Source organism: Coturnix japonica, chromosome 10 (assembly GCF_054131305.1).
Source record: "Coturnix japonica strain WE chromosome 10, WE-NBRP24, whole genome shotgun sequence".
Classification (NCBI taxonomy): Eukaryota; Metazoa; Chordata; class Aves; order Galliformes; family Phasianidae; genus Coturnix; species Coturnix japonica.
The window spans coordinates 9256687-9327600 of NC_140672.1; the positions used below are offsets into that span (position 1 = coordinate 9256687).

Here is a 70914-nt window from a genome sequence, read left to right on the forward strand (position 1 = left end):
CGTTCAGACCACCGGTGGCTGAGGGAGCAATCAGCAAAGGGCTGTGTGATGTCAGGTGCTGAGACTTTGACATGACCGGCACTGATCTTCAGCTTTGTTCCCTCTGTGGCATTTCAGCACTAAAATGAGTTTCTGCATATGCTGCAAATTCTTATGTTTCCTCAGGAGCAGTAGTTTTGATTTTCCATTTCTGTCCAAATGATTTTCCAGGGACAGTGTGTTTGGAACATAACCTGTGGGGTGGCACATGAGGAGCACAGCATCCATGGGAAATACCACCCCATTTTATTTTAAAGAAAGGCCCGGGCAGCTCCCACCTGCTTAGTAAAGAGCGTCCCCAGGAGCTCTGTCCAGAGATATGCCTCCAAATTGAGGCAGTGCCGTGGCTCAGTGGCCATGTGCCCACCCTGGGCAGCTGAGAAGGGTGGAGTCGGGCAGCCCATTTGTGACATCAGCAGGAATGCATTGCATGACAATGCAGGGGATGGGTTTAGGGCCACAGGCAGGCAGCACTGCTGCATTTTTGACCTGGGCCAATGGTGAGTGCAGCAGCAGGGGAAGGTCGGGCTGGACGAGGGATGTGGTGCAAACAGCGGCCCCTGTGGGAGCACCACGGGCAGTGCTTGGAACTGTCCCTGCCAGCGCTGGCCTCGGTCCCTGCTGCCACCCAGCTCCCTCGTACCCACTGCTCCTACCTGAGCACAGGGCCATGCGGCTCCTGGCCCCGCTCCCTCCCAGCCCCACTGAGCCCCTCTCTCCCATCTCTTGCAGATCATGGCTTTGGTGTTTGTTCTCGCATTGTTGGTGCGGGCGCTAAGTGTCAGTGTCAATACTGATGTGCTCATGCTCGAGAACGTGCAGCGGCGCGAGGTTGATCTGCAAAAGCACATGATACCTCCGCAGCACGAGATTGAGCAGAGGAATGAGCAGCAGAGCTGGGTGGACATGTCATCTCTGCTCTTTGCTCTGCTGCAGCACTGGAAGATCTGTTTCAGTATGGGACTGATTCTGTTGCTCTTTTGGAACATGGTGCAGTCCCTAAAAATGAAAAAGCGTGATGAAAGCAGCAGTGAAAATGACAGCTCCAGTGGCAAGGAGGAGGCATCGGGAGTGAAGGAAGAGGAAGAGGTGGAAAAGGAGGAACAGGAGGAACATCAGGAGGAACAGGTGGAACAGCAGGTGCAGGAGGAAGAGGAACAGGTGGAACAGGAGGAACAGCAGGTGCAGGAGGAACAGGAACGGGTGCAGGAGGAACAGGTGGAACAGGAGGAACAGCAGGTGCAGGAGGAGCAGGTGGAACAGGGCGGACAGCAGGAGCAGGTAGAACAGCAGGAGCAGGTGGAATTGGTGGAAAAGGAGGAACAGGAAGAAGAGGAGGATGACGAGGAAGAAGACTTCAAAGATTCAGCACTGACAAAATTTCTCACAAGGCGTGCCCTGGAAAAGGTGGAAGGAAGGGCCACCAGGTGCCCTATAGTGGAGGAGCTGATGAACGAGCTCGTGCAGACCTTCAGATTCATCTGGTCCAACAGCTTCTTCCCGGTGCTGCAGCCTGCCATTGGGGTGGGCAGTGCCTTTGAAGGCTGGAGTCCCCAGGAGTGGGACAATGTGTACTGCCTGCTCGTGCCCATAGAGCCTCCCCCCGGGCACACCTTCCTCCTGGAGCTGGGAGATGAAGGGCACGGGCTGGCAAGGAACTCCCGCGTCCGCGTGGAGCTTCAGTGCATGTGCCAAAGGGAGAAGCAGCTGGGGAATGTGCTGTGCTTCCTCCACCACCATGAGGAAGAGCTGAGCCAAAATCAGGACCCCAGCCTGCTACAGACTCTCTGCACTGACTCCTACCTGGATGTGGAGAGAACTGTCACCTGGTTCACCGTACAGGTGGCAGCAATCTGGAAGACCACCCACCACGCGCACGCCTACAGCCTGAAGGTGCTGCCTTCCAGACGCTCCTGCAAGCTCCAGCTGACAGAAGCCTACAGCGGGGAAAAAGTCCTCGTCGAGCTGCTGTTCGGGGTGCAGCAAGAATACTCGGACATCTACCTGACCAGCCAGAACACAGACGCCGGCTTTACGCCCAGCACAACATGGCCACAGAGCTGCGCTGTGGCAGAAAAGAAGTTCTTCCAGCACACGGCCAGGAGTACCGGACAGGACAGCTCCCACCTGCACTGCCTGACGTTGCTTGCCAGCATCTTAGTGGGCATGGGCTTTTCCACCTATGTCATCAAGACTCTTGTCCTCCACACTTTGGCCATCATCCCTTTGAAGAAGTGGCGCAGGAAGTATTTCCTGAATCGGATGGAGAATCTCCTGCGGTACCTGCGCTTCTGCCTGGATGAGAAATGCCTGAACCACTTCTTCCTTGGCAGCAAGTCGGTGCACAGCACGATTGTCCTGCCGCAGTCCTTCCGATCCGCCAAGCCGCTCAACCTCTTCCAGCACCTGGAGGAGGACCCGGACGCCCACTCCATAGCGCTGCGTGAGTTCAGGGAGCTGAGAGATCGCTACATCAGACTGCTGCTGTTCGGACGCTGAGAGAGACCTTTGTCCGAACCCTTCTCTTGTTTTGGCTGCAAGCTCACATCCTGTGAGCAATAAGACTCTGAGACCTATTTAGGAGGCCAGAGGTGGCTGTTTCCTTGTGGCAGTCAGTGTCACGTTGGAGAGAGCTTACCAGTGGAAGATCCGGCCTGTGACCAAATGACTCCATCTTGGTATGGGAGATCTGGGGATGGAACCATTGTATCTTGTGAAGGCAAGATGCAAACAGATGCTTCCCTGCTCCCTCTGACGACCATCTCTACTGAAGATCAACATCTGAACTACGAGTCATGCTGGAAACCCAGTGGTGACTAATTCTCTCTTGCTTTCTACAAAGACTCTTTGCTTTTATTTCCTATCTCTTTTCTATCACCCGACTTCCCTTCCCCATTTCCCTAAACAACAACAACTTTTAATAAACTCTTATAAACTATATATCCTGTTGTGTCTCAATCTCGCCGTCGTGTGTACGTATACTGAAAGAATATAGAGGCCACTAAGATGGTCAGGGTGCTGGAGCAGCTCTCCTGTGAGAAATGGTTGAGGGAACTGGGCTTGTTTAGCTTAGAGAAGGCTCTGGGGAGATCTCGTTGTGGCCTTGCAGTACTTGAAGGGAGCGTATACAGAGGAGGAATTGCTGTGTCACGGTGTTATCTAGATCAATCTATGTCTGTGACGGGGAGGGGCAGTAGGCTCCTGTTCCCCCTGGCTCCCAGCGTATAGGAAGGGAAAATAAGAAAGGGGTAGGGAGATGGGAGCTGGACTCAAGGAAACAAACAGAGAAGTGGCAACGATCTAAGGAGGAAAACTTATTATTTTACTAATTACAATCTAATGGAAATTGAGGCTAATAAGCCAAGTAAAATAAAAGGGAAAGAGAGAGAGAGGTTTTCCGAAGACCGAGAAGCCTACTTTGAAACTGAAGGTGCCACGGCTTGGAAGCACACCCAGACTCGCTACCAGGCAGTTTGAGAGAGAGACAGCATCACTTCCGTGATGTGTTTCCCTCTCTGACTGTGAGACCCTCTGGGACATGTAGTTGTTCTCTGTGCTCTATATGATGTTATGATGTGGAATACCAATAGAAAAATGTACAAAACCATGACATTGTGAGGGTGGGCAGTGATAGGACAAGGGGGAATGGCTTTAAATTCAGACAGGGAAAGTTTAGGTTGGATCTTAGGAGGAAGTTTTTCACTCAGAGGCTGGTGACGCACTGGAACGGGTTGCCCAAGGAGGCTGTGGATGCCCCATCCCTGCAGGCATTCAAGGCCAGGCTGGATGTGGCTCTGGGAAGCCTGGGCTGCTGGTTGGTGACCCTGCACACAGCAGGGGGTTGGGACTGGATGAGCACTGTGGACCTTTGCAACCCCGGCCATTTCATGATTGTATGATGGGTGACATAAATCGCTGTCTGATTATTGTTGCAATATGCTTCTTTTCATGTGCTCTTAACCAAATACTGCTGGTGTTGCCCTGGGTGTCCTGTTTGGGGTCGTATCCTGGTAGATGCTTTACGAATACAAATGGTGCATAAAGGCCTGTATAGTTCATTAGGACCAGATCTCATGTCCATCGATAGCAGTATTATATAGAAATAATATACCTTTACATATATAAAAATGATAGACCTTTCAGAAGGGTATATAAATGCAGCACAGTGGACAAACATATATTACTCTGTCCACCTGTTTGACAAAAATGTATATATTATTTTATACCCTGAAGCAGGGGTTTTAATATTCCTTCAACAATATTTTGATATAATCATCAATGACTATAACTGCTCTGCTCTGGATCTTCTTGTCATCTTTCTAAATGTCTGCTCCATTTTTTCATCATGTTGGACCAAAAATATAGCGTGGTGATGAACTACACAGGTCTGTTTTGTGCTGTAGATGCTTAGCCCTGGAAGTTTATCAGTAAATAAGAGAGATGAAAAATCCACTTTAGAGAGAGGATTAGGTAAAAAATTCAGCTTCTTGAAAGTAATCTGAGAGGTACTACTGACGTATTCGCCAATTAACCTGACTTATCCCAGGACTTCAACTGTCCCGGGGAGAGAGACACAAACATGGATGCCATCATGTCTTCTCTCAATATATTGCTCTGTCACACACCTTATATGCCATCCTAAATCCCGCGCAGACACGTACACCCGCTACGCAAAACCCGATGCACGCGAGAGAACCTATACACACACCTACCTAAACCCGCAGCCCACTAACTCTTAACCTACAGGCCTAACTCAGCTATTCTAGAACACTCCATCTACTCAGAACTACTGTATGCACTCATAAATCCTCGCAAAGACAACTTAGCACCCCAACATACTACAGAACTCTGTGATCAGTGGGAGGTTGGCACAGGTTTGCTGTTAAAAATGGCACTTTCTGCCCTTCTGTGTCCATGGGCTCCTGAAGGATTTGTAAATCCTTGTGCTAAAGGTGGATGAGGCTTGCACATCTCCTGCCACCTGATTATTACCTGTGCAGATGGAACATATCTCTGGGTTCTGCCTGCAGGTAGCAAGGACAGAGCAATCCCACATGGACAGGGACTTGCCAAGGTATAGCTGAAAGCAGGTGGTAGATAAGATGAATTGCCTTCCAGCAATTTGCAACCAGAACGAGGAGAAATTTCATATGATAGTGAGCTGCAGTTCCTCCTATCAAACCTGACCTGGTGCTAAGCCTTCTAACAGCTATTGTCTCGGACCATTTAGAAGAGAGAGTCCCATTCAGCATTTCCTGTCCCTGCTGTTACCTGGAGGCTTTTTGCTGTGCTCTCACTGCTCCTTTCCATGCTGATCTTTGGGATGCTGCATTGCTGTAGCATCACTGAGGAGCAGTTAGAGAATCACAGAATCATCATCATAGACTCATAGGATGGCTGGGGCTGAACAGTACCACAATGATCATCTAATTCCATCGCTGGTGGCACCGCAAAGATGAAAGGAAGAGGCTTTGTGTTATAGGAGCATTGCCATGCAGTGCTGATTGCCTATAGGGTTTCAAGCAAGGAAACACCAAAATAATAGATCAGAGCACCCATGATTTTGTGTTGTGTTCACGACAGTATTTGGCCCCTTATTTGCTATGGTGAGTTTCATTTGCTGGAAACCTTCATCTCTCTTTTAAATGATCATTCTTTGGTTTGAATCAAGCTTTAAATGGGAGTCAGTGAATGCGCTCCTGGATTTCTGTATGTGTTTGCCCGGTGGGATAGGTTGTAGTTAAGTGAAATGCATGGTGTAAGCAAAGAGAAATTGCTGTATGCAAACCATAATTTTTGCGTACTTACTGTTTGGAGTGCTGATGAAAGGGATGTATCACAGCATTTTTATCATGTCGGCTGCTCTCCCTGTCTCACTGCCTGAAGGGTGGCAAAGGGCCCCTTTCATCTGGAGGATTATGAGGCCATCATGGTAAACAGCAACACCTGGTTGGGTTGACATTGTTGGAGCTTTCATCTTTTGTTCGAAGTTTTGAAGTGTTCCTTGTGGTTCTTTTGTTCCCCGAGTCATGACTTGATGTTTAGCGAGATCAGGGAGGAGCAGCTTCTTGCTGGAGTCATTAATGTGGATGGGGAGGGGAGAAGACAGTGGCCAGCTGAGTGCTTCCAGAGTCCCAAGGTTGGGGATGGCCCTACAGGTTTGGAGCTCAGTTCTGGCTGCACAGAGGGTGCCTGGATCTCTGCTTCTGCTGCTTTCACCCCAACAAATGCTCCTTAAGAATGAAATGCAACATGCCGCTTGGCTTCATACCTCTTAATCCCAGAACAGGAGTCCATCCACAAGCGGATGAGAGAAACTGACAACAAAGGACTTAGCAAAGAGACACTGACAGAGTCAGTGGGCAGTGCTGCCAGTTTCTGCCTGCACTTGTAACCAACCACCCAGCCTTGCCACCATCACACTGGCTTCCTGAGCTCATTCATTTACTCTGGGGGGTGCCTGCAGGGCCTGGAGCGTGCAGGAGTGGAACGGGAGGCTGTCCATGAGGCACTGTGCTCGGGGGGATTTCCCTGGCTGGACCATTGCATGTTCTCTGCCTTGCAGCCTCTGAATGCAGACAGAGCCGGATCCTGGTGGGCGAATGCCAAAGAAATCTCTTAGTTGGTAGCCGAGTCTCATACTTGCCTTTATGATATTCTTTTAACATCAAAGTAAGATTCATATATAAAGCAGAGCACCCAAGAATATATCTCTAGTAATGGTGACAGTGAAATGTCATTTTTGGATGGAATGTTTTTATTTCCCTTCCTTTTTAGTCTCACCTTTTTTAGTTTTCTATCCACTGATTTTGCCCAGAATTTCCAACCTGTGGAAATATATTCCCGTGTTTATTTAGCACTGCTGCTTTTCCTGCGCTAGCAGTATGGATTTAGACATTGGCTCATCCTTTATGCAGTTCAGAGAATGACTTCAGGAAAAGTCCTAATCCAGCAAAGGTGGATTCTTCAATAAGGAAAAATACAGCTCAGATTGCAAGAATAAAGATGGAATGGGTCTTTGCTGTGTTCTGCCTCTTCCAAGCATGTAAGATTTTTCACTCAGGGGTGGTGACCCCAGCACTTGCTCTTGTTGAACCTCATCCCATTGGCCCCAGCCTATTGATCAGCCTGTCCTGGTCTCTCTGTGGGGCCTGTTTACCCTAAGGCAGATCAGCACTTCCTAACAACTTGCTGTCATGTGCAAAATTATTGAGGGTGCACTGGATAGATGCATAATGCAAGGGGCTTTGACTGGTTTGCCTACAGAGGAACCCACATTGGTGATTCTCTGAGCAGCAGCAGCAAAGCCTCACATGTGGAGGCTGACCAGATTGCAGAAGGGGAACAGGATACAAACAGTTTGAGGAGCTGCTTCACTGACATTTCCAACACTGTTTTGGTAAAGGCCTTCGCTAAGCACAGTGACCTGAGATAAGCACAGAGTCAAGTTTAACATGCCTGAGAGGAGGATCTGGAGAGGAGGATGTCAGAAGTGCTCCAGTGTTACCATGATGACTGGCTTCCCACTTGCCCCCCATTGTAGTTGCACTGCTTGGCACTGGAAGGCACCAGCCTGGAGCTCCGGCTGCAAGGCTCCGCCAAATGCAGGAAACAACAGACACCCAGAGACTGGTGAAGTACAGAAATCTGAATGCTGAATTCAGATTCAGGAAAGAATAGGTCCTGTTTCACTGGGTTACACAGCTTCTGTTGGTTAATAATATTTATTGATATCCTTGTTACCGGAAACAGAGAAGAAGAGCGATTATCTTCTGTGGAGAAACCTACACTAGGGAACCTGCTGTAGCAGGGGATTTGGTCTAGGGGATCTCGTGAGGTTCAAATGACTTCCAACCCTGTTGATCTGGGATCTCCCCTGGCTTCAGGAGGTGACTCTGGCCTTACCTCCCAGAAGTCAATACAGCCATGGCTGGGAGCCTTGTGCTGCAGGCAGCAAGGTATGCAGGTGAAGCACAGCTGGTCTGACAGCTGCCATCACGCTCCTGTCCTACAGGGCTGTCTCCTTACCTACCAGACCACTCTGTGCCTGCAGGGCTGCCTTGGTTCAACACCCACAGGCTCCCAGCCAAGCCTTTCTCTGTTGGCCTTTGAGAAATATTCCTGCCTCGTGCACATGTGATTTTGCAACATGGGGTAGACAGCAGTTGCTCCTGCTGTTTTCTCTACAGCATAAGCTCACCCAAAGGAGCCAGAGCCCATGCAGCTGAAGAGGCTGCTGCACATGTGGGCATCCTAATCATCATTGTTAGAGCCCCTTTGAGCTGCTTGGATCGAGCCATCTGGCCTTTTGCTCAGAGGACGTTCAGACCACCGGTGGCTGAGGGAGCAATCAGCAAAGGGCTGTGTGATGTCAGGTGCTGAGACTTTGACATGACCGGCACTGATCTTCAGCTTTGTTCCCTCTGTGGCATTTCAGCACTAAAATGAGTTTCTGCATATGCTGCAAATTCTTATGTTTCCTCAGGAGCAGTAGTTTTGATTTTCCATTTCTGTCCAAATGATTTTCCAGGGACAGTGTGTTTGGAACATAACCTGTGGGGTGGCACATGAGGAGCACAGCATCCATGGGAAATACCACCCCATTTTATTTTAAAGAAAGGCCCGGGCAGCTCCCACCTGCTTAGTAAAGAGCGTCCCCAGGAGCTCTGTCCAGAGATATGCCTCCAAATTGAGGCAGTGCCGTGGCTCAGTGGCCATGTGCCCACCCTGGGCAGCTGAGAAGGGTGGAGTCGGGCAGCCCATTTGTGACATCAGCAGGAATGCATTGCATGACAATGCAGGGGATGGGTTTAGGGCCACAGGCAGGCAGCGCTGCTGCATTTTTGACCTGGGCCAATGGTGAGTGCAGCAGCAGGGGAAGGTCGGGCTGGACGAGGGATGTGGTGCAAACAGCGGCCCCTGTGGGAGCACCACGGGCAGTGCTTGGAACTGTCCCTGCCAGCGCTGGCCTCGGTCCCTGCTGCCACCCAGCTCCCTCGTACCCACTGCTCCTACCTGAGCACAGGGCCATGCGGCTCCTGGCCCCGCTCCCTCCCAGCCCCACTGAGCCCCTCTCTCCCATCTCTTGCAGATCATGGCTTTGGTGTTTGTTCTCGCATTGTTGGTGCGGGCGCTAAGTGTCAGTGTCAATACTGATGTGCTCATGCTCGAGAACGTGCAGCGGCGCGAGGTTGATCTGCAAAAGCACATGATACCTCCGCAGCACGAGATTGAGCAGAGGAATGAGCAGCAGAGCTGGGTGGACATGTCATCTCTGCTCTTTGCTCTGCTGCAGCACTGGAAGATCTGTTTCAGTATGGGACTGATTCTGTTGCTCTTTTGGAACATGGTGCAGTCCCTAAAAATGAAAAAGCGTGATGAAAGCAGCAGTGAAAATGACAGCTCCAGTGGCAAGGAGGAGGCATCGGGAGTGAAGGAAGAGGAAGAGGAAGAGGTGGAAAAGGAGGAACAGGAGGAACATCAGGAGGAACAGGTGGAACAGCAGGTGCAGGAGGAAGAGGAACAGGTGGAACAGGAGGAACAGCAGGTGCAGGAGGAACAGGAACGGGTGCAGGAGGAACAGGTGGAACAGGAGGAACAGCAGGTGCAGGAGGAGCAGGTGGAACAGGGCGGACAGCAGGAGCAGGTAGAACAGCAGGAGCAGGTGGAATTGGTGGAAAAGGAGGAACAGGAAGAAGAGGAGGATGACGAGGAAGAAGACTTCAAAGATTCAGCACTGACAAAATTTCTCACAAGGCGTGCCCTGGAAAAGGTGGAAGGAAGGGCCACCAGGTGCCCTATAGTGGAGGAGCTGATGAACGAGCTCGTGCAGACCTTCAGATTCATCTGGTCCAACAGCTTCTTCCCGGTGCTGCAGCCTGCCATTGGGGTGGGCAGTGCCTTTGAAGGCTGGAGTCCCCAGGAGTGGGACAATGTGTACTGCCTGCTCGTGCCCATAGAGCCTCCCCCCGGGCACACCTTCCTCCTGGAGCTGGGAGATGAAGGGCACGGGCTGGCAAGGAACTCCCGCGTCCGCGTGGAGCTTCAGTGCATGTGCCAAAGGGAGAAGCAGCTGGGGAATGTGCTGTGCTTCCTCCACCACCATGAGGAAGAGCTGAGCCAAAATCAGGACCCCAGCCTGCTACAGACTCTCTGCACTGACTCCTACCTGGATGTGGAGAGAACTGTCACCTGGTTCACCGTACAGGTGGCAGCAATCTGGAAGACCACCCACCACGCGCACGCCTACAGCCTGAAGGTGCTGCCTTCCAGACGCTCCTGCAAGCTCCAGCTGACAGAAGCCTACAGCGGGGAAAAAGTCCTCGTCGAGCTGCTGTTCGGGGTGCAGCAAGAATACTCGGACATCTACCTGACCAGCCAGAACACAGACGCCGGCTTTACGCCCAGCACAACATGGCCACAGAGCTGTGCTGTGGCAGAAAAGAAGTTCTTCCAGCACACGGCCAGGAGTACCGGACAGGACAGCTCCCACCTGCACTGCCTGACGTTGCTTGCCAGCATCTTAGTGGGCATGGGCTTTTCCACCTATGTCATCAAGACTCTTGTCCTCCACAGTTTGGTCATCATCCCTTTGAAGAAGTGGCGCAGGAAGTATTTCCTGAATCGGATGGAGAATCTCCTGCGGTACCTGCGCTTCTGCCTGGATGAGAAATGCCTGAACCACTTCTTCCTTGGCAGCAAGTCGGTGCACAGCACGATTGTCCTGCCGCAGTCCTTCCGATCCGCCAAGCCGCTCAACCTCTTCCAGCACCTGGAGGAGGACCCGGACGCCCACTCCATAGCGCTGCGTGAGTTCAGGGAGCTGAGAGATCGCTACATCAGACTGCTGCTGTTCGGACGCTGAGAGAGACCTTTGTCCGAACCCTTCTCTTGTTTTGGCTGCAAGCTCACATCCTGTGAGCAATAAGACTCTGAGACCTATTTAGGAGGCCAGAGGTGGCTGTTTCCTTGTGGCAGTCAGTGTCACGTTGGAGAGAGCTTACCAGTGGAAGATCCGGCCTGTGACCAAATGACTCCATCTTGGTATGGGAGATCTGGGGATGGAACCATTGTATCTTGTGAAGGCAAGATGCAAACAGATGCTTCCCTGCTCCCTCTGACGACCATCTCTACTGAAGATCAACATCTGAACTACGAGTCATGCTGGAAACCCAGTGGTGACTAATTCTCTCTTGCTTTCTACAAAGACTCTTTGCTTTTATTTCCTATCTCTTTTCTATCACCCGACTTCCCTTCCCCATTTCCCTAAACAACAACAACTTTTAATAAACTCTTATAAACTATATATCCTGTTGTGTCTCAATCTCGCCGTCGTGTGTACGTATATTGAAAGAATATAGAGGCCACTAAGATGGTCAGGGTGCTGGAGCAGCTCTCCTGTGAGAAATGGTTGAGGGAACTGGGCTTGTTTAGCTTAGAGAAGGCTCTGGGGAGATCTCGTTGTGGCCTTGCAGTACTTGAAGGGAGCGTATACAGAGGAGGAATTGCTGTGTCACGGTGTTATCTAGATCAATCTATGTCTGTGACGGGGAGGGGCAGTAGGCTCCTGTTCCCCCTGGCTCCCAGCGTATAGGAAGGGAAAATAAGAAAGGGGTAGGGAGATGGGAGCTGGACTCAAGGAAACAAACAGAGAAGTGGCAACGATCTAAGGAGGAAAACTTATTATTTTACTAATTACAATCTAATGGAAATTGAGGCTAATAAGCCAAGTAAAATAAAAGGGAAAGAGAGAGAGAGGTTTTCCGAAGACCGAGAAGCCTACTTTGAAACTGAAGGTGCCACGGCTTGGAAGCACACCCAGACTCGCTACCAGGCAGTTTGAGAGAGAGACAGCATCACTTCCGTGATGTGTTTCCCTCTCTGACTGTGAGACCCTCTGGGACATGTACTTGTTCTCTGTGCTCTATATGATGTTATGATGTGGAATACCAATAGAAAAATGTACAAAACCATGACATTGTGAGGGTGGGCAGTGATAGGACAAGGGGGAATGGCTTTAAATTCAGACAGGGAAAGTTTAGGTTGGATCTTAGGAGGAAGTTTTTCACTCAGAGGCTGGTGACGCACTGGAACGGGTTGCCCAAGGAGGCTGTGGATGCCCCATCCCTGCAGGCATTCAAGGCCAGGCTGGATGTGGCTCTGGGCAGCCTGGGCTGCTGGTTGGTGACCCTGCACACAGCAGGGGGTTGGGACTGGATGAGCACTGTGGACCTTTGCAACCCCGGCCATTTCATGATTGTATGATGGGTGACATAAATCGCTGTCTGATTATTGTTGCAATATGCTTCTTTTCATGTGCTCTTAACCAAATACTGCTGGTGTTGCCCTGGGTGTCCTGTTTGGGGTCGTATCCTGGTAGATGCTTTACGAATACAAATGGTGCATAAAGGCCTGTATAGTTCATTAGGACCAGATCTCATGTCCATCGATAGCAGTATTATATAGAAATAATATACCTTTACATATATAAAAATGATAGACCTTTCAGAAGGGTATATAAATGCAGCACAGTGGACAAACATATATTACTCTGTCCACCTGTTTGACAAAAATGTATATATTATTTTATACCCTGAAGCAGGGGTTTTAATATTCCTTCAACAATATTTTGATATAATCATCAATGACTATAACTGCTCTGCTCTGGATCTTCTTGTCATCTTTCTAAATGTCTGCTCCATTTTTTCATCATGTTGGACCAAAAATATAGCGTGGTGATGAACTACACAGGTCTGTTTTGTGCTGTAGATGCTTAGCCCTGGAAGTTTATCAGTAAATAAGAGAGATGAAAAATCCACTTTAGAGAGAGGATTAGGTAAAAAATTCAGCTTCTTGAAAGTAATCTGAGAGGTACTACTGACGTATTCGCCAATTAACCTGACTTATCCCAGGACTTCAACTGTCCCGGGGAGAGAGACACAAACATGGATGCCATCATGTCTTCTCTCAATATATTGCTCTGTCACACACCTTATATGCCATCCTAAATCCCGCGCAGACACGTACACCCGCTACGCAAAACCCGATGCACGCGAGAGAACCTATACACACACCTACCTAAACCCGCAGCCCACTAACTCTTAACCTACAGGCCTAACTCAGCTATTCTAGAACACTCCATCTACTCAGAACTACTGTATGCACTCATAAATCCTCGCAAAGACAACTTAGCACCCCAACATACTACAGAACTCTGTGATCAGTGGGAGGTTGGCACAGGTTTGCTGTTAAAAATGGCACTTTCTGCCCTTCTGTGTCCATGGGCTCCTGAAGGATTTGTAAATCCTTGTGCTAAAGGTGGATGAGGCTTGCACATCTCCTGCCACCTGATTATTACCTTTGCAGATGGAACATATCTCTGGGTTCTGCCTGCAGGTAGCAAGGACAGAGCAATCCCACATGGACAGGGACTTGCCAAGGTATAGCTGAAAGCAGGTGGTAGATAAGATGAATTGCCTTCCAGCAATTTGCAACCAGAACGAGGAGAAATTTCATATGATAGTGAGCTGCAGTTCCTCCTATCAAACCTGACCTGGTGCTAAGCCTTCTAACAGCTATTGTCTCGGACCATTTAGAAGAGAGAGTCCCATTCAGCATTTCCTGTCCCTGCTGTTACCTGGAGGCTTTTTGCTGTGCTCTCACTGCTCCTTTCCATGCTGATCTTTGGGATGCTGCATTGCTGTAGCATCACTGAGGAGCAGTTAGAGAATCACAGAATCATCATCATAGACTCATAGGATGGCTGGGGCTGAACAGTACCACAATGATCATCTAATTCCATCGCTGGTGGCACCGCAAAGATGAAAGGAAGAGGCTTTGTGTTATAGGAGCATTGCCATGCAGTGCTGATTGCCTATAGGGTTTCAAGCAAGGAAACACCAAAATAATAGATCAGAGCACCCATGATTTTGTGTTGTGTTCACGACAGTATTTGGCCCCTTATTTGCTATGGTGAGTTTCATTTGCTGGAAACCTTCATCTCTCTTTTAAATGATCATTCTTTGGTTTGAATCAAGCTTTAAATGGGAGTCAGTGAATGCGCTCCTGGATTTCTGTATGTGTTTGCCCGGTGGGATAGGTTGTAGTTAAGTGAAATGCATGGTGTAAGCAAAGAGAAATTGCTGTATGCAAACCATAATTTTTGCGTACTTACTGTTTGGAGTGCTGATGAAAGGGATGTATCACAGCATTTTTATCATGTCGGCTGCTCTCCCTGTCTCACTGCCTGAAGGGTGGCAAAGGGCCCCTTTCATCTGGAGGATTATGAGGCCATCATGGTAAACAGCAACACCTGGTTGGGTTGACATTGTTGGAGCTTTCATCTTTTGTTCGAAGTTTTGAAGTGTTCCTTGTGGTTCTTTTGTTCCCCGAGTCATGACTTGATGTTTAGCGAGATCAGGGAGGAGCAGCTTCTTGCTGGAGTCATTAATGTGGATGGGGAGGGGAGAAGACAGTGGCCAGCTGAGTGCTTCCAGAGTCCCAAGGTTGGGGATGGCCCTACAGGTTTGGAGCTCAGTTCTGGCTGCACAGAGGGTGCCTGGATCTCTGCTTCTGCTGCTTTCACCCCAACAAATGCTCCTTAAGAATGAAATGCAACATGCCGCTTGGCTTCATACCTCTTAATCCCAGAACAGGAGTCCATCCACAAGCGGATGAGAGAAACTGACAACAAAGGACTTAGCAAAGAGACACTGACAGAGTCAGTGGGCAGTGCTGCCAGTTTCTGCCTGCACTTGTAACCAACCACCCAGCCTTGCCACCATCACACTGGCTTCCTGAGCTCATTCATTTACTCTGGGGGGTGCCTGCAGGGCCTGGAGCGTGCAGGAGTGGAACGGGAGGCTGTCCATGAGGCACTGTGCTCGGGGGGATTTCCCTGGCTGGACCATTGCATGTTCTCTGCCTTGCAGCCTCTGAATGCAGACAGAGCCGGATCCTGGTGGGCGAATGCCAAAGAAATCTCTTAGTTGGTAGCCGAGTCTCATACTTGCCTTTATGATATTCTTTTAACATCAAAGTAAGATTCATATATAAAGCAGAGCACCCAAGAATATATCTCTAGTAATGGTGACAGTGAAATGTCATTTTTGGATGGAATGTTTTTATTTCCCTTCCTTTTTAGTCTCACCTTTTTTAGTTTTCTATCCACTGATTTTGCCCAGAATTTCCAACCTGTGGAAATATATTCCCGTGTTTATTTAGCACTGCTGCTTTTCCTGCGCTAGCAGTATGGATTTAGACATTGGCTCATCCTTTATGCAGTTCAGAGAATGACTTCAGGAAAAGTCCTAATCCAGCAAAGGTGGATTCTTCAATAAGGAAAAATACAGCTCAGATTGCAAGAATAAAGATGGAATGGGTCTTTGCTGTGTTCTGCCTCTCCCAAGCATGTAAGATTTTTCACTCAGGGGTGGTGACCCCAGCACTTGCTCTTGTTGAACCTCATCCCATTGGCCCCAGCCTATTGATCAGCCTGTCCTGGTCTCTCTGTGGGGCCTGTTTACCCTAAGGCAGATCAGCACTTCCTAACAACTTGCTGTCATGTGCAAAATTATTGAGGGTGCACTGGATAGATGCATAATGCAAGGGGCTTTGACTGGTTTGCCTACAGAGGAACCCACATTGGTGATTCTCTGAGCAGCAGCAGCAAAGCCTCACATGTGGAGGCTGACCAGATTGCAGAAGGGGAACAGGATACAAACAGTTTGAGGAGCTGCTTCACTGACATTTCCAACACTGTTTTGGTAAAGGCCTTCGCTAAGCACAGTGACCTGAGATAAGCACAGAGTCAAGTTTAACATGCCTGAGAGGAGGATCTGGAGAGGAGGATGTCAGAAGTGCTCCAGTGTTACCATGATGACTGGCTTCCCACTTGCCCCCCATTGTAGTTGCACTGCTTGGCACTGGAAGGCACCAGCCTGGAGCTCCGGCTGCAAGGCTCCGCCAAATGCAGGAAACAACAGACACCCAGAGACTGGTGAAGTACAGAAATCTGAATGCTGAATTCAGATTCAGGAAAGAATAGGTCCTGTTTCACTGGGTTACACAGCTTCTGTTGGTTAATAATATTTATTGATATCCTTGTTACCGGAAACAGAGAAGAAGAGCGATTATCTTCTGTGGAGAAACCTACACTAGGGAACCTGCTGTAGCAGGGGATTTGGTCTAGGGGATCTCGTGAGGTTCAAATGACTTCCAACCCTGTTGATCTGGGATCTCCCCTGGCTTCAGGAGGTGACCCTGGCCTTACCTCCCAGAAGTCAATACAGCCATGGCTGGGAGCCTTGTGCTGCAGGCAGCAAGGTATGCAGGTGAAGCACAGCTGGTCTGACAGCTGCCATCACGCTCCTGTCCTACAGGGCTGTCTCCTTACCTACCAGACCACTCTGTGCCTGCAGGGCTGCCTTGGTTCAACACCCACAGGCTCCCAGCCAAGCCTTTCTCTGTTGGCCTTTGAGAAATATTCCTGCCTCGTGCACATGTGATTTTGCAACATGGGGTAGACAGCAGTTGCTCCTGCTGTTTTCTCTACAGCATAAGCTCACCCAAAGGAGCCAGAGCCCATGCAGCTGAAGAGGCTGCTGCACATGTGGGCATCCTAATCATCATTGTTAGAGCCCCTTTGAGCTGCTTGGATCGAGCCATCTGGCCTTTTGCTCAGAGGACGTTCAGACCACCGGTGGCTGAGGGAGCAATCAGCAAAGGGCTGTGTGATGTCAGGTGCTGAGACTTTGACATGACCGGCACTGATCTTCAGCTTTGTTCCCTCTGTGGCATTTCAGCACTAAAATGAGTTTCTGCATATGCTGCAAATTCTTATGTTTCCTCAGGAGCAGTAGTTTTGATTTTCCATTTCTGTCCAAATGATTTTCCAGGGACAGTGTGTTTGGAACATAACCTGTGGGGTGGCACATGAGGAGCACAGCATCCATGGGAAATACCACCCCATTTTATTTTAAAGAAAGGCCCGGGCAGCTCCCACCTGCTTAGTAAAGAGCGTCCCCAGGAGCTCTGTCCAGAGATATGCCTCCAAATTGAGGCAGTGCCGTGGCTCAGTGGCCATGTGCCCACCCTGGGCAGCTGAGAAGGGTGGAGTCGGGCAGCCCATTTGTGACATCAGCAGGAATGACACATGACAATGCAGGGGATGGGTTTAGGGCCACAGGCAGGCAGCGCTGCTGCATTTTTGACCTGGGCCAATGGTGAGTGCAGCAGCAGGGGAAGGTCGGGCTGGACGAGGGATGTGGTGCAAACAGCGGCCCCTGTGGGAGCACCACGGGCAGTGCTTGGAACTGTCCCTGCCAGCGCTGGCCTCGGTCCCTGCTGCCACCCAGCTCCCTCGTACCCACTGCTCCTACCTGAGCACAGGGCCATGCGGCTCCTGGCCCCGCTCCCTCCCAGCCCCACTGAGCCCCTCTCTCCCATCTCTTGCAGATCATGGCTTTGGTGTTTGTTCTCGCATTGTTGGTGCGGGCGCTAAGTGTCAGTGTCAATACTGATGTGCTCATGCTCGAGAACGTGCAGCGGCGCGAGGTTGATCTGCAAAAGCACATGATACCTCCGCAGCACGAGATTGAGCAGAGGAATGAGCAGCAGAGCTGGGTGGACATGTCATCTCTGCTCTTTGCTCTGCTGCAGCACTGGAAGATCTGTTTCAGTATGGGACTGATTCTGTTGCTCTTTTGGAACATGGTGCAGTCCCTAAAAATGAAAAAGCGTGATGAAAGCAGCAGTGAAAATGACAGCTCCAGTGGCAAGGAGGAGGCATCGGGAGTGAAGGAAGAGGAAGAGGAAGAGGTGGAAAAGGAGGAACAGGAGGAACATCAGGAGGAACAGGTGGAACAGCAGGTGCAGGAGGAAGAGGAACAGGTGGAACAGGAGGAACAGCAGGTGCAGGAGGAACAGGAACGGGTGCAGGAGGAACAGGTGGAACAGGAGGAACAGCAGGTGCAGGAGGAGCAGGTGGAACAGGGCGGACAGCAGGAGCAGGTAGAACAGCAGGAGCAGGTGGAATTGGTGGAAAAGGAGGAACAGGAAGAAGAGGAGGATGACGAGGAAGAAGACTTCAAAGATTCAGCACTGACAAAATTTCTCACAAGGCGTGCCCTGGAAAAGGTGGAAGGAAGGGCCACCAGGTGCCCTATAGTGGAGGAGCTGATGAACGAGCTCGTGCAGACCTTCAGATTCATCTGGTCCAACAGCTTCTTCCCGGTGCTGCAGCCTGCCATTGGGGTGGGCAGTGCCTTTGAAGGCTGGAGTCCCCAGGAGTGGGACAATGTGTACTGCCTGCTCGTGCCCATAGAGCCTCCCCCCGGGCACACCTTCCTCCTGGAGCTGGGAGATGAAGGGCACGGGCTGGCAAGGAACTCCCGCGTCCGCGTGGAGCTTCAGTGCATGTGCCAAAGGGAGAAGCAGCTGGGGAATGTGCTGTGCTTCCTCCACCACCATGAGGAAGAGCTGAGCCAAAATCAGGACCCCAGCCTGCTACAGACTCTCTGCACTGACTCCTACCTGGATGTGGAGAGAACTGTCACCTGGTTCACCGTACAGGTGGCAGCAATCTGGAAGACCACCCACCACGCGCACGCCTACAGCCTGAAGGTGCTGCCTTCCAGACGCTCCTGCAAGCTCCAGCTGACAGAAGCCTACAGCGGGGAAAAATTCCTCGTCGAGCTGCTGTTCGGGGTGCAGCAAGAATACTCGGACATCTACCTGACCAGCCAGAACACAGACGCCGGCTTTACGCCCAGCACAACATGGCCACAGAGCTGCGCTGTGGCAGAAAAGAAGTTCTTCCAGCACACGGCCAGGAGTACCGGACAGGACAGCTCCCACCTGCACTGCCTGACGTTGCTTGCCAGCATCTTAGTGGGCATGGGCTTTTCCACCTATGTCATCAAGACTCTTGTCCTCCACACTTTGGCCATCATCCCTTTGAAGAAGTGGCGCAGGAAGTATTTCCTGAATCGGATGGAGAATCTCCTGCGGTACCTGCGCTTCTGCCTGGATGAGAAATGCCTGAACCACTTCTTCCTTGGCAGCAAGTCGGTGCACAGCACGATTGTCCTGCCGCAGTCCTTCCGATCCGCCAAGCCGCTCAACCTCTTCCAGCACCTGGAGGAGGACCCGGACGCCCACTCCATAGCGCTGCGTGAGTTCAGGGAGCTGAGAGATCGCTACATCAGACTGCTGCTGTTCGGACGCTGAGAGAGACCTTTGTCCGAACCCTTCTCTTGTTTTGGCTGCAAGCTCACATCCTGTGAGCAATAAGACTCTGAGACCTATTTAGGAGGCCAGAGGTGGCTGTTTCCTTGTGGCAGTCAGTGTCACGTTGGAGAGAGCTTACCAGTGGAAGATCCGGCCTGTGACCAAATGACTCCATCTTGGTATGGGAGATCTGGGGATGGAACCATTGTATCTTGTGAAGGCAAGATGCAAACAGATGCTTCCCTGCTCCCTCTGACGACCATCTCTACTGAAGATCAACATCTGAACTACGAGTCATGCTGGAAACCCAGTGGTGACTAATTCTCTCTTGCTTTCTACAAAGACTCTTTGCTTTTATTTCCTATCTCTTTTCTATCACCCGACTTCCCTTCCCCATTTCCCTAAACAACAACAACTTTTAATAAACTCTTATAAACTATATATCCTGTTGTGTCTCAATCTCGCCGTCGTGTGTACGTATATTGAAAGAATATAGAGGCCACTAAGATGGTCAGGGTGCTGGAGCAGCTCTCCTGTGAGAAATGGTTGAGGGAACTGGGCTTGTTTAGCTTAGAGAAGGCTCTGGGGAGATCTCGTTGTGGCCTTGCAGTACTTGAAGGGAGCGTATACAGAGGAGGAATTGCTGTGTCACGGTGTTATCTAGATCAATCTATGTCTGTGACGGGGAGGGGCAGTAGGCTCCTGTTCCCCCTGGCTCCCAGCGTATAGGAAGGGAAAATAAGAAAGGGGTAGGGAGATGGGAGCTGGACTCAAGGAAACAAACAGAGAAGTGGCAACGATCTAAGGAGGAAAACTTATTATTTTACTAATTACAATCTAATGGAAATTGAGGCTAATAAGCCAAGTAAAATAAAAGGGAAAGAGAGAGAGAGGTTTTCCGAAGACCGAGAAGCCTACTTTGAAACTGAAGGTGCCACGGCTTGGAAGCACACCCAGACTCGCTACCAGGCAGTTTGAGAGAGAGACAGCATCACTTCCGTGATGTGTTTCCCTCTCTGACTGTGAGACCCTCTGGGACATGTAGTTGTTCTCTGTGCTCTATATGATGTTATGATGTGGAATACCAATAGAAAAATGTACAAAACCATGACATTGTGAGGGTGGGCAGTGATAGGACAAGGGGGAATGGCTTTAAATTCAGACAGGGAAAGTTTAGGTTGGATCTTAGGAGGAAGTTTTTCACTCAGAGGCTGGTGACGCACTGGAACGGGTTGCCCAAGGAGGCTGTGGATGCCCCATCCCTGCAGGCATTCAAGGCCAGGCTGGATGTGGCTCTGGGCAGCCTGGGCTGCTGGTTGGTGACCCTGCACACAGCAGGGGGTTGGGACTGGATGAGCACTGTGGACCTTTGCAACCCCGGCCATTTCATGATTGTATGATGGGTGACATAAATCGCTGTCTGATTATTGTTGCAATATGCTTCTTTTCATGTGCTCTTAACCAAATACTGCTGGTGTTGCCCTGGGTGTCCTGTTTGGGGTCGTATCCTGGTAGATGCTTTACGAATACAAATGGTGCATAAAGGCCTGTATAGTTCATTAGGACCAGATCTCATGTCCATCGATAGCAGTATTATATAGAAATAATATACCTTTACATATATAAAAATGATAGACCTTTCAGAAGGGTATATAAATGCAGCACAGTGGACAAACATATATTACTCTGTCCACCTGTTTGACAAAAATGTATATATTATTTTATACCCTGAAGCAGGGGTTTTAATATTCCTTCAACAATATTTTGATATAATCATCAATGACTATAACTGCTCTGCTCTGGATCTTCTTGTCATCTTTCTAAATGTCTGCTCCATTTTTTCATCATGTTGGACCAAAAATATAGCGTGGTGATGAACTACACAGGTCTGTTTTGTGCTGTAGATGCTTAGCCCTGGAAGTTTATCAGTAAATAAGAGAGATGAAAAATCCACTTTAGAGAGAGGATTAGGTAAAAAATTCAGCTTCTTGAAAGTAATCTGAGAGGTACTACTGACGTATTCGCCAATTAACCTGACTTATCCCAGGACTTCAACTGTCCCGGGGAGAGAGACACAAACATGGATGCCATCATGTCTTCTCTCAATATATTGCTCTGTCACACACCTTATATGCCATCCTAAATCCCGCGCAGACACGTACACCCGCTACGCAAAACCCGATGCACGCGAGAGAACCTATACACACACCTACCTAAACCCGCAGCCCACTAACTCTTAACCTACAGGCCTAACTCAGCTATTCTAGAACACTCCATCTACTCAGAACTACTGTATGCACTCATAAATCCTCGCAAAGACAACTTAGCACCCCAACATACTACAGAACTCTGTGATCAGTGGGAGGTTGGCACAGGTTTGCTGTTAAAAATGGCACTTTCTGCCCTTCTGTGTCCATGGGCTCCTGAAGGATTTGTAAATCCTTGTGCTAAAGGTGGATGAGGCTTGCACATCTCCTGCCACCTGATTATTACCTTTGCAGATGGAACATATCTCTGGGTTCTGCCTGCAGGTAGCAAGGACAGAGCAATCCCACATGGACAGGGACTTGCCAAGGTATAGCTGAAAGCAGGTGGTAGATAAGATGAATTGCCTTCCAGCAATTTGCAACCAGAACGAGGAGAAATTTCATATGATAGTGAGCTGCAGTTCCTCCTATCAAACCTGACCTGGTGCTAAGCCTTCTAACAGCTATTGTCTCGGACCATTTAGAAGAGAGAGTCCCATTCAGCATTTCCTGTCCCTGCTGTTACCTGGAGGCTTTTTGCTGTGCTCTCACTGCTCCTTTCCATGCTGATCTTTGGGATGCTGCATTGCTGTAGCATCACTGAGGAGCAGTTAGAGAATCACAGAATCATCATCATAGACTCATAGGATGGCTGGGGCTGAACAGTACCACAATGATCATCTAATTCCATCGCTGGTGGCACCGCAAAGATGAAAGGAAGAGGCTTTGTGTTATAGGAGCATTGCCATGCAGTGCTGATTGCCTATAGGGTTTCAAGCAAGGAAACACCAAAATAATAGATCAGAGCACCCATGATTTTGTGTTGTGTTCACGACAGTATTTGGCCCCTTATTTGCTATGGTGAGTTTCATTTGCTGGAAACCTTCATCTCTCTTTTAAATGATCATTCTTTGGTTTGAATCAAGCTTTAAATGGGAGTCAGTGAATGCGCTCCTGGATTTCTGTATGTGTTTGCCCGGTGGGATAGGTTGTAGTTAAGTGAAATGCATGGTGTAAGCAAAGAGAAATTGCTGTATGCAAACCATAATTTTTGCGTACTTACTGTTTGGAGTGCTGATGAAAGGGATGTATCACAGCATTTTTATCATGTCGGCTGCTCTCCCTGTCTCACTGCCTGAAGGGTGGCAAAGGGCCCCTTTCATCTGGAGGATTATGAGGCCATCATGGTAAACAGCAACACCTGGTTGGGTTGACATTGTTGGAGCTTTCATCTTTTGTTCGAAGTTTTGAAGTGTTCCTTGTGGTTCTTTTGTTCCCCGAGTCATGACTTGATGTTTAGCGAGATCAGGGAGGAGCAGCTTCTTGCTGGAGTCATTAATGTGGATGGGGAGGGGAGAAGACAGTGGCCAGCTGAGTGCTTCCAGAGTCCCAAGGTTGGGGATGGCCCTACAGGTTTGGAGCTCAGTTCTGGCTGCACAGAGGGTGCCTGGATCTCTGCTTCTGCTGCTTTCACCCCAACAAATGCTCCTTAAGAATGAAATGCAACATGCCGCTTGGCTTCATACCTCTTAATCCCAGAACAGGAGTCCATCCACAAGCGGATGAGAGAAACTGACAACAAAGGACTTAGCAAAGAGACACTGACAGAGTCAGTGGGCAGTGCTGCCAGTTTCTGCCTGCACTTGTAACCAACCACCCAGCCTTGCCACCATCACACTGGCTTCCTGAGCTCATTCATTTACTCTGGGGGGTGCCTGCAGGGCCTGGAGCGTGCAGGAGTGGAACGGGAGGCTGTCCATGAGGCACTGTGCTCGGGGGGATTTCCCTGGCTGGACCATTGCATGTTCTCTGCCTTGCAGCCTCTGAATGCAGACAGAGCCGGATCCTGGTGGGCGAATGCCAAAGAAATCTCTTAGTTGGTAGCCGAGTCTCATACTTGCCCTTATGATATTCTTTTAACATCAAAGTAAGATTCATATATAAAGCAGAGCACCCAAGAATATATCTCTAGTAATGGTGACAGTGAAATGTCATTTTTGGATGGAATGTTTTTATTTCCCTTCCTTTTTAGTCTCACCTTTTTTAGTTTTCTATCCACTGATTTTGCCCAGAATTTCCAACCTGTGGAAATATATTCCCGTGTTTATTTAGCACTGCTGCTTTTCCTGCGCTAGCAGTATGGATTTAGACATTGGCTCATCCTTTATGCAGTTCAGAGAATGACTTCAGGAAAAGTCCTAATCCAGCAAAGGTGGATTCTTCAATAAGGAAAAATACAGCTCAGATTGCAAGAATAAAGATGGAATGGGTCTTTGCTGTGTTCTGCCTCTCCCAAGCATGTAAGATTTTTCACTCAGGGGTGGTGACCCCAGCACTTGCTCTTGTTGAACCTCATCCCATTGGCCCCAGCCTATTGATCAGCCTGTCCTGGTCTCTCTGTGGGGCCTGTTTACCCTAAGGCAGATCAGCACTTCCTAACAACTTGCTGTCATGTGCAAAATTATTGAGGGTGCACTGGATAGATGCATAATGCAAGGGGCTTTGACTGGTTTGCCTACAGAGGAACCCACATTGGTGATTCTCTGAGCAGCAGCAGCAAAGCCTCACATGTGGAGGCTGACCAGATTGCAGAAGGGGAACAGGATACAAACAGTTTGAGGAGCTGCTTCACTGACATTTCCAACACTGTTTTGGTAAAGGCCTTCGCTAAGCACAGTGACCTGAGATAAGCACAGAGTCAAGTTTAACATGCCTGAGAGGAGGATCTGGAGAGGAGGATATCAGAAGTGCTCCAGTGTTACCATGATGACTGGCTTCCCACTTGCCCCCCATTGTAGTTGCACTGCTTGGCACTGGAAGGCACCAGCCTGGAGCTCCGGCTGCAAGGCTCCGCCAAATGCAGGAAACAACAGACACCCAGAGACTGGTGAAGTACAGAAATCTGAATGCTGAATTCAGATTCAGGAAAGAATAGGTCCTGTTTCACTGGGTTACACAGCTTCTGTTGGTTAATAATATTTATTGATATCCTTGTTACCGGAAACAGAGAAGAAGAGCGATTATCTTCTGTGGAGAAACCTACACTAGGGAACCTGCTGTAGCAGGGGATTTGGTCTAGGGGATCTCGTGAGGTTCAAATGACTTCCAACCCTGTTGATCTGGGATCTCCCCTGGCTTCAGGAGGTGACTCTGGCCTTACCTCCCAGAAGTCAATACAGCCATGGCTGGGAGCCTTGTGCTGCAGGCAGCAAGGTATGCAGGTGAAGCACAGCTGGTCTGACAGCTGCCATCATGCTCCTGTCCTACAGGGCTGTCTCCTTACCTACCAGACCACTCTGTGCCTGCAGGGCTGCCTTGGTTCAACACCCACAGGCTCCCAGCCAAGCCTTTCTCTGTTGGCCTTTGAGAAATATTCCTGCCTCGTGCACATGTGATTTTGCAACATGGGGTAGACAGCAGTTGCTCCTGCTGTTTTCTCTACAGCATAAGCTCACCCAAAGGAGCCAGAGCCCATGCAGCTGAAGAGGCTGCTGCACATGTGGGCATCCTAATCATCATTGTTAGAGCCCCTTTGAGCTGCTTGGATCGAGCCATCTGGCCTTTTGCTCAGAGGACGTTCAGACCACTGGTGGCTGAGGGAGCAATCAGCAAAGGGCTGTGTGATGTCAGGTGCTGAGACTTTGACATGACCGGCACTGATCTTCAGCTTTGTTCCCTCTGTGGCATTTCAGCACTAAAATGAGTTTCTGCATATGCTGCAAATTCTTATGTTTCCTCAGGAGCAGTAGTTTTGATTTTCCATTTCTGTCCAAATGATTTTCCAGGGACAGTGTGTTTGGAACATAACCTGTGGGGTGGCACATGAGGAGCACAGCATCCATGGGAAATACCACCCCATTTTATTTTAAAGAAAGGCCCGGGCAGCTCCCACCTGCTTAGTAAAGAGCGTCCCCAGGAGCTCTGTCCAGAGATATGCCTCCAAATTGAGGCAGTGCCGTGGCTCAGTGGCCATGTGCCCACCCTGGGCAGCTGAGAAGGGTGGAGTCGGGCAGCCCATTTGTGACATCAGCAGGAATGCATTGCATGACAATGCAGGGGATGGGTTTAGGGCCACAGGCAGGCAGCGCTGCTGCATTTTTGACCTGGGCCAATGGTGAGTGCAGCAGCAGGGGAAGGTCGGGCTGGACGAGGGATGTGGTGCAAACAGCGGCCCCTGTGGGAGCACCACGGGCAGTGCTTGGAACTGTCCCTGCCAGCGCTGGCCTCGGTCCCTGCTGCCACCCAGCTCCCTCGTACCCACTGCTCCTACCTGAGCACAGGGCCATGCGGCTCCTGGCCCCGCTCCCTCCCAGCCCCACTGAGCCCCTCTCTCCCATCTCTTGCAGATCATGGCTTTGGTGTTTGTTCTCGCATTGTTGGTGCGGGCGCTAAGTGTCAGTGTCAATACTGATGTGCTCATGCTCGAGAACGTGCAGCGGCGCGAGGTTGATCTGCAAAAGCACATGATACCTCCGCAGCACGAGATTGAGCAGAGGAATGAGCAGCAGAGCTGGGTGGACATGTCATCTCTGCTCTTTGCTCTGCTGCAGCACTGGAAGATCTGTTTCAGTATGGGACTGATTCTGTTGCTCTTTTGGAACATGGTGCAGTCCCTAAAAATGAAAAAGCGTGATGAAAGCAGCAGTGAAAATGACAGCTCCAGTGGCAAGGAGGAGGCATCGGGAGTGAAGGAAGAGGAAGAGGTGGAAAAGGAGGAACAGGAGGAACATCAGGAGGAACAGGTGGAACAGCAGGTGCAGGAGGAAGAGGAACAGGTGGAACAGGAGGAACAGCAGGTGCAGGAGGAACAGGAACGGGTGCAGGAGGAACAGGTGGAACAGGAGGAACAGCAGGTGCAGGAGGAGCAGGTGGAACAGGGCGGACAGCAGGAGCAGGTAGAACAGCAGGAGCAGGTGGAATTGGTGGAAAAGGAGGAACAGGAAGAAGAGGAGGATGACGAGGAAGAAGACTTCAAAGATTCAGCACTGACAAAATTTCTCACAAGGCGTGCCCTGGAAAAGGTGGAAGGAAGGGCCACCAGGTGCCCTATAGTGGAGGAGCTGATGAACGAGCTCGTGCAGACCTTCAGATTCATCTGGTCCAACAGCTTCTTCCCGGTGCTGCAGCCTGCCATTGGGGTGGGCAGTGCCTTTGAAGGCTGGAGTCCCCAGGAGTGGGACAATGTGTACTGCCTGCTCGTGCCCATAGAGCCTCCCCCCGGGCACACCTTCCTCCTGGAGCTGGGAGATGAAGGGCACGGGCTGGCAAGGAACTCCCGCGTCCGCGTGGAGCTTCAGTGCATGTGCCAAAGGGAGAAGCAGCTGGGGAATGTGCTGTGCTTCCTCCACCACCATGAGGAAGAGCTGAGCCAAAATCAGGACCCCAGCCTGCTACAGACTCTCTGCACTGACTCCTACCTGGATGTGGAGAGAACTGTCACCTGGTTCACCGTACAGGTGGCAGCAATCTGGAAGACCACCCACCACGCGCACGCCTACAGCCTGAAGGTGCTGCCTTCCAGACGCTCCTGCAAGCTCCAGCTGACAGAAGCCTACAGCGGGGAAAAAGTCCTCGTCGAGCTGCTGTTCGGGGTGCAGCAAGAATACTCGGACATCTACCTGACCAGCCAGAACACAGACGCCGGCTTTACGCCCAGCACAACATGGCCACAGAGCTGTGCTGTGGCAGAAAAGAAGTTCTTCCAGCACACGGCCAGGAGTACCGGACAGGACAGCTCCCACCTGCACTGCCTGACGTTGCTTGCCAGCATCTTAGTGGGCATGGGCTTTTCCACCTATGTCATCAAGACTCTTGTCCTCCACACTTTGGCCATCATCCCTTTGAAGAAGTGGCGCAGGAAGTATTTCCTGAATCGGATGGAGAATCTCCTGCGGTACCTGCGCTTCTGCCTGGATGAGAAATGCCTGAACCACTTCTTCCTTGGCAGCAAGTCGGTGCACAGCACGATTGTCCTGCCGCAGTCCTTCCGATCCGCCAAGCCGCTCAACCTCTTCCAGCACCTGGAGGAGGACCCGGATGCCCACTCCATAGCGCTGCGTGAGTTCAGGGAGCTGAGAGATCGCTACATCAGACTGCTGCTGTTCGGACGCTGAGAGAGACCTTTGTCCGAACCCTTCTCTTGTTTTGGCTGCAAGCTCACATCCTGTGAGCAATAAGACTCTGAGACCTATTTAGGAGGCCAGAGGTGGCTGTTTCCTTGTGGCAGTCAGTGTCACGTTGGAGAGAGCTTACCAGTGGAAGATCCGGCCTGTGACCAAATGACTCCATCTTGGTATGGGAGATCTGGGGATGGAACCATTGTATCTTGTGAAGGCAAGATGCAAACAGATGCTTCCCTGCTCCCTCTGACGACCATCTCTACTGAAGATCAACATCTGAACTACGAGTCATGCTGGAAACCCAGTGGTGACTAATTCTCTCTTGCTTTCTACAAAGACTCTTTGCTTTTATTTCCTATCTCTTTTCTATCACCCGACTTCCCTTCCCCATTTCCCTAAACAACAACAACTTTTAATAAACTCTTATAAACTATATATCCTGTTGTGTCTCAATCTCGCCGTCGTGTGTACGTATATTGAAAGAATATAGAGGCCACTAAGATGGTCAGGGTGCTGGAGCAGCTCTCCTGTGAGAAATGGTTGAGGGAACTGGGCTTGTTTAGCTTAGAGAAGGCTCTGGGGAGATCTCGTTGTGGCCTTGCAGTACTTGAAGGGAGCGTATACAGAGGAGGAATTGCTGTGTCACGGTGTTATCTAGATCAATCTATGTCTGTGACGGGGAGGGGCAGTAGGCTCCTGTTCCCCCTGGCTCCCAGCGTATAGGAAGGGAAAATAAGAAAGGGGTAGGGAGATGGGAGCTGGACTCAAGGAAACAAACAGAGAAGTGGCAACGATCTAAGGAGGAAAACTTATTATTTTACTAATTACAATCTAATGGAAATTGAGGCTAATAAGCCAAGTAAAATAAAAGGGAAAGAGAGAGAGAGGTTTTCCGAAGACCGAGAAGCCTACTTTGAAACTGAAGGTGCCACGGCTTGGAAGCACACCCAGACTCGCTACCAGGCAGTTTGAGAGAGAGACAGCATCACTTCCGTGATGTGTTTCCCTCTCTGACTGTGAGACCCTCTGGGACATGTAGTTGTTCTCTGTGCTCTATATGATGTTATGATGTGGAATACCAATAGAAAAATGTACAAAACCATGACATTGTGAGGGTGGGCAGTGATAGGACAAGGGGGAATGGCTTTAAATTCAGACAGGGAAAGTTTAGGTTGGATCTTAGGAGGAAGTTTTTCACTCAGAGGCTGGTGACGCACTGGAACGGGTTGCCCAAGGAGGCTGTGGATGCCCCATCCCTGCAGGCATTCAAGGCCAGGCTGGATGTGGCTCTGGGCAGCCTGGGCTGCTGGTTGGTGACCCTGCACACAGCAGGGGGTTGGGACTGGATGAGCACTGTGGACCTTTGCAACCCCGGCCATTTCATGATTGTATGATGGGTGACATAAATCGCTGTCTGATTATTGTTGCAATATGCTTCTTTTCATGTGCTCTTAACCAAATACTGCTGGTGTTGCCCTGGGTGTCCTGTTTGGGGTCGTATCCTGGTAGATGCTTTACGAATACAAATGGTGCATAAAGGCCTGTATAGTTCATTAGGACCAGATCTCATGTCCATCGATAGCAGTATTATATAGAAATAATATACCTTTACATATATAAAAATGATAGACCTTTCAGAAGGGTATATAAATGCAGCACAGTGGACAAACATATATTACTCTGTCCACCTGTTTGACAAAAATGTATATATTATTTTATACCCTGAAGCAGGGGTTTTAATATTCCTTCAACAATATTTTGATATAATCATCAATGACTATAACTGCTCTGCTCTGGATCTTCTTGTCATCTTTCTAAATGTCTGCTCCATTTTTTCATCATGTTGGACCAAAAATATAGCGTGGTGATGAACTACACAGGTCTGTTTTGTGCTGTAGATGCTTAGCCCTGGAAGTTTATCAGTAAATAAGAGAGATGAAAAATCCACTTTAGAGAGAGGATTAGGTAAAAAATTCAGCTTCTTGAAAGTAATCTGAGAGGTACTACTGACGTATTCGCCAATTAACCTGACTTATCCCAGGACTTCAACTGTCCCGGGGAGAGAGACACAAACATGGATGCCATCATGTCTTCTCTCAATATATTGCTCTGTCACACACCTTATATGCCATCCTAAATCCCGCGCAGACACGTACACCCGCTACGCAAAACCCGATGCACGCGAGAGAACCTATACACACACCTACCTAAACCCGCAGCCCACTAACTCTTAACCTACAGGCCTAACTCAGCTATTCTAGAACACTCCATCTACTCAGAACTACTGTATGCACTCATAAATCCTCGCAAAGACAACTTAGCACCCCAACATACTACAGAACTCTGTGATCAGTGGGAGGTTGGCACAGGTTTGCTGTTAAAAATGGCACTTTCTGCCCTTCTGTGTCCATGGGCTCCTGAAGGATTTGTAAATCCTTGTGCTAAAGGTGGATGAGGCTTGCACATCTCCTGCCACCTGATTATTACCTTTGCAGATGGAACATATCTCTGGGTTCTGCCTGCAGGTAGCAAGGACAGAGCAATCCCACATGGACAGGGACTTGCCAAGGTATAGCTGAAAGCAGGTGGTAGATAAGATGAATTGCCTTCCAGCAATTTGCAACCAGAACGAGGAGAAATTTCATATGATAGTGAGCTGCAGTTCCTCCTATCAAACCTGACCTGGTGCTAAGCCTTCTAACAGCTATTGTCTCGGACCATTTAGAAGAGAGAGTCCCATTCAGCATTTCCTGTCCCTGCTGTTACCTGGAGGCTTTTTGCTGTGCTCTCACTGCTCCTTTCCATGCTGATCTTTGGGATGCTGCATTGCTGTAGCATCACTGAGGAGCAGTTAGAGAATCACAGAATCATCATCATAGACTCATAGGATGGCTGGGGCTGAACAGTACCACAATGATCATCTAATTCCATCGCTGGTGGCACCGCAAAGATGAAAGGAAGAGGCTTTGTGTTATAGGAGCATTGCCATGCAGTGCTGATTGCCTATAGGGTTTCAAGCAAGGAAACACCAAAATAATAGATCAGAGCACCCATGATTTTGTGTTGTGTTCACGACAGTATTTGGCCCCTTATTTGCTATGGTGAGTTTCATTTGCTGGAAACCTTCATCTCTCTTTTAAATGATCATTCTTTGGTTTGAATCAAGCTTTAAATGGGAGTCAGTGAATGCGCTCCTGGATTTCTGTATGTGTTTGCCCGGTGGGATAGGTTGTAGTTAAGTGAAATGCATGGTGTAAGCAAAGAGAAATTGCTGTATGCAAACCATAATTTTTGCGTACTTACTGTTTGGAGTGCTGATGAAAGGGATGTATCACAGCATTTTTATCATGTCGGCTGCTCTCCCTGTCTCACTGCCTGAAGGGTGGCAAAGGGCCCCTTTCATCTGGAGGATTATGAGGCCATCATGGTAAACAGCAACACCTGGTTGGGTTGACATTGTTGGAGCTTTCATCTTTTGTTCGAAGTTTTGAAGTGTTCCTTGTGGTTCTTTTGTTCCCCGAGTCATGACTTGATGTTTAGCGAGATCAGGGAGGAGCAGCTTCTTGCTGGAGTCATTAATGTGGATGGGGAGGGGAGAAGACAGTGGCCAGCTGAGTGCTTCCAGAGTCCCAAGGTTGGGGATGGCCCTACAGGTTTGGAGCTCAGTTCTGGCTGCACAGAGGGTGCCTGGATCTCTGCTTCTGCTGCTTTCACCCCAACAAATGCTCCTTAAGAATGAAATGCAACATGCCGCTTGGCTTCATACCTCTTAATCCCAGAACAGGAGTCCATCCACAAGCGGATGAGAGAAACTGACAACAAAGGACTTAGCAAAGAGACACTGACAGAGTCAGTGGGCAGTGCTGCCAGTTTCTGCCTGCACTTGTAACCAACCACCCAGCCTTGCCACCATCACACTGGCTTCCTGAGCTCATTCATTTACTCTGGGGGGTGCCTGCAGGGCCTGGAGCGTGCAGGAGTGGAACGGGAGGCTGTCCATGAGGCACTGTGCTCGGGGGGATTTCCCTGGCTGGACCATTGCATGTTCTCTGCCTTGCAGCCTCTGAATGCAGACAGAGCCGGATCCTGGTGGGCGAATGCCAAAGAAATCTCTTAGTTGGTAGCCGAGTCTCATACTTGCCTTTATGATATTCTTTTAACATCAAAGTAAGATTCATATATAAAGCAGAGCACCCAAGAATATATCTCTAGTAATGGTGACAGTGAAATGTCATTTTTGGATGGAATGTTTTTATTTCCCTTCCTTTTTAGTCTCACCTTTTTTAGTTTTCTATCCACTGATTTTGCCCAGAATTTCCAACCTGTGGAAATATATTCCCGTGTTTATTTAGCACTGCTGCTTTTCCTGCGCTAGCAGTATGGATTTAGACATTGGCTCATCCTTTATGCAGTTCAGAGAATGACTTCAGGAAAAGTCCTAATCCAGCAAAGGTGGATTCTTCAATAAGGAAAAATACAGCTCAGATTGCAAGAATAAAGATGGAATGGGTCTTTGCTGTGTTCTGCCTCTCCCAAGCATGTAAGATTTTTCACTCAGGGGTGGTGACCCCAGCACTTGCTCTTGTTGAACCTCATCCCATTGGCCCCAGCCTATTGATCAGCCTGTCCTGGTCTCTCTGTGGGGCCTGTTTACCCTAAGGCAGATCAGCACTTCCTAACAACTTGCTGTCATGTGCAAAATTATTGAGGGTGCACTGGATAGATGCATAATGCAAGGGGCTTTGACTGGTTTGCCTACAGAGGAACCCACATTGGTGATTCTCTGAGCAGCAGCAGCAAAGCCTCACATGTGGAGGCTGACCAGATTGCAGAAGGGGAACAGGATACAAACAGTTTGAGGAGCTGCTTCACTGACATTTCCAACACTGTTTTGGTAAAGGCCTTCGCTAAGCACAGTGACCTGAGATAAGCACAGAGTCAAGTTTAACATGCCTGAGAGGAGGATCTGGAGAGGAGGATGTCAGAAGTGCTCCAGTGTTACCATGATGACTGGCTTCCCACTTGCCCCCCATTGTAGTTGCACTGCTTGGCACTGGAAGGCACCAGCCTGGAGCTCCGGCTGCAAGGCTCCGCCAAATGCAGGAAACAACAGACACCCAGAGACTGGTGAAGTACAGAAATCTGAATGCTGAATTCAGATTCAGGAAAGAATAGGTCCTGTTTCACTGGGTTACACAGCTTCTGTTGGTTAATAATATTTATTGATATCCTTGTTACCGGAAACAGAGAAGAAGAGCGATTATCTTCTGTGGAGAAACCTACACTAGGGAACCTGCTGTAGCAGGGGATTTGGTCTAGGGGATCTCGTGAGGTTCAAATGACTTCCAACCCTGTTGATCTGGGATCTCCCCTGGCTTCAGGAGGTGACTCTGGCCTTACCTCCCAGAAGTCAATACAGCCATGGCTGGGAGCCTTGTGCTGCAGGCAGCAAGGTATGCAGGTGAAGCACAGCTGGTCTGACAGCTGCCATCATGCTCCTGTCCTACAGGGCTGTCTCCTTACCTACCAGACCACTCTGTGCCTGCAGGGCTGCCTTGGTTCAACACCCACAGGCTCCCAGCCAAGCCTTTCTCTGTTGGCCTTTGAGAAATATTCCTGCCTCGTGCACATGTGATTTTGCAACATGGGGTAGACAGCAGTTGCTCCTGCTGTTTTCTCTACAGCATAAGCTCACCCAAAGGAGCCAGAGCCCATGCAGCTGAAGAGGCTGCTGCACATGTGGGCATCCTAATCATCATTGTTAGAGCCCCTTTGAGCTGCTTGGATCGAGCCATCTGGCCTTTTGCTCAGAGGACGTTCAGACCACCGGTGGCTGAGGGAGCAATCAGCAAAGGGCTGTGTGATGTCAGGTGCTGAGACTTTGACATGACCGGCACTGATCTTCAGCTTTGTTCCCTCTGTGGCATTTCAGCACTAAAATGAGTTTCTGCATATGCTGCAAATTCTTATGTTTCCTCAGGAGCAGTAGTTTTGATTTTCCATTTCTGTCCAAATGATTTTCCAGGGACAGTGTGTTTGGAACATAACCTGTGGGGTGGCACATGAGGAGCACAGCATCCATGGGAAATACCACCCCATTTTATTTTAAAGAAAGGCCCGGGCAGCTCCCACCTGCTTAGTAAAGAGCGTCCCCAGGAGCTCTGTCCAGAGATATGCCTCCAAATTGAGGCAGTGCCGTGGCTCAGTGGCCATGTGCCCACCCTGGGCAGCTGAGAAGGGTGGAGTCGGGCAGCCCATTTGTGACATCAGCAGGAATGCATTGCATGACAATGCAGGGGATGGGTTTAGGGCCACAGGCAGGCAGCGCTGCTGCATTTTTGACCTGGGCCAATGGTGAGTGCAGCAGCAGGGGAAGGTCGGGCTGGACGAGGGATGTGGTGCAAACAGCGGCCCCTGTGGGAGCACCACGGGCAGTGCTTGGAACTGTCCCTGCCAGCGCTGGCCTCGGTCCCTGCTGCCACCCAGCTCCCTCGTACCCACTGCTCCTACCTGAGCACAGGGCCATGCGGCTCCTGGCCCCGCTCCCTCCCAGCCCCACTGAGCCCCTCTCTCCCATCTCTTGCAGATCATGGCTTTGGTGTTTGTTCTCGCATTGTTGGTGCGGGCGCTAAGTGTCAGTGTCAATACTGATGTGCTCATGCTCGAGAACGTGCAGCGGCGCGAGGTTGATCTGCAAAAGCACATGATACCTCCGCAGCACGAGATTGAGCAGAGGAATGAGCAGCAGAGCTGGGTGGACATGTCATCTCTGCTCTTTGCTCTGCTGCAGCACTGGAAGATCTGTTTCAGTATGGGACTGATTCTGTTGCTCTTTTGGAACATGGTGCAGTCCCTAAAAATGAAAAAGCGTGATGAAAGCAGCAGTGAAAATGACAGCTCCAGTGGCAAGGAGGAGGCATCGGGAGTGAAGGAAGAGGAAGAGGTGGAAAAGGAGGAACAGGAGGAACATCAGGAGGAACAGGTGGAACAGCAGGTGCAGGAGGAAGAGGAACAGGTGGAACAGGAGGAACAGCAGGTGCAGGAGGAACAGGAACGGGTGCAGGAGGAACAGGTGGAACAGGAGGAACAGCAGGTGCAGGAGGAGCAGGTGGAACAGGGCGGACAGCAGGAGCAGGTAGAACAGCAGGAGCAGGTGGAATTGGTGGAAAAGGAGGAACAGGAAGAAGAGGAGGATGACGAGGAAGAAGACTTCAAAGATTCAGCACTGACAAAATTTCTCACAAGGCGTGCCCTGGAAAAGGTGGAAGGAAGGGCCACCAGGTGCCCTATAGTGGAGGAGCTGATGAACGAGCTCGTGCAGACCTTCAGATTCATCTGGTCCAACAGCTTCTTCCCGGTGCTGCAGCCTGCCATTGGGGTGGGCAGTGCCTTTGAAGGCTGGAGTCCCCAGGAGTGGGACAATGTGTACTGCCTGCTCGTGCCCATAGAGCCTCCCCCCGGGCACACCTTCCTCCTGGAGCTGGGAGATGAAGGGCACGGGCTGGCAAGGAACTCCCGCGTCCGCGTGGAGCTTCAGTGCATGTGCCAAAGGGAGAAGCAGCTGGGGAATGTGCTGTGCTTCCTCCACCACCATGAGGAAGAGCTGAGCCAAAATCAGGACCCCAGCCTGCTACAGACTCTCTGCACTGACTCCTACCTGGATGTGGAGAGAACTGTCACCTGGTTCACCGTACAGGTGGCAGCAATCTGGAAGACCACCCACCACGCGCACGCCTACAGCCTGAAGGTGCTGCCTTCCAGACGCTCCTGCAAGCTCCAGCTGACAGAAGCCTACAGCGGGGAAAAAGTCCTCGTCGAGCTGCTGTTCGGGGTGCAGCAAGAATACTCGGACATCTACCTGACCAGCCAGAACACAGACGCCGGCTTTACGCCCAGCACAACATGGCCACAGAGCTGTGCTGTGGCAGAAAAGAAGTTCTTCCAGCACACGGCCAGGAGTACCGGACAGGACAGCTCCCACCTGCACTGCCTGACGTTGCTTGCCAGCATCTTAGTGGGCATGGGCTTTTCCACCTATGTCATCAAGACTCTTGTCCTCCACACTTTGGCCATCATCCCTTTGAAGAAGTGGCGCAGGAAGTATTTCCTGAATCGGATGGAGAATCTCCTGCGGTACCTGCGCTTCTGCCTGGATGAGAAATGCCTGAACCACTTCTTCCTTGGCAGCAAGTCGGTGCACAGCACGATTGTCCTGCCGCAGTCCTTCCGATCCGCCAAGCCGCTCAACCTCTTCCAGCACCTGGAGGAGGACCCGGACGCCCACTCCATAGCGCTGCGTGAGTTCAGGGAGCTGAGAGATCGCTACATCAGACTGCTGCTGTTCGGACGCTGAGAGAGACCTTTGTCCGAACCCTTCTCTTGTTTTGGCTGCAAGCTCACATCCTGTGAGCAATAAGACTCTGAGACCTATTTAGGAGGCCAGAGGTGGCTGTTTCCTTGTGGCAGTCAGTGTCACGTTGGAGAGAGCTTACCAGTGGAAGATCCGGCCTGTGACCAAATGACTCCATCTTGGTATGGGAGATCTGGGGATGGAACCATTGTATCTTGTGAAGGCAAGATGCAAACAGATGCTTCCCTGCTCCCTCTGACGACCATCTCTACTGAAGATCAACATCTGAACTACGAGTCATGCTGGAAACCCAGTGGTGACTAATTCTCTCTTGCTTTCTACAAAGACTCTTTGCTTTTATTTCCTATCTCTTTTCTATCACCCGACTTCCCTTCCCCATTTCCCTAAACAACAACAACTTTTAATAAACTCTTATAAACTATATATCCTGTTGTGTCTCAATCTCGCCGTCGTGTGTACGTATATTGAAAGAATATAGAGGCCACTAAGATGGTCAGGGTGCTGGAGCAGCTCTCCTGTGAGAAATGGTTGAGGGAACTGGGCTTGTTTAGCTTAGAGAAGGCTCTGGGGAGATCTCGTTGTGGCCTTGCAGTACTTGAAGGGAGCGTATACAGAGGAGGAATTGCTGTGTCACGGTGTTATCTAGATCAATCTATGTCTGTGACGGGGAGGGGCAGTAGGCTCCTGTTCCCCCTGGCTCCCAGCGTATAGGAAGGGAAAATAAGAAAGGGGTAGGGAGATGGGAGCTGGACTCAAGGAAACAAACAGAGAAGTGGCAACGATCTAAGGAGGAAAACTTATTATTTTACTAATTACAATCTAATGGAAATTGAGGCTAATAAGCCAAGTAAAATAAAAGGGAAAGAGAGAGAGAGGTTTTCCGAAGACCGAGAAGCCTACTTTGAAACTGAAGGTGCCACGGCTTGGAAGCACACCCAGACTCGCTACCAGGCAGTTTGAGAGAGAGACAGCATCACTTCCGTGATGTGTTTCCCTCTCTGACTGTGAGACCCTCTGGGACATGTACTTGTTCTCTGTGCTCTATATGATGTTATGATGTGGAATACCAATAGAAAAATGTACAAAACCATGACATTGTGAGGGTGGGCAGTGATAGGACAAGGGGGAATGGCTTTAAATTCAGACAGGGAAAGTTTAGGTTGGATCTTAGGAGGAAGTTTTTCACTCAGAGGCTGGTGACGCACTGGAACGGGTTGCCCAAGGAGGCTGTGGATGCCCCATCCCTGCAGGCATTCAAGGCCAGGCTGGATGTGGCTCTGGGCAGCCTGGGCTGCTGGTTGGTGACCCTGCACACAGCAGGGGGTTGGGACTGGATGAGCACTGTGGACCTTTGCAACCCCGGCCATTTCATGATTGTATGATGGGTGACATAAATCGCTGTCTGATTATTGTTGCAATATGCTTCTTTTCATGTGCTCTTAACCAAATACTGCTGGTGTTGCCCTGGGTGTCCTGTTTGGGGTCGTATCCTGGTAGATGCTTTACGAATACAAATGGTGCATAAAGGCCTGTATAGTTCATTAGGACCAGATCTCATGTCCATCGATAGCAGTATTATATAGAAATAATATACTTTTACATATATAAAAATGATAGACCTTTCAGAAGGGTATATAAATGCAGCACAGTGGACAAACATATATTACTCTGTCCACCTGTTTGACAAAAATGTATATATTATTTTATACCCTGAAGCAGGGGTTTTAATATTCCTTCAACAATATTTTGATATAATCATCAATGACTATAACTGCTCTGCTCTGGATCTTCTTGTCATCTTTCTAAATGTCTGCTCCATTTTTTCATCATGTTGGACCAAAAATATAGCGTGGTGATGAACTACACAGGTCTGTTTTGTGCTGTAGATGCTTAGCCCTGGAAGTTTATCAGTAAATAAGAGAGATGAAAAATCCACTTTAGAGAGAGGATTAGGTAAAAAATTCAGCTTCTTGAAAGTAATCTGAGAGGTACTACTGACGTATTCGCCAATTAACCTGACTTATCCCAGGACTTCAACTGTCCCGGGGAGAGAGACACAAACATGGATGCCATCATGTCTTCTCTCAATATATTGCTCTGTCACACACCTTATATGCCATCCTAAATCCCGCGCAGACACGTACACCCGCTACGCAAAACCCGATGCACGCGAGAGAACCTATACACACACCTACCTAAACCCGCAGCCCACTAACTCTTAACCTACAGGCCTAACTCAGCTATTCTAGAACACTCCATCTACTCAGAACTACTGTATGCACTCATAAATCCTCGCAAAGACAACTTAGCACCCCAACATACTACAGAACTCTGTGATCAGTGGGAGGTTGGCACAGGTTTGCTGTTAAAAATGGCACTTTCTGCCCTTCTGTGTCCATGGGCTCCTGAAGGATTTGTAAATCCTTGTGCTAAAGGTGGATGAGGCTTGCACATCTCCTGCCACCTGATTATTACCTTTGCAGATGGAACATATCTCTGGGTTCTGCCTGCAGGTAGCAAGGACAGAGCAATCCCACATGGACAGGGACTTGCCAAGGTATAGCTGAAAGCAGGTGGTAGATAAGATGAATTGCCTTCCAGCAATTTGCAACCAGAACGAGGAGAAATTTCATATGATAGTGAGCTGCAGTTCCTCCTATCAAACCTGACCTGGTGCTAAGCCTTCTAACAGCTATTGTCTCGGACCATTTAGAAGAGAGAGTCCCATTCAGCATTTCCTGTCCCTGCTGTTACCTGGAGGCTTTTTGCTGTGCTCTCACTGCTCCTTTCCATGCTGATCTTTGGGATGCTGCATTGCTGTAGCATCACTGAGGAGCAGTTAGAGAATCACAGAATCATCATCATAGACTCATAGGATGGCTGGGGCTGAACAGTACCACAATGATCATCTAATTCCATCGCTGGTGGCACCGCAAAGATGAAAGGAAGAGGCTTTGTGTTATAGGAGCATTGCCATGCAGTGCTGATTGCCTATAGGGTTTCAAGCAAGGAAACACCAAAATAATAGATCAGAGCACCCATGATTTTGTGTTGTGTTCACGACAGTATTTGGCCCCTTATTTGCTATGGTGAGTTTCATTTGCTGGAAACCTTCATCTCTCTTTTAAATGATCATTCTTTGGTTTGAATCAAGCTTTAAATGGGAGTCAGTGAATGCGCTCCTGGATTTCTGTATGTGTTTGCCCGGTGGGATAGGTTGTAGTTAAGTGAAATGCATGGTGTAAGCAAAGAGAAATTGCTGTATGCAAACCATAATTTTTGCGTACTTACTGTTTGGAGTGCTGATGAAAGGGATGTATCACAGCATTTTTATCATGTCGGCTGCTCTCCCTGTCTCACTGCCTGAAGGGTGGCAAAGGGCCCCTTTCATCTGGAGGATTATGAGGCCATCATGGTAAACAGCAACACCTGGTTGGGTTGACATTGTTGGAGCTTTCATCTTTTGTTCGAAGTTTTGAAGTGTTCCTTGTGGTTCTTTTGTTCCCCGAGTCATGACTTGATGTTTAGCGAGATCAGGGAGGAGCAGCTTCTTGCTGGAGTCATTAATGTGGATGGGGAGGGGAGAAGACAGTGGCCAGCTGAGTGCTTCCAGAGTCCCAAGGTTGGGGATGGCCCTACAGGTTTGGAGCTCAGTTCTGGCTGCACAGAGGGTGCCTGGATCTCTGCTTCTGCTGCTTTCACCCCAACAAATGCTCCTTAAGAATGAAATGCAACATGCCGCTTGGCTTCATACCTCTTAATCCCAGAACAGGAGTCCATCCACAAGCGGATGAGAGAAACTGACAACAAAGGACTTAGCAAAGAGACACTGACAGAGTCAGTGGGCAGTGCTGCCAGTTTCTGCCTGCACTTGTAACCAACCACCCAGCCTTGCCACCATCACACTGGCTTCCTGAGCTCATTCATTTACTCTGGGGGGTGCCTGCAGGGCCTGGAGCGTGCAGGAGTGGAACGGGAGGCTGTCCATGAGGCACTGTGCTCGGGGGGATTTCCCTGGCTGGACCATTGCATGTTCTCTGCCTTGCAGCCTCTGAATGCAGACAGAGCCGGATCCTGGTGGGCGAATGCCAAAGAAATCTCTTAGTTGGTAGCCGAGTCTCATACTTGCCTTTATGATATTCTTTTAACATCAAAGTAAGATTCATATATAAAGCAGAGCACCCAAGAATATATCTCTAGTAATGGTGACAGTGAAATGTCATTTTTGGATGGAATGTTTTTATTTCCCTTCCTTTTTAGTCTCACCTTTTTTAGTTTTCTATCCACTGATTTTGCCCAGAATTTCCAACCTGTGGAAATATATTCCCGTGTTTATTTAGCACTGCTGCTTTTCCTGCGCTAGCAGTATGGATTTAGACATTGGCTCATCCTTTATGCAGTTCAGAGAATGACTTCAGGAAAAGTCCTAATCCAGCAAAGGTGGATTCTTCAATAAGGAAAAATACAGCTCAGATTGCAAGAATAAAGATGGAATGGGTCTTTGCTGTGTTCTGCCTCTCCCAAGCATGTAAGATTTTTCACTCAGGGGTGGTGACCCCAGCACTTGCTCTTGTTGAACCTCATCCCATTGGCCCCAGCCTATTGATCAGCCTGTCCTGGTCTCTCTGTGGGGCCTGTTTACCCTAAGGCAGATCAGCACTTCCTAACAACTTGCTGTCATGTGCAAAATTATTGAGGGTGCACTGGATAGATGCATAATGCAAGGGGCTTTGACTGGTTTGCCTACAGAGGAACCCACATTGGTGATTCTCTGAGCAGCAGCAGCAAAGCCTCACATGTGGAGGCTGACCAGATTGCAGAAGGGGAACAGGATACAAACAGTTTGAGGAGCTGCTTCACTGACATTTCCAACACTGTTTTGGTAAAGGCCTTCGCTAAGCACAGTGACCTGAGATAAGCACAGAGTCAAGTTTAACATGCCTGAGAGGAGGATCTGGAGAGGAGGATGTCAGAAGTGCTCCAGTGTTACCATGATGACTGGCTTCCCACTTGCCCCCCATTGTAGTTGCACTGCTTGGCACTGGAAGGCACCAGCCTGGAGCTCCGGCTGCAAGGCTCCGCCAAATGCAGGAAACAACAGACACCCAGAGACTGGTGAAGGGTCCTAAACCAACAGGCGGTACCACCCTCATTTGTAAATACAAGTCACCAAGCCCTGGCTTTAATGAGCCAGGATCCTGTTCACAGGACTACAGACTTCTATGGAATAGCCATGTTCTTCTTTCTTTTTTTCTTCCTACTATAAATTTTGCAAACAGATCACTTAACCCAGAGCAGAACAAAACCACGTGTAATTAGCTGTGAAGTAAGTGACACCATTCAATTCATGAGAATTTTGTTTTCTGCTTGCTCAGAAGCACAGCACTCAGCACAGGATATGATCTGCAGTAAGAAAGGAACACATCTGACACATTGGAGTCCTACTGTGATTTGGCAGTTTATTTCCATGAGCTGATTGTCAACAGTGGGGGAATTAATGACCACGTTATAAGCAGTGTGCATCTGCACACAAGCACTTATGTTTGGCATGTATAGTGTCACACGTGCAATGAAATTAATTACAGAATTATGTGCAATTATGGTTATAAGTGTAACACATTAAGCAGTCTCTTGCCAACTATTTAATGCACGTACTCTCAGTAAACTCATTTTTTTCAAGGATTCACAACTCTTTTCAAACATATACTTCAATTTAAGCAGTTCCTGGAGTTAAAGTGGTTGACTTGTGATTTATACTCTGCTGATGGGAACATTTTTTTTTTTATTTTCATGTCCTTTTAAACTGCTTATTGTAAAGATTTCTCCCCATTGCAGTGTTTCTTGTGCCACTTCTTCTTACTCTGTTCCCTCATTTTTTAACTGACTTTCCCTTTGTATTGTCCTGTCATTATACGTACCCAGAACAAACAAGGTATGGAACAGTGTCTGCCATTGGTTTGTGTCTTACTGTATTGTGGTTAGGATGGAGTAATTAAGGTGAATAGACCCAGGGTTCCAACACCTCCCAGGGGCAGCCCCAGGTCCTGCAAGAGCAGCTCCGGCCCTGCTGCAGCCCTCACCATGCCACTCACGTCACGCTCTCAAAGAGCAGCTGCAATTCCAAGGAGGGTTATTTCATTTGGCACAGAATCTTTTTTAAATGGGTAGCTTCCCAGACTTATGCTGAACAGCAACGAGCAAAATTAACTTGTAGAATTGTGTGTAGAATTATCATGACAAGTGTTCTAGCTGTATCAGCCAGCAACTACATCCCTAAGATGCAATCGTTATTTCATTTTTGTAAGCCCCTTCCCCATTTTCAGATGTCACAGAATGACAGAATTGTAGGGGTTGGAAGGGACCTGCAGAGCTCATCGAATCCAGCTCCCCTGCAAAGCAGGCACTCTACAGCAGGCTGTACAGGTAGGCATCCAGATGGGTCTTGAATATCTCCAGAGAATGAGACTCCACAACTCCCCTGGGCAGCCTGTTCCAGTGCTCCATCACCCTCACTGTGAAGAAGTTCCTTTGTATATTGGTGTGGAACTTCCTATGCTCCAGTTTGTGGCCGTTTCCCCTTGTCCTGTCCACACAGACAAATGAAAAGATGGTGGCCATGTGCCTTTATCTCCCACACTTAAATGCTTATAAACATTAATCAGATCCCCTCTGAGTCTTCTTTTCTCAAGGCTGCACAGACCCAGGTCACCCATTTCCTCATAGGAGAGATGTTCCAGGCCCTTTATCATGTTTGTGGCCCTCAGCTGGACTCTTTCCAGACGATCCCTGTCTGTTTTGTACTGGCAGCCCAGAACTGGATACAGTACTCAAGAACCGGATACAGTACCATATACGTATTTTTTACTTCCATAACTCAACACAACCTTCTGTTTGGGAGACAAACAGCAACCTGTTTGTGATACACACCTGCAGCGTGTATCGGTGCTTTTGACTGAGTGAAAATTCATACATTCAAAATATGATTGCCAAGAATATAAAAGGGATCTTAGGCAGCTTCTCTTCCCAGAGTTTCATCACTGGCTGCTGAGCTCATAGACAGAGCTGTGTTTGACGGGGGCAGTGCCTGAGCACTTCACACAAAGTGGCCAAGGAGCAGTGCTGCATTTCTGCATGGCTGCATTTCTGCATGGCTGCATGGCTGCCTTCAGTGCTGCAGGAGCTGTCAGTGCTGGTTGTCTCCTGGCAGTTGGAGGCATTTGGGCTCCCCAGGAGTAATTTTGCAGAAAGCCTAAGAAAAGAGAAAAAGCAGTGTGTTTTTACAGACAGCCTTCTAGGGAGAACAAAGCGCTTCCCTTGATTTCTGCACATAATTTAGGGATAACTTAATTAGCTTCACTGAAGTCATGCTAATTTACCTTAGGTAAAAGTGATTCTCTTTCTCCTTTTGTGAAAAGGGAACAGTGTAAATTTCCTGATGTTAATTAAGACAGAAGCAGACTATACCTTCATGTATTCAGTGCAAAATAAGCAAGACTAGAACACAGCCCAAACTCCAGATTACAATCACTGGCATGGTCATCGTTTGGCACAGGCATCCGCAGCAGCTGGGATTTCTGCAGCTGGCTGATAGAACAGCATAAAGAGGAACGTGTTACAGAGGTGCTTGAGAACTGCGTGGGTTTCTTTCCATGAAAATATCAGAGATTTGGGAAAGCTTTTTTGAGGGGCAGGTGCTACAGAGAGCCACTGTGCCAGGACCGTGGGGAGCTGCGTGGTGGGGTCACCATAGGACATAGAAGGTTCCAAGTTGGAAGGGACCCACAGGGATCACACAGCACCACCCAGACCTGGTGTCAGAGTGGTGTCCCAACACTCCCTGAGCTCCGGCAGCTCGGGGCTGTGCCTGCTGCCCTGGAAGCTGTGCAATGCCCACCACCCTCTGGGGCACAGCCTTTCCCTCACCCCCACCTGCCCTCCCTGACACAGCTCCATGTGTTCCCTCAGACCCTGTGGCTGTCAGAGAGCAGAGCTCAGTGCTACCCCTCCACTCTCTGTGAGGAGCTGCAGGGTGCCATGAGGAGCTGTAGGGATGCCATGGGGAGCTTTAGGCTGCCATGGAGCTGCATTCTGACATGAGGAGCTGCTATGAGGGAGTCATAGGGCTGCCTTGAGGGATAACTAAACACAAAGACTACTAATACATTTCTGTTATTGTTTCATCTGAGGACCTCTATAAAACAGTGTAAGAGATTATTCTTTCACACCATTGTCTCAAAGTTTGCTGAGGACACAGATGGACAAGTCCTGGTCAAGGGTTGAGAAATCCTTTGTCTAAATCATAGAATCATAGAATTACCCAGGTTGGAAAAGATCTTGAAGATCAAGTCCAACAGCAGCCTAACAATAGCACCCTAACACTAACAACCCTTTGCTAAATCATATCCCTGCGCACCACATCCAAATGGCTCTTAAACACATCCAGGGATGGCGATTCAACCACCTCCCTGGGGAGCCTATTCCAGTATTTAACAACCTTTCTGTAAAGAAATGTTTCCTAATATCCAACCTAGGGACACATATGGACAAGTCCAGGCAAATCACAGTCAGAGTTGATGAAATATTTTGTCTGAAGATTTGCAGTCCAAGGGCAACGATAGAGAAAGAGATAAGCCACAGCTTAGTGGCTGGGAAGCAGTCTTTTCTCAAGGGAGATGCCATCTCGGGGGTTCTGCACATGGCTCTTACCCAAGTACCCAGGAATGCCACATTGGCAGAAGAAGGATAAAAAAGGGACCAATAAACATGACATCAGGTGCTTCACAACATGATTCCTGCATGCTGATAGACTCTCCTGGGCCTGCTACCTGAAACTTGCCCCTTCCTCTTGGGCCTGCTCTGTCTCTACCTGCTTGCTGCCTAAGGCCGGCCACTCTGCTGCTGCTCTTCCCTGCACTTTTGCCTTGGGGCATTGCAATGGCATGCAACAGAACACTGCTAGGTCTTGGTGGTGACTATCCCTGCTTTATGCAATTTTTGCTTCTTTCCTATATTTCCTATTGCCCACTTTCCCTTCCCCATCACCCTAATTCATAATAGTTGCCAGTCCTCCCCTTCCCCATCTCCCTGATTAAGATTTGTAATAAGCTGGTTGGACCACCATTTGAACTCTTTGTTTCTTAATCTCATGTCAGGTATACATATATCAAAGAACCTCCTCTCCTTCCTATGAATTGGAGCAAGACAAACAGCTGTAATAAATAATGGTTTTCCTTATCAACATGTGTGGGATCGCAATCTTCCTTCCTTGCAATTACCCTAGAATAACGATTTTCTGCTAACTCCAAGTGGGCCTCAGCGTGAGTTCCTCAGATCTGAACTTTACTTGAGGATAATCAGGGTTGTTTAATTTCTGAGCAGCAGCTTCACTGAGGTAATTGATTTGTTCTTGAAATCGTGGTTTCAGGGAAATGCTCTTTGTAATTTCCTCAGCTGATATTTCATGTTGTGTAAAATTGCAGCTGTCACACTGCTTTGTATCACAATATGGTTTTCAATGGAAACATATCACCAGCTACAAGTGATTGTTGAAGGAAGTTTAAAAAAGGCACAGAGAAAAAGAACCCTGGAACTGTGTATTCTTTGAAAAGCTATAGAAAAATTCATGGCAAAATACACTGAAGTCTATGGACAGCAACTGTACTAATCGCAGTTCATGGAAGTAATATTTTTTTGATGAATAATGTATGCAGAATGAAACTTATTCAGTACAGTTCATCCTTTAAACAATGCCTGCAAAGATATGACAAGCAGCTGGAGAGATCTTTGTGGTGTGTGTTAGCCATGAACACAAACTACCAGTAAGCTATTAGGGAAAGTGCAAATCGTCCTTTACCTTACAAAATCTGTGTATTACAGAAACACACAAAAGGCTTAACTGGAGCTCTGCTAGCCAAGCGATGGTACATATTTTCAACATCTATGCCCTTGTGCATTTTCAAAAACCTCCTAATTTGTAGCACTTAGAGACCAAGGCATGATGGGCAATGGGTGGAGTGAAGCAATGCTGCGTGAATGAGTATTGGCAGCTGGGTGAGAGGTGTAGAATGGGTATTTTATTCCTCTATCCAGTTGCCCTCTGGGATGCCAGGCCCTTGGCAGATGGACATGGAAGGACATAGAAGAGACAGAGGGCACAGCTGAAGTGAGGTACATTTTGAGCAGGCACAAGATGACGCTATTGGCGAGAGGATGGCCAGGCACTCTGCTGGAGACCAAGGAAGCTGTGGGTTCTCCATCCCCAGTCAGAGTCGGAGCTGGACTGGCCCAGGTCTGCAGTGGAAGCAAACCTCCAGGCTGGCCACATCTGAGCAGAGGACTGGAATTGCATTCTTCCAAAATTTGTCTAACATTTTTTTTGTGTGTGATTTGCTGTTCTTAAATATACGTATATATTACACATGTTATATAAACATTTAATTATTGTGTATTTGTATACTTAGAATATATCATAGAATCACAGAACAGTTGTCTGGAGGGACCTTTCAAGATCATGTAATTCCAGCCCCTCCAGAATTGATTGCCATGTGCATACTAAATATGTATACATCAGCTATGTAGTTGCTCGTTTCTCAAAGGACACCATGAGTATTGAACTGAAAATCTATCTGTAAAATGGAAGTATGATTGAAAACCACACCAAGATATTTTGAATCCAGTGATGTTTCTTATAATAGAACTAAAAGAAATCAGGCTTGCATGTCACCCACAATCTAACAAAATGTGTTTCTATCACATAATCTCTAATTCTAGGGTTTGACCAGTTTCATTTTATTATTTCAGCTTCTGCTTTTAGCTGTAATGTTTTAAAACTTCCATTGGAGATCTCTTGGTTTGCTTCATTTCATCTCATTCTGTTCCTCAGTTTTAGACAGTGACTATAGCAAAGAATGTTTCTGATTTTCCTGAAAGTCGTCATTTACTCACAGTGATTTCTGACAAATGCTCTGTTGTACAGTTTCTTTTTTATGATGATTGCATGGAATGTGCATATCACCATTATTTCCTTTAAGCCATTTGGATGAAGATTTGCTTGTACATAGACAAAAGCTGTATACCTTGGCTTTCTGAGTTTTGGTTGCATTTATCTTGCTTTATTTTTCCATTTAAGGATTACTCCATGTTTAACCAGCATGGAAATAGCACAGAATTTGGAGGTTTATTAATATCTATAATACAGAGCATTTGTGTCTGTCTCATGCATTGAATAAGATGATAGAAATGGGAAAAGATAAATGACAGGATTTTACAACTGATGTAGCAGCTGTTTTTGTGATGGAAAGCAAAGCCATTTCAGTCACTCTTTAATATGATTGGGCGTAGCAAGGTTATGCACTTGAGGAAGAACTGACAGAGGGAGCACTCTTAATAAGGGACAACTGAATTGTTGTGTACGAAAGAAGTGTGAAGCAGAAAGAGAGCAGTGAGACTGAGCCAGAGGAAAGCCTGGAGCCTGAACCTGTTGAGCGTTAAATCCCCTTCCCAGGAATGTGACTCATTTGTAGCAATCCATGTTCCAAATCAAACCATCAGCAGACACATCTGCCTTAATCAGGGAGTATCTTTTCCAGACATTTTCTGCACTAATGGGACACATTTTCTGTTCATATTTTGATGGACAGAACAGTGCAAAAAACAGTCATCCTAAGTGAATATTTATTGTTGTATCTGCCATTATTAAATGCCAAGCAGACATTATTTTACTGCTAGATTTTTAAAAAGATTCAGAAACACTCTGCAGATTAATGCAATTCAAATATAGGTATTTCAAATGCATAGTGATATTCACAGTAATCAGTATAAAAAAAAAATCAAATCAAGTCAAATCAAATCAAATCAAGCATTACTCCTCCGTTTTCACATACTGAGTTTCCTGGTAAGGCTTACAGCGTCAGGATACGATGAAATTCTTTAAAAGACCAAAATGAACAGCCACTTGTTTAATTGCTGTAGACTTTTATGCCAGGTTAGACCTATATTTGTTTCATCATATGGGAACAGTCCCATTCTATCCCAGACAGCCATTTTATTGTGAACATTGCTCTGCACTGCGAGACCACACCTATGCCAGAGGTACTTGTTTTCTTCCTACACATTAACTAACTTTGGTTGTTGAGCAGCATTGACACCAGAGGCTGTTGGGCTCCTTACCACAAAACCATTCCTCAAGAGAGGCTGAAATACAGTCTTACCCATCACTCTATGATACAGTGCACAGAGGGAGAGAACAAAGAGGGAGACAAAAAACTGAAAAAGAGAGCAAGAAAGAATATCCTCCATGTGATCTTCTGCTTTGTGTTGATTAATAGCATTGCTTGTTCTGCATGACAGTTACTCCCAGTGTGAACTGATAGATCATCCAGGGATCTTACCCAAGCCAGTTACCCATTAACTCGTAAACAAAGTATAAATATTAATTAATAATTCTTGGTTTTACAAAGTAAAGGACCCATTAAAATCAGGCAGCATGGAGATTTCATTTAGAAACACTTGCTGTCTCTCTGACTAGGCTCCCATAGGCAAGGTTCAGTGTGACGGCAGTGTCTTTTGAGGGTCGTTGGATGCCTGGGAAGCAGCAGCAGCACTTCTGTACCAAAGTGTTTCCCTTCCCCTATGCATATTTTAAATGAGGTGAACGTGCCCTGTCACTCACCAGCTCCATCAGCTCCTTATCTTAGCAGCTAATCTTGCTACAGGTAGTAAAAAAAATTACTGCAAGCTATTAAGTTTCTACTAAAATGTCAAATTCTGTGGAGTCTTGAAAAGAAAATGAGTGTATAGTCCCATTCCAGCTAGACAGATTGAGTTTGGTGTCCACTATGAACTAAAAGATTTACTCTCCAGATTGGCTAATTCCTTGAGCATTAAATGCCCCAAGAAAGGGAGCAAACATACTATTAATAACTCTAATGGCTAAAAAGCATATTATTTTCAAGTGATTTGTTAATCAGCATGAGTTCTGCCTACAGCTATTGCAATCAGTCATCTTTCTCCAGTAGTAGCTAGTGTCTTAATAAGGAACAACAAGGGATTTGGAGGAGCTAAAATTGTTCAGGCTCGAAGGACGATAACAGAAATTATTAACCAACTTGGATAAAAGCCACCAAACAAGATGGGAATACTATTGGAAGGGCAGATTGTAAAGCCTCATTGGAAACAGATAGAGCCAAAGAATGAGTTTGTGAGAACGTCTGTTCCGAAGCTGCTTCCCTCTGATGAAATTCTCATCCATAGTTTAAAATGGGAAGAGGAATTTTCTTGCATAAGACATCAGTGACTCATGGCTGTGGCTGCAGGAGGGACCTTGGATTTCTGGTTGAGCCTGGGGTGATGAAGCTGAGCCTGGAGTCCCCTGCAGTGCCCTCAGAGCTGCCCGCCAGACCTTGGTTGAGTTCTCAGCTAAGCAAACAAAATGATGATAATTTGTTCCTTAAAAAAAGAAGAAGAAAAGAAAAAGAAAAGGAAAAAAAGGAAAAGAAAAAAAAAAGGAAAAGAAAAAAAAAGGAAAATAAAAAGAAAAAGAAAAAGAAAAAGAAAAAGAAAAAGAAAAAGAAAAAGAAAAAGAAAAAGAAAAAGAAAAAGAAAAGGAAAAAGAAAAAAAAAGAAAAAGAAGAAGAAAAAGAAAAAGAAAAAGAAAAAGAAAAAGAAAAAGAAAAAGAAAAAGAAAAAGAAAAAGAAAAAGAAAAAAGAAAAAGAAAAAGAAAAAAAAAAAAGGAAAAGAAAAAAAAAGAAAAGGAAAAGAAAAAGAAAAAGGGGGGAAAAAAAAGGAAAAAATAAAGAAGGTTCTTTGCTGTTTATGCTTCTTTTTGTCCTTCAAAGCAAAAAATAAAAATAAAAATAAATAAGAAATTTGGGCTTGGCCCCAAAACTCCAGCATCCAGGAAGGGTTGTTATGACAGATGTGGTGAGCACCAGAATATCTGTGGGCAGGGGAAGTGAAACCATTGGAAGAAATTGCCCAGAAGTTGTCTAATTAAACAATTTGTGAAAACATTGTTGTCGTTGCCTCAGACAGCCTGGTTTGTGTGAGTAATTCAACGTTGTGTGAAGGCTGGATGAATGAATCTAATCTGTTTGAAGCTTCTGGCTTTATTGGTAACATTTTATAAATAAAATAGCAATACAGAGGGCTGTAGAATCCCAGTGCTCAGGTGGGATGCACATGATGAGATGCAGGTAGTGGACTGTAGAACACATTCTGGGCAGGCACCCAGCACCCAAAGCACAGGACTGTAGGACACAGCCCAGAACCAACGAGGCCACTTTGCAAAGCACAGATGGGCTTTCTAGGATGTATTTTTTTCTCCTGCACTTTTTAATTACTTCTTAAATCTGGGATCTTTTTAAAGCAAGTCAGGAACATTGAATTACCATTTTAGGTTTTTTGTTTGTTTGTTTGTTTGTTCATTTCTTTGTTTAGAATTATTAAACTGTTTTTATTACATTTTCAGACTTTCTATGGAATAATAAAAATTAAAAAGCTTAGATTGAGAAACAACTCTACAACATTTATTAGATGACTGGCATCTATGAACATAAGATTTCTTCATGAAATTTTGTTAATGAACCCACAACAAGCAGGGGAGCATTTTGGTGCCCTGATGTACACAGGTGGTTTCCCAGCAGGTGGCCAGCACTGGCATTCCTTCAGTAATTGATTAGCTCAGGTGTACAAGTACAGCACTGATTGATTACCTATTAAATAACACTCCATTGCATTTCTTTCAATTATACAACACAGGATAGCTGTTGCCAGCCAAGAATTTCATGATATCAGACATATTGATTACTTATAATTGTTTATTTGCATTTGGAGCTGAGGACTTGGAGCAAACCTCTGTGAATGGCCACGAGGAGCACGTCTGTATCACACAGACAGTGTGCTGGGCTGGAGGACGAGGGCTTGGATGGGTCACTGGGCTTTGTGACAAAGTACTGTGAACAAAGGGGACAGTCCTCCTGAGCAGGGCTGAGCACAGGATCCTGCCCTGGGCTCCAGGTGGAGACACAGCAGCTCAGGACAAGCTCTAAGGAGGTGGTTCCAGTTGGGGAGGCCCTGCACTGCACACCCACCTGTTGATTTAATGCAGCTGAAAGCTGACACTGCGCCTTGCATTGCTCGTGCAGTTTTAAACACACACAACTCCCAGATACTGGAATTTTACAAGGCCACATGCACATGTAAAGCAATCCTCTTGCTATTCTGAGGCAAAGGGAAGCTCTGTTCTAAAAATCTAACAGCTCTTTATGGCCATGTCTCTCATCTGATTGCTTTGCATCATTTCTGTGATCTCACTTCAGGATGCATTTTGGTTGGCTGTTTGTGAGAGCTTTTGTTAGTGGTGCTATTCTGGGACTGCATCCAACTTGCTCCTCATCAAGACCTCTGAGAGAAGTTTCCACATGAACCAAAGCCCTTAGAAGTCAGAAGTTTGAAGAGGAGATGCTGCAGCCAGTGAGCGGTGGGACATCCAGGGTCAGAACTATCATTACAGGTACAACAACAACTCCACTGCTGTTCCTACAGCCTAGACATGGCTGGGGGGGGGGGGGGAGAGAAGGGTGGGGAAAGGGGGATCACACATTCTAGCAGCCCCACTATCTGTACCAGGTTGGCAGAGGCTTGAACCCCCTGAGCAGTGCTGGGTCTGCTGGCCTCTGACACACTCCTATCCAGGGCTGACCTCCAGAACAATTCGGCATGAACAGGGGCACCCAGAGCATCAGCAACATAACGAGAGGAGGGGTTGTTCTACACATGCTTCTTTTTCTGAAGAAATCTTTTCGCCATCATCTCCCAGTGTGCTTTTTTTTCCCCGCAAAGCTGTGATCAAAGTCTTCAAACATATGGCTCCATGGCAAGGCAAGGATTTCCACAAGCTCCTGGACTCATCCTACCGCTCCAGACATCAGCTTCTTGGGCAGTCATACACATGGCTGGGATCCTTTGGGCTGTTTCTACAGAAGGTTGCAGCACTACATTACAGAGCCAAACCACTGCCTTAGGAAAACTATTCAGCAGAAGCAGCTAACTAGTGATAGGATGAGAAGTAATGGCTTCAAAGGTGTGCCAGAGGAAGATTTAACAGCCCTACAAAGTCCATCCTCCTGAAGATAAGAACAGGGGAGAGACCTGAAGAACATTCAGAGCCATACCAGGACTGCATGGTGCAGTGCAGCACAGTCAGGGCGCTCAGCATGGCCACAGTCATTGGGCAATTCCCAGCCCCAGCACCAAGGACTCAGGCTGTGCTGGTGCTACAGAGTCATGAGAGAAGCACTGCAACAGTGGGAGCTCTGCACAGGGGCTGTGCTGAGGGGTGGGCTGTAGGAATGCAGGAGTCATGCAGCCTCAACATGTGTTGGTAGCCATGGCAGGGGGGGATTTGATTCTGCCAGAAGCATCATAGCAGGGTACAGCTCAGGTATGAGGAGACAACAAGGTGTGTGCTGCAGAAGACTGCAAGAGTAAGAATTCATGAGTAGCCATAGTTATACATCTTGCTGAACAGATTCATTTCCCAATTTTAAAATGGCATTTGTTTTGTCATGTTTCTCATCACCATTAGTGCATAATGGGACACTGTGCATCAGTTTAAATGAATTCATAATGAGTGCTGTAGCAAGTCTATTGAATAGGAGATAAATAGGTGATTATTCTGACTCTGCTCTGATGAATGGGATTACTTATGGAGTTATGTGCCACTTCCACAACCTTTTATGGAGAGAGATACCATAAATCAGAGCAGACTGGGTGACCCATTAGATGTCATAGCCAAAAAAGAGGAGGACTGACTACAAGAAGTAAACCAGAAAGGACTGACAATGCTAGATGCCAGCTAGCACAGATCAAAGAAGACTGATGAAATGTGAAGACATAATGTGGAGACTTGGGTGACCAGGACCCTCTTAAGGGAGTAATGTAAGGATGCAATGAGAAAAGGAAAGAAATGAAGGACTTGAGACTGGTACAAGGCAAGCTTTAGGAGAGTCATGGGCACATTCACAGGAAGGTGCATCCTTCCAGCATTTCCCTCTGGGCTTGAGGGAAATGAAATTAATGGTGGGGAAAGGAAGGGAAAGAGCAGGGAGATGCCGTAATATGTATGTTCACTTTTACACAAAGGTAGAAGAAATGAATTAGTGAGAATTTAGCAATGATATCTAGAAAGTTAGAAGGTAAATGATGTGAAGTGGCCACAGATGTATGATTATTTCCTGAGGACATCAGCTGAATGGATGATGGATATTGTTGCCCAACATTTAAAGAGGGGATGCAGGCTGTAAGAAACACAGAAATGGCTGTGCTTTGGACAGATGATCAGGAACAAGGGAGAATGGACCTGAGGTCCTGGAATCAGAGATGAGAACAGATATCTTGGGTGGAAGGAACACAACAGACAAGGTATAACATCCAGGACACAGTCTGACCTGCTAGCATTAAGAGAAAATGGCATGAGTAGGAGGAGGTGCTGGGCATAAAGTGTGTGATTTGTACCATACAGGATAATAGTTCTGAGAAAAGCACTTCACAGGGAGCATGTCACATTGCAAGGCATCACAGGAGACAGGTAAAGCTGTCATTCAACTACTTACAAAGGCTGACAAAGATAAAGAAAAATTTTCCAAAGTACCCTCTGAAAGCAAAATAAAACTCAATTTCAGACAGCTTAACGATATTTCATCACGTTTTTGTGGACACTGAAGCATGATCAGAACTAAAATTCAACTTGGTTAAGAAGTGAGAAGAGAGATGGGAGTTCCTAGGAAGAGCCCGGCTGATTCATCTGCACTTTGATGCTGGAAGGAGAGCTGATACTAATGTGCAATGAGTAGTTTTGGGACAGTCTCTGGAGATACAGAAAGATCGGCTGAACTTTGGTGGCAAGGACATGCCCCAGGGAACCACCATGTGCCAAGGGAGAGGGGACTCAGATCAGGGGATGAGGTCACTTCCCACTTGGAGAGATTTGTTTCACATTTGAAATATTGTAATAAAAACTCTGAAGTTTTTGCTGTGCTGTAAGAGAGATCCTTCTCATATTGGCAATTGTGACATTGTGGGAAACTTCTAGAACATACTGAGAACAGGTGGTCTAAATGGCAGTGCGGGCTGGCCACAGGATATGTAGCATAGTCTCTGGTGCAAAAAGTAGCAGTGACTTTAGTTTGGCAAATAGCATGGGTGGCATGGAAAGCCTGAAACCACAGAAAAATGCTGAATCATTAATAGTAACTATGAATGACTGGAATGAGTGTATATAAGGGAGAACTCATACATATATTTTAAGAAAACATAAGCATTACTGTACAGGCCTTACTAACAATGAAGTTTGGTTGTATAATGCTGAAATTTTATGTTTGACTAAGAGATTCCCACAGGAATGAAAGTAGAGAAGGGTTACGGCTGCAGTCAGTGACTGTCTGGACTTAATGAGCCAGAAGATATGAACAGAAGAGCTTCTGCGTCAACACGATGAGCCACTGGTCAGACTCAGTATGGATCACATTTGAGTCCCAAAGGCACTGAGCAGTGTACATTCCTCCAGTGTCACAGGCTGGGCAAACTGCTCAGATGTTTTCCTTCTGGATGAATGTCAGTTTTCCAGCTGCAGGGTATATCCCATACTCAGAGAGTCGGCCTGGTATTGTCCCCCATAGCACTTCTGACCAGAGCTTCTGTCCTTCCCAAACACTGCTCTAAATACATGTCTGGCTCCTGACCCACAGAGCAAGTGGATCGCAGTCAGACTGCAGTGATATGCCCCCACCTGGAGATGAGCAGGATCTCATGGTCACAGCAGGAAATACCCCAGACTGCCAGCACCCTGACAGGCAGAAAAGATGTTCAGGCAGAGACAGACAGTCAATGAAGTAGTCCCTCAGAGACTGAATACATGTCCCAGGTGTAAGGGATACTACAAGAGGACCATGAGAGATTGCTTGACAAGTTGGCAGTGCGGTGCTGCCTGAGATGGAGCTCACATCTCCTTACTGAAGGAGTGACAGATACGGTTAAAAAGAGTTGGAAGATGCACATTGCACTGTGTCCTAGGGTCCTAGCAGCAAAGACTGCCCTTATTTCTGTTGTCAAATACACATTCTCCCCCAAGGGCAGCTGGTATCTTACATATGCCAAGCACTCAAAAATGCCGCTCTGTCACCGTGTCATGGTCTGGTCTCATAGAGAAGTTTATTAGAGTGCCTCTCTATTCTTCAAAGAATAACTCTGTATCATTTACAGAAGGCTTAGGAATGCCATGTGTAATGTGTGCTTTAAGTATTTGTTTGTTCTTACTTGAGCGTGGCTTTTGATGTAGGTCTACCCATTACATAAAAGCCAGTAAGCTAGAAAAGGATGAAGGAAAATGAAATGGTCTGTATCATATCATTCTGTATAGTATTTGTGTATACTGAATATTTCATTTATTCTGTAATCTGCAGATAGTTTGAAATTGAAAAGCCAGGCTATTGCAATGGCAGCCCTTTTGTTCTTGGAATGAGTTTGGCTTACTCAAGCAAAGCAAGTGAGCACCTGATTAAAGGCAATATCTATCTTTAAGGAAAAAGGCTGTCATTCTGTTGAGCTATTGAGCAACTCCCAAATTTATTTAGCACTGTACATGACAGGAGCATGAATGGACTTCTTCCTGTGAGATGCAGTCACATCCATGGCAAAGTCAAGTCCCCACTGTCCTGTCACTGGAGGGGAGCCCAGGAGCAGTGGGGGCTCTGGGGCATATGCAGACACAGCACTTGGGATGTGAGCACACAGAGCAATGCCCAGAGTCCATGGGGTAGGAGAACCATACTTAGGACACAGGTTCAGGGAAAACCCGAAGTGATGTGCCAGAAGAAATACCACATGGGTAGATGAGTGGGATGTGCAGCCTCAGAGCAGTAATCCTCGGGGCTGGAAATGAGAGGATCTGGATAGGAAATGTCCCATCCCTGGAGACAGCCCTGGGAAACCTGATCTAGCTGTGGATTTCCTCATTCACTGCAGGGGGGGTTGAACTAGATGGCCTTCAGAAATCCTTTCCAACTCTAAGGATTCTATGATTCCAAAAAGGAGAACCAAGTCACAGAAAACAACCCAGTGCATGGGATACTGGCTGAGCAGGACCATAGGCAACCCAGTGCCCTCAAAGTCTATGGTGGTAAGAAACTCTTTACTCACTGCAATATTCCTGGAAATCTGGTGTTGTTCCTAAAATGCAAAGCATGGCTGAGATTTCCTGGAATGAGAGAAGAGAGTGAATGTCTGGAGAACAAGTGGTGCTTCCCTCCTCCCATATATATACATATGTAAATAGCTTGTGACCCTGAGAAAGGCAATTCACAAGGAAAAGTGAAGAAGATACATAAAAACCTTTTAATCTTAGCAGGAAAAGATGCATTATGGAGAATGAACAAAAGTGTTCTTTCCATAGCAAGAGCTTCTATTTTATTTACTTACTTCGGTTTAAACAATAACTTGTTGCTTTCTTATTTTGAGACAAGATGTAGAATTCAGAACTATGATGATCAGAAACGTGGTTAATATTCAGCACAAAAGTGCAGAAGGCTGATTTTTTTCACTGAGAGAACTTCACACACCCCAGCACTTCACTGGAGGCTGCTAACCCTGCAGACAGTCCCACAGCCAGAGTAGCACCGCCCCTCATCTGCTGGGAGGGGCACTTCAAGTTCTGAATGCTGAGGTACAAGTAAGCAAAGAGCACAAGGAAGAGGAACAATCCCCACCTTCTGGAATTCGCACCCAGCAGGGTGCCAAGGCACTCTAGGACTCCTCTCTCCACTCATTGCTTCCTTGGCAGCTGGAGAAGAGAAGGAGAGTCACAAGGAGCCACGTGAAAGCACTGCAGCATCTCTCCAGACTGCATTCATCAAATCCCACAAGCTGAACCTAGCTCTCTTCTATAGCGTGAACTGTGTGCTCAAGAGCAATGCTCTATGCAGGCAGGATGCAGAGGCAGGTAGTCAAGTAGAAAAAGATGGACTGTACAGGATTAGCACAAAAGACACCAAGCTGAGTGTTACGGTTGACATGGAGGAAGGAAGGGATGCCATTTGGAGGGACCTTGACAGACTTGAAAGATGGGCCCGGGTGAACCTAATGAGGTTCAACACAGCAAAGTGCAACGTTTTGCACTAGGGCCAGAAGAACCCCAGGCACCTGTACAGGCTGGGAGGAGTGGTCCTTGAGAGCAGCTCGGCAGAGAAGGACCTGGGGGTCCTGATGGACAAGAGACTCAACATGAGCCAGCAGTGCGCTCTGGCAGCTTGGAAAGCAAATGGTATCCTGGGCTCCATCAGGAGAAGGGTGGTCAGCAGGGATAGGGAGGTGCTTCTCTCTACTCTGCTCATGTGAGGCCCCATCTGGAGTACTGTGTCCAGGTGTGGAGCCCTCAGTACAAGAAAGACATGGAGATTTTGGAAAGGGTCCAGAGGAGGGCCACGAAGATGATCAGGGGGCTGGAGCACCTCCCCTATGAGGACAGGCTGAGGGAGTTGGGTTTGTTCAGCCTGGAGAAGGCTGTGGGGTGACCTCATTGCAGCCTTTCAATACCTGAAGGGAACCTGTAACCAGGAGGGGAGTAAACTCTTTGAAAGGACCACTAATAGCAGGACAAGGGAAAATGGTTTTAAGTTGAAAAAGAGGGAAGATTCAGGTTGGATGTTAGGGGGAAGTTCTTTACTAGGAGAGTGGTGAGGTCCTGGAACAGGCTGCCCAGGGAGGTTGTTGATGCCCCGTCCCTGGAGGTGTTCAAGGCCAGCTTGGACGGGGTCCTGGGCAACCTGATCTAGTAAATGTGGAAGTTTGGTGGCCCTTCCAGGCAGGGGGGCTGGAGCTTCATGATCCTTGGGGTCCCTTCCATCCCGGGTCATTCTGTGATTCTGTGATTCATTTCTCTGCATTGACAAGACTATCTTCCTTGTGTAAGCAGAAAGAAGAGCTGCTGGAGAGGAGCTCTGCTGAGAGGGACCTGGGCGTCCTGGTGGACGACAGATTGACCATGAGCCAGCAGTGTGCCCTTGTAGCCAAAAAAGCCAGGGGTGGGTAAAAGATCTAACACACATCTCTATGATGGGGGTGGCCCAATCACAAGCAGTGGTGCGCTCAGTTGTTCTGCTTGCCTGCTCCTCGAGGAGTTAGGAGAAATCTATGCCTGTTGCGTGTTCGAGTGCGTGTGCAATGCCATGTGGAGGGCTTATCGCAATAAAGATTGGCGGATTTGCTGCGTAGACCGGTCAGAACTCAGATCTGCGTTGTGCTTCCTGTGGCACCAAACGCCCAACAGTGGCAGTTCCGTGTATTGGCCAGCAGGTGGCAGCAGAGACCACAGAAAGAACGTCTGCGGGACAGACCCTGGGGATCCGTTCTCTTTTGATTATAGGGGAAATATATTGAAAGCTTCAGATTTCATTAATCTTTGTGGAAATCATATAATGTGCAACTCAGATCTACCTCTTCGTGCGGTGACTGCCTGTAAATTTGCTAGAGCCTGATATAATATGGCCTTGTGCTTTCCGCTAACTCACCTTCATTTCATTTTCATTAAATTTGCTTGGTAGTCAGATTTTGGTGTGTGGATATTTTAAAACAATCTAACTGACATTGGCAAAAAATTAAAAATAATAAAAAAATGCACGACAGCATCAATTGTATCAATTTTTATAGATAAGATAAAGAAGAGCAGTTTCCCTTTGTTTTCTGTGCCTCTTTACTTTCTTACCCTCTCCCCTTGTGTGAGAAACTCTCAAAGTCAAAGATTTCTAGTTAGGCAAAGCTGGCAGCGATAGCAGCAGTGCTTATTCATTACTGCAATACTGCGTGCACATCCCCTATTGGCAAGGGAGAAATTGCACACCAGACAGTGACATTAATTCTGTTCTATGCCCTAAACCCAATGCAGGTGATGCTCTCATGGCTCTCATTGGTTGAGCATCTCAGGCTCACAGACTCCTCCAGACTGTTGCTAGGATTCATTTCCATAGAAGGTCAATTACCAACCTCTTGTTTTTAGGTCTGCCTTGTACTTTTCTGCGGAGAGAGAAGGGCAATGTTTCCAAAAGTCAGTACATTCATTCTGTCCTGTGCTGGGCTCTACCCACCCTGTGTATTTATCTTGTGCTTGTCTCAATTCTCCCCATGTCAGAATGCCCCCAGTCTGAACTTAACTCTGTTCAGCAACTTTCTTGGTGGAAAAACTACTTATACAGCTGTTTTACAAGAGGGTTATACATTCAGTTAGGGCCTACACTATGTACTGAAAATACTGGAAACTTCCACTGCAAAAACACAATCTACCTCTCCCATCTGTGCAGCCTTGCAGACCCAGAGCATGCCAGGTTATTTCTGCTTTCATAGCATTTGCATGCTGTAGGGTGAGCACAAGGTTCTGCTGCTTGATTCTTCTGCAAGAGCTGCCTACCGGCAAATGGTTGCAGGGATGGAGGATGTGACAGAAAGCATTTGTCTCCACAAGAGCAGAGTTACATTCAGTGCAGAGTGTGAGAGTCAGGTTGGTGTGGAAAAGCACTGACACGCTGGGGATGATGCAGTGCTCACATGTCTAACACTCACAGACATTACTGTCAGAAGGATGGTGCTGTGTTGTGCTTCTACCTTTGGCAGCCCCTGGAGAAATGCTGTGGCACACAGAACACCTTTGTATTGCACTGACTGCTGCCATGCAGCATGGATTTAACACACCAAATCCAGAGGAGCGTGACTGCATCTAACTGCCCTGAGAAAAACTACTGTAGCTGAAGAGATGAGGAGGCAGCTGCTCATCTGCAGAACAAGCAGTACTGCCAGACACTGGGCCAGGTGAGCACCTCCTGCTGCAGCGTGATGATGACAGGGCTGGAGATGATCTGCAAAGCCAGCTTAAAAGTGGGAGACGTGAGTCAACATGGCAGGAGGACAGAGGTGTTAGGGAGCAGCCAAGGCATCAAAGAGTATCAAAAGGCTTTGAAAGGTATCACAAAGCGACAGCCAGGAAGACTGGGATTATCATGAGCAGCAACCTGGATGCTAGAGATTATTTGCTGCCATACAAAATGGTAGAGATCTTGCTGCAGACATCCCAAAGCCAGGCAAAATGGGAACCCAGAGCTCTGCCTGCACGAACCCCACAGCCAGAGTGTTGCAAGCTGAGCTGCCTTGCTGTTTGTTGCATTCATCCCAATCCCTGTGAATGAAGACTCGGAATGCAGCCAAGGCGATGATTGAGCATGAGAGTGACTTTATTCAATAAAAGACAGGAGGGCTTGAGAGGTCAAGGGTGAAGATAGGACTCCTCTTGTCAAGATGAGAGTGGCTCAGAGCTGGTGCTGCTGCCTGGTGCCTGGGACTGGCAGCCTGACTCTAAGTCCCCATCTAAGATGCTCAGCTTCACCTCACTGATGCTGCCCTGCTCCTGCATGGTGGTGCTGCTGTTGGGGCACTCGGGCTGTGCTTGGGATGGGCAGCACTGCAAAGGCGCTGGGTCACAATCCAGGCAGGTGACTGTGGTGTCTGGCAGGCTCAGGTCAGGAGCTTCAGCAGAGCCAGGAGATATGAGAGCATGAACGTGGATGAGCCCCTTGTGTCCATCACTGTTACCATGTGGAAGGCTGTCATCCGAATTGCAGCGATTTGTGCTTAATAAGAACTCTCCATTGATAGAAACACACTGCACATCACTACTTGGTTTGGATCTTTGGGGTTGACAAGGGCTCGAATTATCTAGGAAGGCACAGAAACACAAGGGTTAGTGTCAAACGTTTGCAAGTTGAATCTTGCAAGAGGTTGCTGATACTTGGTAATAGAGTGGCGGCAGGACGAAGCAAATAAGCTTGAAGCAACAGAGCCACTGTCTTGAAAGTGATCCTCGTGCAGGTCCATAAGTTTTGACTCTGCCTGGACTTCATATGGGGCAGTATAACATCACAAAGGGGTGATATGATGTCACAAATGGGCATTATGACGTCACAAATAAGCATTATGATGTCACAAAGGGGCACTATAATGTCAAAAAGGGGCATTATGACATCACAAATAAGCATTATGGCGTCACAAAGGGCATTATGACATCACAAAGGGGCATTGTGACGTCACAAAGGATCATTATGATGTCACAAAGAGGCATTATGACATCACAAAGGGGCATCGTGACGTCAGAAAGGGGCATCGTGATGTCAGAAAGGAGCATTATGACATCACAAAGGGCATTATGACATCACAAAGAAGCATTATGATGTCACAAAGTGGCATTATGACATCACAAAGGGGTGTTACCATCACCCTGCGCCCAACTCCTCTCTCCCTCCTATTGGCTCCCTCTCCCACCAATCCCCGATCTCCCCTCCCCTTAGGCATTGAATTCTCTTCTCACTACCTCCTCCCAGTCCTCCCCTAGGAACAGAAACCATTCAGATTCTACAGCAAACTACAGCATCTGCATTGCAAGAGCACACTGAACCACCTGCAACAATGAAACACGGTTTTGGAGAGTGGGTTTGAAAACACACCTTTAGACAGCTGTCTCCCTGTAGCCAAAAGGAAACCAAGCAGCAAAAGAAGAGTCCAGCCTGAAACATGCCCATGCTACTAGCCCAGGTTTTTCACAGTCAATGCAGAATCCATCCTGTTCTTGAGGTAACAAATGACCAGTGGGTCTCCCCTTGCTCCACCCCTTCTCCTTCAAAGCCAGAAAAAGAAAGAAAAAACAAGCTTCTGTACAGCTGCCGTTATTTCTGACAGCGAGTGTAATCACAGAATCATAGAATGGCCCGGGCTGGAAGGGACCTCAAGGATCATGAAGATCAATCGCCTCCCTGTCCCTGCTGGACATCCCCTCTTCTGATGGAGCCCAGGGGACCATTTGCTCTCTGAGCTGCAAGAGCACGCTGATGGCTCACGTTCTGTTTTTCATCCACCAGGACCCCCAGGTCCTTCTCTGCGGGGCTTCTCTTAAGGGCTGCTCCTCCCAGTCTGTAGAAATGCCTGGGATTCCTCCAGCCCAAGTGCAAAACCTTGCACTTTGCTGTGTTCAACTTCATTAGATTCACCTAGGCCAACCTCTCGGTTGAGCTCCCTCTGAATGGCATCCCTTCCTTCCACTGCATCAGCCCCACCACTCAGCAAACAGCAGAGGGTGCACTCCATTGCATCATTGGTGTCACTGATAACCATGTAAAAAAGCACTGGTCCCAAGACAGACTCCTGGATGACACCACTTGTTATTGGCCTCCACCTGGACACAGAACCATGAATCACCACCCTCTGTCTGTGGCCTTTCAACCAATCCCTTATCCACCAGGTGGTCCACCTGTCAAATCCACATCCCTCCAGTTTAGAGATAAGGATGTGGTGGAGGGCCATGTAAAAGATCTTGCTCAAGTCCAGGTCAATGACATCAGTTTCCTTCCTTTTGTCCACAAATGCCGTCACTCCATCATAGAAGAGCACCAGATTGGTTAGGCATGGCCCTCCCCTGCTAAAGCCACGCTGACTGTCTTGGATCACATGCTCATTCCTTATGTGATCAAGCATGTCTTTGAGGCGGATCTGTTCTTCACCATCTTCATCACAGTTCTACATTTGAATCAAATAATTGGTGTTGCTGTCACCAAGAAAAACTCTTTGTCTTCTACTCCTGCTGCACATCTGTGCTTTCACCAGAAGCAAAGGGAGAGGCCACCTCCTAGATCCAAATTTTAAGAAACCAACACCCAATAGGTGTCATCTGAAGTAAAATAGGAGAGAAATTAAGATGACTCTTTTGCATCCAGCTTGGATCACTCCCTCACTCAGGCACACCACCATCAGATCAAGGAGATGCTGCCTTCAGCTTAGAGACTGTATGGGAAATCACAGCTTGAACCTCTGATTAATCAGCTGAGGCAAGTGTTGGGCCAGCTGCGGGAGCACAGGTGAGAGTAATCTAGCTGTGCTCCTGGAAGGGGTGGACCTCGACTGCACCTCTTCTGAGACCTCACCTCATTTAAACGCTGACCACCACTAAGGCAGAATCTCTTGGAGACTGCTCCCCAGTTGAGACTGCCTCAGCTTTCTGGTCAAGGCATCAACATTGGTCAGTTTTCCTTTGCTAATAATCTTTGACTATTTACCACCATCTTGGTTAACATCTTTTTACTAGCCACCCTTACAGAGACCATAAGGGCTTGGGCTTCCAAACTCTCAGCAAGCATTTGGATCAGACAGCTTCCTGCTGGGGAGCCCCCTGCATCACTGCTGCCTCCTCGTGTTCCGTACCCGCAGATGCTACAGAGCTCATTAGCATGGACTTCCTTCCTCCCCTCAGCAGCTGCTCCTGCACTCACCTTCATTCCTACTCAGATACCGGCCGCTTCCAGCACCAGCTGACCTGCAAGACACAGAAAGGAAAGGTGGGAGTCATGCAAACGCAGAAGCCCAAGGCTGCGTCACCACCACGTATGGCAGCCTCGGGAAGTCAGCTGCAACTACATCCTTTGTGAGAATGGAAACAGGCACCGTCAATTAAGTGTGACCTCTGAACTCATTGCCACCATCAGAAATAGGCACTGAAATTGCTCACTTCACTGCAGCTGGTTACCTCCTGATTTTGGGTAAATGCGGACACTGTCTTGAGGGCTACCAGAAAAACGACATCAACTTCATTGTAGGTGGTTAAGCTTGGAAGCTGGACTTGAGCAAGAAAAGTTTCTCAGCTCAGAATCACAGAATTATCAAGGTTGGAGAAGACCTACAAAATCATCTGGTCCAACCATTACCAATACTTCCCGGATAAATCATACCTCTCAACACAACATCCAAATGTTTCTTGAGCACTCCCATGGTCGGTGACTCCACCACCTCCCTGGGCAGTGCTATCCAATGCCTGAATACCCTTTAGGGGAAGTAATATTTCCTAATGTCCAGCCTGAATCTTTCCTGGCACAGCTTAAAACCATTCCCTCTAGATCTATAACTGATCACACGAGAGAAGAGGCCAAACCCCAGCTCACTACAACCTCCCTTCAGGACGTTATAGAGAGTTATAAGGTCTCCCCTGAGCCTGCTCTTTTTCAAGCTGAACAATCCTAGTTCCCTCAGCAGCTCCTCGTAAGGTTTGTGCTCCAGACCCCTCACTACCTTCGTAGCTGAAGACGTTCCAGAACCGCAAGGTTTTCTTGCAGGGAGGGGCCCAAAACTGAATAGGTCAAACATCCTTCTCTCCATCATTGCTGTCACGTGGAAGGCTGTCCTTGGAACTGCAGTGACTCATGCATCCTAACTGCACTCCATTGATGGAAGCACAACGTGCATCATTGCAACTTGCTGGTGGGTTCATGTATTGGCAAGGGATCGATTCACCTGGAAAGAGTAGATACACAGCATTTAGCGTCAAACTTTCACTGTCCAAGGAGGCAAAGGCTTGGTGCTGCCTGTCAAGCAGGTTTCAAGCAGCTTGTGAGACTCATCTGGGAAAGACAGGAGTCAACCAAAGATGTCAGGCACAGGCTTGAATGCCAGAAGGAGGTACAAGCCCACTGAAAGCATGAATTCTACCTGTGTTGCTGACAAGCAGTGTTTTGAAAGCTGGATTTGCACCCTTACCTGCCAGGACCAAGACTTCTGCTTCAGAGGGCTCCCTGGCACTGCTCTGCAGTTGGTGTTTGGCCACAGGGGATGGTTTGCCCAGGCAGAAGCAGGAACGCCAACTGCCAGCTGGTGATTCCTTCCTCTTTCTGGAAGAACTTGGTCTGGAGAGAAAATAGAGCATGCTGTCAGTCGTGGTGCAGGGTGAGGGAAGAGCTGCACTGAGCCCTTGCCAATAGTTGCCTGTTCCTGGTAATGCCTGCTTTCTGCTGAAACACAGCTTAGAAACACCCTCTGTTTCAAACAGCAGAGGATGCTTCCATTCCTACAGCTCAGCCCTCAAGTCCTGCTGGCTACATTCCTCTCAATGATTTCAAGCAAGATTCGGAGCATGTGAGCAAAGGCTCCACAGCCGGACAGGAAAGGAGCTGGCAGGCGTAACTGCTTTCTGAGGAACCGTACAGTTATAAGGGAAGCTCAAAAGCATCCCTGACTCTTACGTTAACACCTCCTCGGCCTCAGCTCACTGCCACCTTTAATTTCTAGTGCCAGCAAGTCTGACCAACAGCTCTGCTTACAGGAGAAGCACAATTGGTTTCAGGCACATGGCCCTGAAATCTGGAAAACCCCAAGATTTCCATGTACAGCCAGCACAGAACAGGATAGATGCCAGCATGGCTTTCTGCATCTTGTGACTGCCTGCCCAACCAGGAAGGAAAGGCACCTTGTGTGGCTCCACTGAGGCCATAGGGCAACTGTGTGTTAGTTGAATCCTCAAAGATATAATGGACAAAAAATAAACCAATAAAAATCATCCGAACAATGATGGTAGGGGCTGGAAAGGGAATTCCTCTTTCTTTATCTTTCAGATGGAAAATCAATGATTGCGTTGAAGTTCCTCAGTACAGCTGCAGGCCCTTCCTCCACTTGTATCTTGCTGCTCCGTGTTGCAACAGGAGAGCTGCTCTGGCCTCTCCTCTCAGCCTGTGCCGCCTGCACGGTGAGCAGCTTTGTGGATGGAGAGACCCACACAGACTTGGGCCCTGCCAGAGAACTGTGCCCTGCAAGGGAAAACCACAGCTAAGACAGAAAAGGAAGCAGCAGCACAGCCATCCCCATTCTGCATATCTCTCAGAATTGCTCATCCGAGCCACTGGAAGAAGAGGAGCTCAAAATAACTGTGTGCTCAGAGGTATGCTCGTGGCAAAGGACACAGCCACAATTAAGAGCAGCTCACTGTATCTTAAGAGGCAAACAAAAAGCGTAGAAAAACTAGGGGCCAGAGATCTCAGAAAGCATCACTGCCACACTTCAATCAAGTTTCACCTGCTTGCAAAACATCTTAAGAGCAGTGATGGTTTTCTCCATGTAAGGCTTGGACACTCTCAGGACCCATCAACAGGGCACCATATTCTAACCTAGGCCCAGAAGCCTGCTGTCTCCTCAACAGTAACAGAATTTTCAAAGGTCTTGGAGAAGCCCTGGATTGGATGAAGCTGTCAGATTTAGATCAAGCTAATGGAGGAAGATGCTCACCTACTCCCTCTCCCATGGCTGGTGTGGATTTGGAGCAGAAAAGGACGTCTGTGTAAATAGTACTGTTGAAATATCAACTGGTAGAGCAGTGTTGCACATTGTACAAATCACAGTTGGACATCCATGGACAGCTGATGATAAAAGTAATTGTAGGGGAAGAGCTGGATGAAATATTGTTAAAAACAAATAATCATTTTAGCTGCACGTTTGTAAGCATTTCTTTTCATCCTTCTCAAAACAGTTTCATGGCAGAATAAAGAGGACACGTTCACACAGACATTTCCACAGCCAGACTAGGGAATAATCAAAGAATATCAACCAAAACGTGTTTCCTACCAGTTACATGAATCTTGAAGGTGAGTTTCTAGCCAGCAGCCTTGCAGCTGTACTCCCCTTTGTTGCAGTAATTCATTCCTGGATGTAAATCACATGTAGAAAAGTGTTGCTATGATACTAGATGACCAAGAAAGTCCTATAGCCAAAATGTTTTGCACCAGAGAGGCTGTCAGTTGATCCTCCAAATGCAAGACACACAAAATGAAGCGTTCCTTTATCTCTGGGATTCCAAGCATTTTCTCACCTCTGACTTTCACTTGGAATGTTGCTTTGTCATCTTTTGTTTCACAGCTGTAGCTCCCTTGGTCTTTCAGGGTCACATTTTTGACCATGAGCTTGCGGTGCGTCCCCTTGGAGATGATGGTTGTCCTCTGGTCCTGCTTCACCTCTGTTTCATCTTTCTTCCATACGACAGCTCCGCTTGCAGCTGACACCTCACACACCAGCTCCAGGTCTTCAGAAGGACTGACTGATATTTCTGAAGTGGTTTTGGGCTTGCTGACAACATTAATGGCTTCATCTGAAGAAAAAAAGAGAAAGTGGTTTACATCCTGACTCAGGCTTATTCAGCACAGCAAGAAGATACAGTTAGAACTGATTGTAATGTCTCTGCTCATTACATTAGGGTGATTGAGTTTCACCTCTGGAGGTACTCACATACAAACGTGTGCTTGATTCTCCTGTGTAAGGAAAGAGTAAGTTCTATGCAGACAGTTCTTATTTCTTTTAATCAATTCTGTATTCTGCACACGTTCTTCTGAAGCTAAAATGAAGGCAGATAAGTAACGTGTTTGCAATGCATGAACAAACCTATTCAACACCTTGTCTCTAAGCTAACAAGCAGCGTTTGAAGAGCACATCAGTATTTCATGCCCTTCATTCCATCCAGACAGAACCTGCCTGAGGAGCAAGCTGATGGCTGTCAGCTACAGGCAGACCTAGCTTAGTATTGCATTTCTTAGAGCAACAACTGTTGCTTTCAGTCACTGAATATACCAAGGCCAATTGCTATGCCAGGCACATTTATGGCATCAGTGAACAAGTAATGCATTAAAAATTGTAATAGACAGGAGCCATCTATTCTTTTAAAACTAGGTGACCAAAGAAGAACAGTCCCTCTAGAGTCAAGCTGTTTAGAACTAATAGCATCAATCAGTATCACATAGATAGATTACTTCCCTGCCCTAAGACCATCTTGTGACCATTTGGTGCTCCTAATTAAGCCCTCTTGATGGCTTTTTTGTCTGAGCCATGTGACATTTTGTGATAGGAGTTACTGCTAGTGTTCCCTTCACCCTACACCAAAGTAGGAGGTATCCATTCTCAGGGAATCATGCAGGCTTCCTCTGTATTTGATGCTCAGAGACAGCCCCAGAACTTTTTAAATCTTAGCTTAGCTCTCATCCAATAATGTTCATCAAACAGTGCAACTTGTCCTTTGGGGATGCCTTTGTTCTGCATCAACCAGTTCCAACGGAGTCTTCTCGGCTTGTTTTAGATCAGTTTTTTAACAGATAAAGAAAGGGGCTTTGAATTACAAAGTGAAATTGCAGAATGCATGATTCTCAACCAAACAGAACAGGAGGTGGGATGCAGGGTGAATACCTGAGCCAACACCACCTGCAAGCAATCCTTCAATATCTTAGGAATCTCTAGCCATCCCAAATCCAGTGTTGTGCTTGATCTATCATCTCTGCTGAGTTTTTAGCTAGCTGATGGTGAGCATCTTGGTGGAGATGGGTGAGCAGTCGGACTAGAGGGTCTTAATCAACCTTAAGGATCCTGTGATCAGAGGAACGTGAATGTGCTGTTAAAGGTCACAAGAGCTGCACTGCAGCATGAGCATACACAGCGAAAGGTTTTCAGTAGAGCTTCGGTTCATAAATGAGGACTGGGTTATGGAAAATAGGCTCAAGAAATAAACCAGAAAACAGATCTTAACGCCAGGTTCTGTGAATGCAGCCAGCTGAATTTCACAGATATTGAATTTCAATGACAATTTCTTGTGTTATTTTACCCTCCAGCTCCACCCTGAACAGGAACAGGTCAGTGACAAGCATTACTCCTCCAGGCTTGACCTGACAGTGCTTTACTTGTACTATGAGCTAATGCCAGGAAGAGCAGGAAAAGAGTTTCATCCACGTGCCTTCTCCTTCCTTAGTAAAACCAGTGTGAAACTGCAGCCACGTCAGGCTGAAGGAGACGTCTCAGATGTCCTGCCTGGATGCAGGAGGTCACGTGTCAGAGGATGTCTGGCACGTCAAGTCTCATGGCAGTGCAGTGCATGACAAACTGCAACAACACTTTCCTGTGGGCTCCTTTGGGCACGAGGCCCAGCGGGTGACACACCTCTGGCTGCAGCTCTTCAGAGCCTCCCAGCAGCCACGTGATGCCCATGGGAGAGACACAGCTGACCCGCACAGCAGATGATTTACCAGCTCGCTCTGATTTACAGCAAGAGAAGATACAAGTGGTGATGCTGAATGGTGAAATACTGCGAGTGTGTGGCATAGGTATAAGATTTGTGAGCCTGAGGATGTTCAAAGTCAGGATGGACAGGGCTCAGAGCACCTGATGGAGCTGCGGTGCCCCTGTTCATTGCGGGGGGAGTCCAACTAGCTGACCCTTAAGGGTCTCTTCCCTATCTATGAGATACACAAAAGCTGATTCTGCGGTAACCAAGCTACCAACAGCAGCTGTTTGTCTTACAGCTTGCCAACACAGATTTTAAAATAACAGCATTGATTACTCATTTGATAGTCACATTACAGTGCAAAGCACATGGAAACGTCCATCAGCTAATTCATTTAATTCTTTGGGCAGACCTGCCAGTATGAAATATTATGCTAACATGACAGAGAGAAGAAAAGCAAAATTAAGACTAGCTGACAAGCCGTGGCAGGAAGTTCTGCTCTCCATCAATTTAGTCCCATTATTCAATTCTGTTTGGAGATGTCTCCATGACTCTCTGGAGTTTGTTCTTTGAGAAGAAGCAATTAAGTAAGCTCTCCAATGCCAAAGTGCATACACTACTCTAGGCCTTTCTTGTTTCTCCATGGATCAACAAGGGTGACAAGCCAGCAGAAGATGATGAAGAGCCTCATCATGCAAACTCATGCATTTTATCCCCCTCACAGATGCACTGACAACTTACAGCATCATCCATTGAGACGTTGTGAATTTTCAGGGTGTGTTTCTTCCCCACAATGTGCAGTTCATATTTTTCACTGGCCTTGAGCTCCTTCCCATCCTTCATCCACTCCACAGTAGCGCCTGTGTCTGAAAGCTCAGCCTGCAGTTTGGCTTCCTCACGCAGCCGAGCGGAGATCTTTTCTACATCTTTGCTCTTCTTGGTAAATCTCACTGCAGCACCTGTCAGGAGCAAAGGCCTCGTTATTTCAATTGATATCAGGCTAACGTGGTCAATGTTTGCTGCAACATCTCTGAGAAAGTATCACCTTCTGTTCCTGCACTCATCATTGTGTCAGTGCTGAGCAATTCAAGATATTTCATTTGGTCTTCTTGCAGGATTTACTAAGTAAAAATCAACCAAACATCTCCTTCTACTGATTAAGAATGCTCTAAACATGCTTCTGCAGAGGTTTCCACCCAATGACAAACAGGTCCTCCCATCATGAATGTTTATTTGTTCTATTTTGTCATGCAAAGCTGATTGATAGAGATATTATTGGAATGATTGCTCCCCTACTTCTAAACTATTCCAGTGCAATCAGAAAGGCTGTCTGAACCTGGAGCTGAAAGTACTGCCCTATGGTGATGCAGTGGTAAACCTGCTGACTGAATGCACTGGCCAAGAGCTGTGAACTGCAGACATTCATCAGCTGGCATGAAGCAATCTGGTTCAGATACCAAGCAGCTGGGTAGACTGGCTTACCCTACACTCAGTGCTATCATGTTTAGGTCATTACCAGGACTCACGTCAGTCCATGGGATGCAATTTCAGGTATTTGGTACAGTCAGTGAATGCCTGCAGCCCCAGTTCTAATCATCAGATCACAGCAACTATGCCTTGACTGTAAGAGGAAAGGAGAAGGATCAAAGCAAATACCTCTCACTCTCATCTTGGTGCTGACATCAACATTTTCGGCAACAAATTTCACTTCTGCTCCACCATCATTCTTGGTGATGTTCTTTATGATTAGGCTGTGAGTAGTTTGGGTTCTCTTGATGATGCAGGTCTCGCTTTCCTGTAAGACTTTACCACTGAGGTACCAAGTGCTGCAACACATTGTTGTAAGATCAGTAGTAAACATGGCATCCCCTCCAGGTACAGCTTCACCAGCTGTTAGGGGGGATTTCACAACCAGGACTGGTCCTGAGGAAGAACAACATGGATGTCTTAATGCTCTTTAGATGCAAGTCTGGTATCTCATTTAGAGATGGAAGATTAAATCATAGGTACATTTCTACTTCTCCCTTTGCATG

The 70914-nt window shown here is 47.6% G+C and overlaps 3 protein-coding genes and 1 long non-coding RNA gene across 4 annotated transcripts; 3 read left to right on the forward strand and 1 right to left on the reverse strand.

Moving 5' to 3' along the window:
- The first annotated feature begins 578 nt into the window (after positions 1-578).
- LOC146759257 (inositol 1,4,5-trisphosphate receptor-interacting protein-like 1) lies at positions 579-2556 on the forward strand. Its single transcript, XM_085510336.1, has 2 exons — positions 579-653; positions 1357-2556. The coding sequence occupies exons 1-2, from the start codon at positions 579-581 to the stop codon at positions 2536-2538; spliced, it is 1257 nt and encodes a 418-aa protein (XP_085366462.1). The 3' UTR covers positions 2539-2556.
- Positions 2557-10570: 8014 nt separating this feature from the next.
- LOC146759258 (uncharacterized) lies at positions 10571-27625 on the forward strand. Its single transcript, XM_085510337.1, has 3 exons — positions 10571-10683; positions 17541-19122; positions 26444-27625. The coding sequence occupies exons 1-3, from the start codon at positions 10571-10573 to the stop codon at positions 27623-27625; spliced, it is 2877 nt and encodes a 958-aa protein (XP_085366463.1).
- Positions 27626-34024: 6399 nt separating this feature from the next.
- Positions 34025-36002, forward strand: LOC146759259 (inositol 1,4,5-trisphosphate receptor-interacting protein-like 1). Its single transcript, XM_085510338.1, has 2 exons — positions 34025-34099; positions 34803-36002. The coding sequence occupies exons 1-2, from the start codon at positions 34025-34027 to the stop codon at positions 35982-35984; spliced, it is 1257 nt and encodes a 418-aa protein (XP_085366464.1). The 3' UTR covers positions 35985-36002.
- Positions 36003-64630: 28628 nt separating this feature from the next.
- LOC146759260 (uncharacterized) lies at positions 64631-66685 on the reverse strand. The gene is made up of 4 exons (XR_014932281.1): positions 66469-66685; positions 66133-66263; positions 65321-65657; positions 64631-64760 (listed from the first exon to the last, which is right to left on the reverse strand). It is a non-coding gene; the product is annotated as an uncharacterized LOC146759260 (long non-coding RNA).
- Between the last annotated feature and the right edge of the window lie 4229 nt (positions 66686-70914).

Excerpts from the sequence above, each read along its gene's own strand:
- LOC146759257 (XM_085510336.1), top strand. The coding sequence starts at position 579 with ATGTGGTGCAAACAGCGGCCCCTGTGGGAGCACCACGGGCAGTGCTTG. Across the intron at positions 654-1,356 it reads CCCTGCCAGCGCTGGCCTCG|GAGGAACAGGAAGAAGAGGA; the intron begins GTCCCTGCTGCC and ends TTGGTGGAAAAG.
- LOC146759258 (XM_085510337.1), top strand. The coding sequence starts at position 10,571 with ATGGGCTTTTCCACCTATGTCATCAAGACTCTTGTCCTCCACAGTTTG. Across the intron at positions 10,684-17,540 it reads CGGATGGAGAATCTCCTGCG|TGTCAGTGTCAATACTGATG; the intron begins GTACCTGCGCTT and ends GCGGGCGCTAAG. Across the intron at positions 19,123-26,443 it reads AGTCGGTGCACAGCACGATT|GAGGAACAGGAAGAAGAGGA; the intron begins GTCCTGCCGCAG and ends TTGGTGGAAAAG.
- LOC146759259 (XM_085510338.1), top strand. The coding sequence starts at position 34,025 with ATGTGGTGCAAACAGCGGCCCCTGTGGGAGCACCACGGGCAGTGCTTG. Across the intron at positions 34,100-34,802 it reads CCCTGCCAGCGCTGGCCTCG|GAGGAACAGGAAGAAGAGGA; the intron begins GTCCCTGCTGCC and ends TTGGTGGAAAAG.